Genomic DNA, 66,941 nt, shown 5'->3' with positions numbered 1-66,941 from the left:
ATTGGGATATCTAGCTAAACAAATAAAAATTAAATTAAATTTCAGTTATTTTTTATATTTAAAAAAGGAGAAGCCAGGGATGAAATTAATTAGAACCCATGATACATTATATATAATATATATATAAAAGAAGAAAATAAGAGGCTTGAAATTGGCCAACAAAAGAAGAAGAGAAATTAGAAAAACAAATAATTTATTTCAATCGAGCTGGGTCCGACTCCTCCTCCTTCCTCGTAGCACCAGAAGAAACAGAGACGTGTGTATTTTAAAGAATGAACATTGTCAGGTCAGGTCAGACCAGGCTGTATGTAAAAATAAACCACCTTCTTTTCAAAATAAAAATAAAAATATATATACATATATATACGATTTTGTTTTTCAATTTTATAGTTGATTTGCGATGATATTTGTGTTTCATTTTCAAACTCTAATAAAATCAAATAAATATATATATTTATTTATCATTTATATTTTATTAGAATTATTATAATATTATGATTTTTAAATATATTATATAAATTAATTTTATCATAAACTATTTTTAGAATATAAGTATAAACGTTGCCAACAGTTATTTCCAAAAAATAATTCAAAGTAAAACCAGAAATTCTCATCTGTCCGCCACCCCTATATATTTTTTTCAATTCATAGTGAAATCACCCATTAAAAAATCAACAAAATTTCAATTGGACAACTTTTCATCCGTGATGCATAATGCATACGACAAAACACATGTTTTGCTCATAGTCTAAATATCGCTACACCTTTTCACCATCAAATTATTGTCAAATCATAATGCTTAATGAGGATTGTGTTTCGAGTGTATTCGATAAACACTTTGAACATGGCCGCTTTGCCCCGATAGAAAAAAAATGTCGATATTTTTGTTGCCTTAGGTCTAGTGTTAAAAGTTAATAAAAGAATGATTTTTTTTTTTTTAGATTTGAATCCATAACCAAATAAAAGCTCTAAGTTGTTATCTTAAATCACTACATTAAAATATTTTATGTTTAAAAATATAATAGATTTGCCTAAAAATCTCACTATTCAAAATAAATGGACTGTCTTAAGGAGTGGGTTGACGAGGCTTGCCGGACTTACTCCCAAGCCGGCCCTAACTTTGAACACTAATATTTTATTATAATTTTATCGTTATACTTAAACGATTTTTATTTATATTCTATTATATTGTTTAACACCCTAATACGGTCTAGATTGATAGTCACATTCTCAACTATACAATAAGTTTATGATAATATGTATTTAGAGGCAGATAATTAATATGATAGCAGAACCTAGCTAGTAATTATATGACTTGTAATAATACAAATTTATTATTTAAAATTAAATATAATGTTATATACAAATTCCCCTTTTATTTATCTCTAAAATTGACTTTTGAATATCCATGATGCGGCCATACGAGTAGAAAATAGTGCCCAATTTTCGGGACTTTACACCTAACAATTGACTTATTAAATACACTATATTACCTTACTTTATTATTATAATATGTTACAAGCATATTAATATTAAATTTTGCAATTTATTATTTTGTGTGAGATTGATTGTAATTTGTATGTCATGGAATCTGCTAACACGCATTTAATATATCCACTTAAAGAATCATTACCGCCTAATTAGTTGTCCCTAATATTCTTGTCTCCTAGAACACTATAATTATGCTTTATTTAATAAGGCCTTGAACTTGTAAAATGATTCCAAATAGTTATTATAAGTAATTATTTTATTTTTATCTTAAACAAAATTCATACTTTTTTTTATTAATAAAAAATTTGCCTCACAATGATTTAATAAAAAAAATTGATTTCCTAACTCTTTTAAATTTTGTTGGATAATTTTGATAAAACAGAATTTGAGAACAATTATCAACAAACTAGACCAGTTATTTAATCATTAATTCAATAATTATTATATTGACGCAAATCATATAGAATAAATCATTTTTTCATTGCAATAGATATATAAATAATCTTTCAAAACTTATCTGGGTTTTGTTTTTAATATTCTATTTAAATTCTGATTTATAATAACAAACAAAAAAAATACTATGGTATTCATAAGTTTTTAATACTTTTTATATAACTTCATAGCTTATAATTTTATCTATCAGAGATACTCTTATACTCCAAGTAATTCCTTAATAATAAAAAAAATACTTTCCAAAAAAAAAACAGAATAATTTTTTGATAAAATATACTCTTTACTATTTGAAGTACCTCCATCTATAAAACAATGTTTTGAATCTTCCATTTAGGCTCACTTTTAGTAAATGCTTTTATACTTTAGAAGATTAGCTGAATCTGAAATACGAAATTTAATAAAGGCGCTTAAACATAATAAGCAATTTATTTATAAAAAAAATATGAATATTAAAATAATTAAATGTCAATTACCTAGCTAAAGAATAGGGGGCATAGGCTTTTTCTATTTGGAGAGAAGAAAGGTGTGGGTGGTTGAGTTCTTTGACAAAGTGCCTCCTCTTTATATCTTTATTATTATTTTTAAAAATACTTTAAAAACCCATAAAAAAAATATTATACATATCTATAAAAAAAATCTATGATATAATTTATTATTTATTCAAAATAATACATAGACAAGAACATAACCATTACATTCAAAGACGAAAAAAATGTGTCAATTTCAATAATTTTATATTTTATATCAAACATATCCTCTTACTATATTTATTCATATCAATATATATGATATAAATTTCATTTTGTTCGGATTAGAATTATTGTAGAATAAATCATACAATATGAGTTTTTGTTTTTTTTTTCTTTAATTTGATCATCTAATGTCTCGACTCTTGATTAGTTTCATTTTCATTCATATTTGTTTATTTCTTCAAAGTAGTATATGTCAAAAATATTTTACCATTAAAAAATATGTTTTAACCTGTTTATAAATAAAGCCTGAGGAAATTGGGCAAATTCTAGACACATTATTTATTTGGGAATGAAGAATTATGTCTATCATTGCTAAAATGTTTTACTGTCATAATTTGAATTTGAATGAATAAATAAATCATATCTATTCGTCAACAAACATCTTTATAGTAATAAAAGATTGCAATGTATATAAAAATGTTACTAGAAATGAAACAATTAAGATAATAATTTTTATAATAATATAACATACTAGGTTCCAATATAAAATATAATATATGGTATAAGTGCATATTTAATTAAGTAGAGCCATGTATGAGATGAAATAGAAGGGAAGGTTCATCAAAGGGATTCACCACCCTTGAAAATGTGGAAATGTATGAATTCAACAGAAATTGTCGATTCAATGTATGTATATAGGTTGACATATATAATTTATTAGTATCAACTTCCGGACGGATAGATTCTGTCACAAAGATAAATGAAATCTAGAGCTTTTTTTAATGATAGAATACAAATTATTGCATTTTACAATCTTATTATTATTTTATTTGAATTCTTTGAGCAATATTATTAATCTATATAATGATGTTTAATTTTTAAAATATCCGGATTGCTGGTTCGAGAGTTGTGCTTAATTTGGATATATATGTGAGAGTAAATGGATATTTGGGGTCGGATCGTGGGTTGAACCGCCCATAAACTTAAAATGGTTAAAAATAAAATTAAAAATGTTATAGGTATGGTTCAAACTTTCAACTTAACAAAACAAGTACAACTCTTTAACTAACTAGGCTAATAATACTTTATATTTTAAATTCAACACCATATTTGATGAACGCAGAATATTTTAACAATATAAGTTCAACTTTTTAACTAACTAATATATATATATATATAATGATGTTTAATTTTTAAAGTTCTGGATTGTCGGGTTTAGAGCTGTGGTTAATTTGGATATATATGTGAGAGTAAATGGATACTTGAGTCGGATTGTGTGTTGACCGACCATAAACTTAAAACGGTTAAAAATAAAATTAAAAATGTTATAAGTATGATTTAAATTTGCAACATAACAAAACAAGTACAACCATTTAACCAATTAGGCTAATAACACTTTATATTTTAAATTCAACACCAAATTTGATAACGCGAGACATTTTAACAATATAAGTTCAACTTTTTAACTAATTAATATATATATATATATATATAATTATATAATAATGCTTAATTTTTAAAGTATCCGGATTGTTGGGTCGAGAGCTGATGTTAATTTGGATATATATGTGAGAGTAAATGGATACTTGGGTCGGATTGTGGGTTGATCCCCCCATAAACTTAAAACGGTTAAAATTAAAATTAAAAATACTATAGGTATGGTTCGAACTTATAATCTAACAAAACAAATACAATCATTTAACCAACTAGACTAATAACATTTTATTTTTTTAATTCCAAACCAAATTTAATAAATTCGGGATATTTTAACAATATAAGTTCAACTTTTTAACTAACTTTTTAAAGTGTTCGGATTGTCGGGTCGAGTATTTTAGTTAATTTAGATATATATGTGAGAGTAAATGAATACTTGGATCGGATTGTGGGTTGACCCTCCCATAAACTTAAAACGGTTAAAAATAAAATTGAAAATGTTATAGGTGTGGTTCAAACTTGCAACCTAATAAAATAAATACAACCTTTTAACCAACTAGACTAATAACATTTTATATTTTAAATTGAACACCAAATTTGATTAACGCGGTGGTTCATCAATAGTTTTTAATCGATCATAATTCTCTTTTGACTCTGCACTATAGATTTCACTATTATTAGTGAGTAATGATGGAAGAATTCCGTCATATTTATAGAGATATGGGAAATAATTCATATGGATATAGTAAGTCTCGCATGAGTTACTTTAATGATAGTTTTTACATTTTTTCTTTCACTCGTAGTATAGGGAAGAAGTGGACTCTAGAGGACAAACTAATTGAGTTGAGGAATCAAACCGTATCAGTTGTTTTAGAGATCGTTCTGTAATGTGAGAGTAAATAGATACTTAAATCGGATTGTGGTTGACCCATCCATAAATTTAAAACGGTCAAAAATAAAATTAAAAATGCTATTACATTTTTACCGTAATATTTTTTTACGATTTTTTATATTATTACTCGTGCAAAATGCACGAAATACATGATAATTATACTAAAATATAATATTCACAATACCATGAAATAAGATCAAAGGGCAACAATATTATACACAAATACCTTCTTTCTTTTTTTTTCTTTTTTTTTATGAGTTGAATGAGTCCGAGAAAGTCATGAGCAGGGTTCAACCCACACCACCACACAGGAAAAAAAAAAAGGATTATTACAAAATTGTGATAATCCCTTCATATTTAAAAAAAAAATCAATATAATTGTTTGTTTATCTAATAATGGTAAAATTTATAACTATTCATTCGTTTTATCTAAAAAAAAATAGTTATTTTTTTAAATCTATTTTTTTTTTCAAGGTCACCCAACCTCTGAATCATGTATCCAAACCTGTATAATAAAAATGTTTAAAAATAAGACTCTCATATCTATTGTTTTTTTTCATATGAATTGAAAATTGTATGGTTTTTCTTTTTGGGTTTTATTTTCATTGTAAATAATTTTGATATTTTGAATTAAATGAAAATTTTATTATGTAAATATATTAACATTAATAATTAATATATATATATATATTAAAAAAAATTAATTTATATTAAAAATGAAAATAATCGTTTAAACACAACGACAAAGTTTGACATAAAAAAAAATAAGAAGAAAAAACGGTACCTAATAAATTACCGAGCTTATAAATCTTCGAAAAGAACGATTAACTCCACGACAGACTTTACTGTCTTTCCTGAATTAATCCCAGAAAACGTCATAATAATAGTATTACGAATTATACGCATCGAACGACTATAATCCCTAAAAGTTTGACGATTTCTCTCCAACTAGATAATCCAACAAAAAATAATTGGGATGATAACCAAAATATGTAGGTTTGTCATATCAGTCGCATCAATCCAAATTTTACAGCAATTACCCAAAGACTTATACTCACCCAATGAATCCTAGTAATACTTCACAAAAAACTCCAAATACTAGTCACCCTTCGACAATGTAAAAGTAAGTGAGTTGTCGATTCAACTTATTTGTGACACATACGACTAGCCATAATACAACTTGTTTTCATGCACATATCATTCATTAAAATTCCACCATGAATAACGCTCCAACCAAAAAATGAGATCTTATATGGAATATTTAACTCTCAAAGTTTTTCCCAACAAAAATTATTTGAAATCATCTTAACGAACAACTTGTAACAATGCCCACATGGAAACTATTAATATATTGACAACGCATGACGTTTTATTCAGACGGTGACACTTGTTTGCTTTTACCAAAAATAAAACTTTATTAATAATTAAGATATTCACATTTATTTTTAAGAAACTATAGTTAAGAGGATTGATCCTGAGGTTTGAGATGCCCTAAATAAAAATAATAACATTTTTTTCACTAAGTATATTGTTATCTTGAATAAATATAATAACTGTGTAATATTATTAATAAAAATAATATAGTTTAGTTTCTTAAATGAATGTTATCTTAATACATACGATGTTAATGAAAAGTAAAAAAATAAAAAATAGGGTCCAATTAAGAATGATTTTCATATTAGATTTAAATGGGTGAGTAAAAAGGTTATTATATCATGTCGACCGAATAAAGATTAAATTAATGTAGACCCAAGGAGTACATCTTGCATTAACACGTTTTAATTTTGTTTAGTAAATAAGGGCAAAATTTTCATTAATTGCATTCCGGCAACAATATTATTATTTTATTTTTCTTCCTTGCATTGGATGCTCCTTTTTTCCGAAATTGGAAATATATATATATATATATATATATATATATATATTGAATTTGCATTGGCCGCCGATGATGACGACAGTGCGGTTGTCAGGTGACCGGCAGGGGATCAAGTTGGTCATGTTCAAAAGAAAAAAGGGGGAACATGTACTTACCATATCTAATGTGAATTTCCTATTTAATTAAAATTTGGACCTATAATTAAACTCCTTATAATAAAGAAAGATATATCAAGATGACAGTATTAGAAATTAATTATAGAGGCTATAAAGCATCCATTCGTACTCTCAATTATATGGGAATCTAGCCTTCAAAGGGATGAGGAGATGTTAGACTTTTGAGATAATATATTAATTAATAGGACTTGTTTGATCTTAGGGTTATTTTGAAATAAGCTCCCGATGGAGACAATTTAATTACAGACATTGTATTGTTTGATCTAGCTAGAATTCTTGTGATTTTGTTTGCATCTAATTAGCTTTGGTTTCATATCCTCTTTAGACCGTATAAATGATGCAATAAAATCATACTAAACATGGAATTATTGAAAAAGTACGGAAGAAACATACCAATGAAATTCAGGTTTGTTCGGATTGAGATTTTTGAAAAAACCTAAAAATGAAAAAAAGTAATGATCGGCGATGATTTTGAGGAAATGATGATTATTTTTGATAAAAAGACTTCAAAAGGTATTGATATATATGAATAAAATAAAATATAATAATTTAAAATAGAGAGTATTTTAGTATTTTGGTTAATGAAATGAGTGATATGATTGTTAAAAATTGATTAATTGAAAAATTGATTTTGGACGAATTTTTAAAAAATTCAAAGAGAACAAGGCCTTGCGTCAACTTACTTAATTCATTGTTTCTTGTCGGGAAAATGGGGACTTTTTTTGGGTTCAATTTTATGGGAATGAGTCTTTAAAATGAAGAATGAAAGTCAGATGGTTGTCACTCGTTAATTTTGAGATGATTGAGAGCTCCAAAACCCACACAATTGAGATATGAATCGAGATCAAATATGGGGCATGAAAGTAGGGTTAGTAGGATTTTACTTGTCAAGCACTCCCGGCCTGAATCCACTCAGTCAGTGCCATTTCTTATACAAAGGGATCGACGTCCCTCACTTACTACTTCATTGTTTCACTTGTTTGAGGAAATTCGGGCAGTGTCTGTACACGTAAGATCGAACGAACCGGAGAGGAAAGATAGTTAGGGGCCTATGAAAGTTTTATTTTTGTTAAGATATAATATTTGTTTTATTATTAATTTATTTTCTAATTGTACCGGTGTAAAATTTGAATATATAAGTTTGAACACATGAGTTTATGATTTATCATTGAGTGTATGTTGAGTTTTCACATATATAATATTTTAATATTACAAGAAAAATTAGCCTAATCAGTCAAGTCTCATGAATCATGATGAATGGTTTTAAAAAAAGTTTTTATACAATTTTACTATTTAACTTAGTACCAATTTTAACATTATTTGTCATCAATTATTTAAATAAACAAATTTTAAGATAATAAAAGAATCGTTACACAACCAAAAAGACTCAAAGATAAAAACAAAATATTACTTACAAACGGAGATTAGTTAGGAGATTTTGTGTATCTTCTTTGTAAAATTGTTTCCATAATTTTTTTTTGGAACTTAGTTAACTATAAGTATATTCGCTAATTATATGATGAGTATATATATATATATATATATATATATATATATATATATATATATATATATATATATATATATATATATATATATATATATATATATATATATATATATATATATATATATATATATATATATATAAGAACAATATTGGAAATTCAAAAAATCTCTTCGAAAAATATAATAATGTAAACTATAGCAAATTAACATTTAATTATATTTTAAAAAATAACTAAAATGATAGTTCTTCTTAATAATAATAATAAAATTAACTAAGAATTGGTGGCATGCTAAAGTGATAACGTGCCTATATTAGTATTTTTCCAACAATGGAAGTCAGTGGGCCGTTACTCTAAGAAATTGACCTCCACTGCCAATATTGGACTAAGTGAACAGCCCGAGTCCAGATAGAGGCCCAATATGGTAAGAAAATATTAGTTCAAATGTTCAATTTATGGTTTATATAACCATTCAAATATTATTTCATCAATAAAAGGACCATCTAATTCATGTTTGTTTGATTTTTGTAATAAAATTGTTACAAATAAACTTATAATCAAACATGTTTAACGATTTTTATTTATTTATTTCTACAACAATACATAACGATTAAATGCTATTAAATGTACTCTATAAATGATCTAATAACATGAATCAAACTAAACCTAAATATGTTATGGTTGGAATATGTAGAAATTTGTGATGGTGATGGTTGTGGGAATTTATTCCATGCCATTATTATAGAGTATGAAACATACATATTATTCTCATTCCTACAATAATGCTGGGTCCTTTTTTATTGTAAGAATACAATTCTATGGTACTGTTTTTTTTTTAATTAATTATATTCTATATTAAATAAGACCCAATATCATATCATTTTAATTCAACTTTTACTATTAGGATAACTAAAATGAAGTTATAATTTTATTAGATTTTAATAACACATTAGGATAAACTAAAATGAATCAAATTATACTATTCCCACCAAAGAACGTTTTATGAGAAAAGTTGACTCTTTTTTTCTTTTCTTTTTTTTTTTAAAGGAGAATGAAAGGTTATTCAATAAAGAGAATACAAATGATCATATATATTGGGAGTTATCAATTTCCCTTTATATATATATATATTGCACATCAACTGAGTTCTAATATATAATCTCAAGTACCAAGTATTTGTGTGTAGAGAGAATAGAAAAAAAAAATGTCTTTCCACAAAACAATATTGTTGGTTCTTCTAATGTTTTCTTTGGTGGCCGGCTCTGTTCTTGCTCAGTCACCCTCAGCCTCCCCAACTAAACCTCCAGTTGCCTCGCCGGCGTCGCCGCCTCTAGAGGCCGCGGTGCCCGCCCCGGTTCCATCTTCCACAGCTCCTACTGGCTCCGCCTTTCCGCCGTCGTTATCCGAGGCCCCAGCCGAAATTCCTTCGGCAAATGTTGCAGCCCTAAACAGAGTGATGTCTGTTGGATTCATGATCATGCTCTCAGCCGCAACTAATTTGATGTTGTAGATCGGATCAGAAACAATAAAGAGATTTATGCTACGTAACGTTACCTTCTGATTTATGCTTGTTTTTTTATCGTATCATATTTAACTTTGATGATACAGTCTTTTTATCTTCTTCAATCGGTTATATAGATAATGATTTAATAATAACCAAACATAACATGTACACTTAATTACACTTGACTAATGTAGTCATGTGTATTTAGGATGAGTTATTTTTATTAATTATTTTATGCTTCTTCATGTGTTCTATAAGTTTCTATTTGTGGGTTTTATGCCACTCGTTTTATTCTTATCAAAAGAAATGATCTATTCTCAATTGGGTTAGTATCATATTATTTTTTGAACAAAGGAGTTTAGGAACCCATTGACCCCAAGTGAGAATACAATACCCATTGCCCCGATATCTTAGGAGCCACTATTGTCGCGTGAGCTACCTTAGTGTGTTGCCACTATTATCGCGTGAGTTACCTTAGTGTGTGTTGGGTTAACTATTATCGCGTGAGTTACCTTAGTGTGTGTTGGGTTATTATCGTATTATAATCTTATCAAGTTTATGCACAAAACGATGAAAACTACCTGCACAAGATTATTGTCTTGCAAATGATGTAAATACATTATTTGAATTTCTCATCAAAATTTGTATAGTAACACAAAGAGAGACAACCCTTTATAAGGGAAGAATCGGATTAGGGTTGCGGTTGGATCTTGTCAAGATCATCCTGCCACTGCAAGAGAACGATCTCTTCATGCAAACTGAAGCAGAAGAAGAAGCCCTCTTTGGCATTATCCCCTGAATTCCAGAACTAGCACCTTCTTCATTTTCATTAATGTTCTCCAATGATTTGGGAACAGAGGAATGTCCAAAATCCATTGAAACAGACCTTCTAATGAAACTCCAATCTCTAAGCTCATCATCATCATCAACAACATCATTAATTTCTACTCTTCCCCCCCTGTTCTCACCCGAATTCCCCATCTGGGTTAGGGTTAATCCTTCGTCTTGACCCAAATCAGGAGAGTCTTGATCGATAGACGCACCCAAATTCGGTCCTCCATTCGAATTCGACACAATTCTAGCTCTACAAAGAGGGCAATTGGTGTGAGATCTCAACCAAGTATCAATACAATGAATATGAAAAGCATGGCTGCATTTCGGAAGCAATCTCAGCGTCTCATCTTCTTGAAACTCGCTCAAACAAACAGAACAATCATTACCCTCAATCATGTTTCCCCCTTTCTTATACCGAAACACCGATATAGAGTTAATAATCGAAGGCTGCAATCCGACAGTGTTTATGTACCAGATGTGATGATCGATCGCCGTCGCCGGGCCATGATTCTCATCCAAAAAGTTTTCATCTTGGTCCGCCACTTGATTTTCCGACACCTGCCTCCGAGAGCAGCATCTTTTGATGATGATATAGGATACAACCAGGAGGATGAAGCTAGCGATGGAAGTGGATATGACAACGATGTATGGTGAAAGTGGGTGACTTCCTCTAGCGATTTGCGGCGGCGGCGGCGGTGGCGGTGGGATGATGTATGGATCATAACAACCATAAGGACAAGTAATTGGGTCTGTTTCGTTTAATCCGACATATGTTTCAGAGAGATTTCTTGGCTTCATGGTTGGTTGATCTTATGTTTTGAATATCAGAAAATTTGGAGAGAAGGAAAAGATTGTTGTTTTTTTCAATCTTGTTTGGTGGAAATGTAGACTTTTGATGAGGTTTTTCCTTTTCAGGCATTCCAATTCCCACCGACTATTACAATCTTTAAATATATATTATTATTGTTTATGAGAGGAAAAGGAAGACGTGTTAATGATGGGATAAGTTCTAATTAAATGAATGAGTTATTAATTAAGTGCATAAATACTTTAAAAGTAGTTGGGTTGATCATTGTCTAAGACTTGTTTTTGATATAGGATTTCTTTTGAATGAAAATTATGATTTTCTAAATTAATAATTATAATTATTAGGACTAATAAAACAAGGGTTTTAATGTTAGATTAAACAGTAATTAATTAAGAGTAGTTGAAGAAGTTATCTTAGACGGAAGGGAAAAAGGATGGTTTGATTATGTGTCATATTCATGTAAAATGACTTCTTATCTTCCTTCCACATTAAGGGCTAGTTTGATCTTGACTTAGGGTTTTTGTGGGTTTTTCTTTTTAGAAAATTTGTAGTATAAAAAAATGGTTATTTGAGTTTGTTTAAGTTAAATTATTAAAATGTTATTTTGATATTTTAATTAATATATTAAATGATTTTATGATTAATACGATAATAGTGTAATATATATATATACAGTGGCGGACCTACAAGGGGGGCCTTGGGGGGCCCGGGCCTCCCCCAACCAGGGTAAAACTTTTAAGATATTTTATACATATATTTACCAAATAGGGCATTGTCTTGTTGGTTTTGGAGCTGAAATCTATATTAGAGGTCATGTGATCAAATCCCCTCACTCTCACATTTTTTTATAATAACCTCACACTTCTTTTTATAAAATTTTTATTTTATACCAACACTATTTTCTAATATTTATAATAAACTAACACTTTCTTTTATAAAAAAAAACTAATTCATAATTATATTATTCTAATTTCAAATATAATTTTATTAAAGTAATTATTATTAATATTTTATTTTATACAAAAAAAATATATATATTTTTTAAGATACTATATTTATAATAATACATAAATTTTAGTTAATATATAAATAATTTTTAAGATACTATATTTATAATAATAAATAAATTTTAGTTAATATATAAATAAAATTTATTTATATAAGTTAAAATATAAAGAATTATATATAAAATAATGAAAATCATATAATATTATTATTTATTTTAAAACTAGATTTATATTATAGTTTATTTATATATATATATATATATATATATATATATATATATATATATATATATATTTTATTAATTTTAATAAAATTAATAATACAAATTATTTATAAATATAAGGGTAAAATATTAATTTATATTTCTTAATTTTAAAATAGTTTTAAATTATTTCAACAAATAAATGTATTTGTTAGATTTTATTTAGGGGTCTAGGTTGACACATATTTATTTTTAATTATTTATTTTATGTAGGATATAGAATAATGGAAATGTTCTATAAACGAATTTGTACTTCTACATCACATGACCAACATGAGTCTTCTCAATCAATTAATAAGCCTACTAATGAGTCTAATGTTACTGATCAAATATATATACATGGTTAGAATATAACATATCAAAAGATGCATCATTTTGTTTTGGTGTTATCTTTTCAAGCTTTTAAATAGAGACAACGTAGATGATACATTTATAAGAGATGGGTACAAAAATTGGAAAAGGGCATTAGAAAGATTCAATCATCATATGAGAACTTCAAATAGTTGTCATAATGAAACTAGAGTTCAATTTGAATCATTTTAAGATCAAAGACATAACGTGAGAAACGTTTTACGTACACATGATCGTGATATAGAAATAAATTATCGCACAAATTTAACGACAATGTTTGATGTAACACGCTTTTTATTGAGGCAAGGATTACCTTTTCGAGAACATATGAGTCAAATAGTTCATCAAATAATGTTAATTTTCTTGAATTGATTGATTGGTATAATCAACGTAATGAAGATATTTTGTCTTCTTTTGTACCAACTCATGGACAAAAATAATTTAGTAATTGTGCTTGTTAGTATTTTTATATAATTATCGAGTAAAAATTTAATTAAAAAATGCATTTATTTGATAGCAAAAAAAATGCTACGTTACTATGTATTTGGCCCCCCCGAGAAAATATTTCTGGGTCCGCCACTATATATATATATATATATATATATATATATATATATATATATATATATATATATATATATATATATATATATATATATATATATATATATATATATATATATATATATATATGTTTTACAAAAACATCCATTCATTTCCATCTGCTTTGTCGTATTAGTATGACGTTTGTAGGTGAATTTTGTTATTATATGTAGTTTTATGACTTGGTATGTCTTTCTTAATCATAATTATTAGGATGAGTTCAAGATGATTTTGATTGATTTAATAACATTTTACTGCATGACAAAGTTGAATATTTGATCATAATAGTTGAATTTAAGAATAAAAGTTAACCAGCAATTTTGTAACTTTTTAATTTAAAAAGTTATCACCAATTCATACTCATTAGTCAAGTTCTTAGTTTAACTTAAAATAGTTTTCATTAAGAATGATCTTTTAATTAATATGTTTTCACTTAATTTATCTTTGTGCCTTAATAATATTTTTCTTTTTATTTATCTTTTTAACTACTTGAATATTAAGTTGAAATAATGAGACAATTTATATATATATATATATATATATATATATATATATATATATAATAACATAGGTAAATCAGTTTTCTAAGGGAATTATCAAATATTGCATAAGAGGGATTCCTTGAGCAACAATAAATAAGAGTCATTTTATGTTGATATTAGTAGTTAGTCTTATAAACCATCAATCAATATATAATTTCAATTAGTGAGTACATATCCATAAAATATAATTATAAGTTTAAACATAATATGAGACTTTTTTTTGAGTGGCTTGAACTTAATTAATATAAGAAAAAGAAATTCAATTGAAGAGAATCAAACCAATGACATGATATTAATATATACTGCATCTTAAAACCATTTAGAATGTTTGAACTTAGTGCACAATATATTTTAAAATAATTGAAATTACTATTTTATTATTAATTATAAAAGAAATTAGATACATAAAAATTTAATAAATAATTAATTTAATTGTTTTAAAATGGGCTTAAACCTCAATACACATACAAACTCTCCCGATACCAATAGACATCCATAACCCCTTAACAAAGTCACAACTCTTTATGATGAGAATAAGTATCTATATACTCATACATGTTGGTACCTGTTACGACCATAACTAGTTGGCCTCGGTTTTGGCATGATTGTGGATTGTCAAGACCGAGAATTGTCTAAAAATAGTCGCGGGTGTGCGACTGGGCACCGAAGATGAGAAGGGCTAAGTAACTAAAGCTTATGTTCTGGCACAAGTGTGAAGTGCCAGGACCGAGAAGAAATGTGCCGAATGAGGAGTCGTGTGCGTGCGACTTAAACACAAGTTCTTAGCCAAACTGTCTTGGCATGATTGTCGAATACCAGGACCGAGAAGGTGTTTGAGAAGTGTCGCGGGTGGGCGACATGGGCACCAGAGATGCGAAGTGCTAAAGCAACCGAGCTTCTATCGTGGCATGAGTGTGGAGTGCCAGGACCGAGAGAAGTGTGTTGAAGAGGAGTCATGTGCGGGCGACTAAGACACAAGGTGCTAGCAAAGCGTTTGTCATGGCTTGATTGCGGAAAGCCAGAACCGAGGAAATTCCTAGGAGGAGTCGTGTGTGTGCGACGTGGGCATAAGAGTGACAACGTCTAGCGCATTGGGAAAATGGTGCATGGAGTGCGGAAAAGACGGAGCCGACTAGTGGCGGTTAGAGGAGGACCGGAGGCGACCAGATTGGGGTCCCGGAAATGTCGGCACGATGGGTCGATGACCCGAAAATATTGGCTTGATGGGCAAAGTGATGGAAAAAGTCAGCGGTAGTTGGGCTCGGTGGAGAACTTGGGCGTAAGGATGACAATTTGAAACCGCCCCGCGAAAACCGAACTGAATTGCCCTGTTTGGGACGTTTTTTCCCCGAAATCGAACGAGAATGGGGCGGGGATGGTATTTGTGTCCCCCGCCCCAACCCGCCCCAATTTCACCCCGTTTTTACCCCGATTCTGCCCCGAATACCATAAACATAATTAAATATATTAAATCACCAATATATTTATTTACTTACTATATTTTATAAGAGTATTAAAATTATTTCTTTATAATAATATAAAATTTTAATATATTATAATATATATTATATTAAAAAAATCGTTTATATAATTTTATTATATAATTTTTATTTATTTTTTTAAAATAAAAATTATTAACGGTGCCCCGCGGGATTCCCTGAAACCGAAAAAAACCGAACGGGGCGGATATTCTTTAGTGCTATAAATATCTCTTAAGCTGCACAAGACAAATTGTTGGATTTCGGATAGAAAAATATCCTCCACAAGTGAGAGTCATTTTGTGTGCAGCCTTGAGAGTTTATAGCCTCTTTGTAATCGTTATTTGTGAGTGGATATAATTATAAAGTTAGGCGTGGCCCGTAATCGGTGTGTGTTTCTCTTTGCTGTATATTTTATTGATTATTGTGGTGATCGGTTGTTTGTTGAGTTTTGTTGATTGTTTTGATGCGCGAAACAAGTCGCACAAAGGAAAAAAAATTAAGCAAAAATCTGTGCTATTCTCTCTTGTGACATTACCTATGATCGGGTTAAGGGATTTAAAAGTAATTGAAAATCTAAAAATTGTTTTTCTTTTATATTTTTAATCCACTCAATAAATGACACTTTATTTATTTATTATTTTTGTTAATAATTTTTTTTTCTCTATCCTTTCTTTTCATTTATTGAAAAAAAAACATTTCTCTCTCCTTATTATTAATCTTCATTTTTATTCCTTCATTTTTTTTACATTTAATATTTTAACTTTTCTTAACACTAATAACAACAAAAGTTATATTTACAAGATAAGTATGTTAAAGTAAAAAAATATTTTTATTTATGTTTTTAAAATTTTGATATTATTAGTTTTAAAATTATTTATTTTTAATAAAGTTTTATGTTTCACCATAATCGGATAACGGGCTAGGGATCGGGTATTCATTGATGATGGAAATAAGGGGGACATACTGGATGTAACCACTCCAAATCCAAAGGTTGGGGCTGTGCCTCCTAAATGCTTTTGGGGTGTGGGTCGGCTAGAGGAAGAACATTATGTCAGATCCGAATAAGGATAGAAGGCAAATTGAAAATCTACCATAACTGGAGGAGAGATTCATTCAATCGAGACAACTGACGAAGCGAACTTCCACCGAGATTTATTTCATTTATCCCACGACTATACAGACTATACCTACCAGACTGACTGGAATGACAAAACTTATCAAGTTACGAACCCGCAAGACATAAAGACGTCGACTTCACAAAGCTTGAAAGATCGAGAGCGGGAATAATTATAAAAATGAAGACATCCGTCGGGTCAGATAGTAAAATAAAAATCGGTTTTAGGGATTAATACATCACTGCCCGACGAATAAAATAGGTACCCGATGTTGATCTTTGGTAAGAAACCCTTGAACCGAAGGACATCTCAGATGGTACACCTTCAAAACCACCCTTATCCTTAAAAAAAACTTTGGTCACTCCTTATTTAGGACTACATAAAATTCTACAAATTGTTCTACCAACAAATTGGCTCCCCCTCTATTAAAAGTGTTGAAATAATCCACCATAAATATCCAATTGTGTTAGTATTATTTTATTTTGCCACAATTACTAATTTGACTTATTTTGGCTAAGAGTATTAATTTAATTTAATGTATCATCTTAGAAAAAATAATATTGTTCACTAAAATAAAATAAAATATCTGAATTCTCCTTATCCATAGCAATTTATCCACAGTAGAGAGAAACAGAGTTCGTCTTCTCGGGAGGTCGAATTTTGAAGTTCGCAGGTATTTCTGCTACAAACTAAATTCCATTCAATGGCATTACTTCGTCTTCTCTGTTTTCCTTCAGCAGCGTCTAATCTCCCTACCCAGCATCACCATCCATCACTATTCTTCCCTGCTACCGCGCCATTTTCGTCTCTTCCAAAACCTCACCACTTACTTTCTTCCTTCTCTCCTCTCTCTCACCCACTTCAAATTACCACTCGAAAACCCACACTTTTCATCATCAAGGTCTCCTCTTCAACTCAAACAGAAGAATCTACAGTTGAATCCCCAGAACTCGCCAATTCAGGGGAAGTAAAAGAAGATGAATCTTCTAAAACCAGAATACTTGCCCAGAATGTTCCTTGGTCGAGCACAGCCGACGACCTTCGCCCTCTGTTCGAAAAATACGGGACCGTCGTTGATATTGAGGTTTAATTCATTGTTTTCTCTCCTTTTTTTAAGAAATCTTTCTTGGATGTTGTGACTGATTAGGGTTTTGTTTGTTTGTGCTGTTTGAAAGCTTTCAATGCATAGCAAGACTAGAAATAGAGGACTAGCTTTTATTACCATGGGTTCTCATGAGGAAGCTCGGACAGCATTGGAAAGTCTAGAAAATAATGTAAGCTTATATTGAAAATTATGCATACCATGTGTTCGACATTATGCTTCTTTGAAGTTGATTACCAATTTCCATCCTTAATTGTTGTCAACAGGAATATGAGGGCAGGACGTTAAGGCTGAATTGGGCTCTTCCAAAGAAGATTAGACCTCCACCAACTCCACCAAAGGAGAAGCCTGTTAATAACTTGTTCGTCGCGAATTTGCCTTTTCAAGCCAGGGCGAAAGACCTTAAGGAGTTCTTCAATTCAGAGGAGAACACCAATGTTGTTACTGCTGAGATTATATTTCTTGACAATCCCAGGAGGTCTGCAGGATATGGGTTTGTTTCTTTTAATTCAAAGGCCGAGTCTGAAATTGCTCTCAAATCTTTTCAAGGAAAGGTGATAATATATCTGTTTTCTCCCATTGAATAATCTAGCTAGCTTTTGGCTGTGTGTTATCCAACATGAAAAACTATAACTTTGGTCTTGAATGATTCAGATATTTATGGAAAGACCAATTCGATTAGCTCGTACTAGAACTCGTCTGGTTAAAGACAACAGCTCTGTTAATGGAAATTCGAGCAAGATCGAAGAGAAAGTGGAAGAGGAAGTGGTAAAAGAAGAGGAAAAGGAGGTAGCTGATAATGCTTGATGGTAAGGCACTTTTTTATCAAACCAAACCATAAACTGACATACAAAATTAACTAATTTTTTGAACATTCTGCAGGACTAGAATTGAATAGAAGCTAGCGATGATGGTTGGACTCGAGTTGAAGTAAGTTATACACCATTTGGCTAGTTTAAACTTTAAATGTCGTTTATTCGCCAATTTGCTGGCTAATTGATTCTTAGAGGAAGGATCGTATTAAAACATTATGTTTTACTGGTAAAATGCAATTGGAGTAACATTTTTCAGCATCTAAATTTCATTATTTCTTCTTTTATTATCTTGATTTCTCTGTGATGTTTGAAAATTTCAAATTAACCTTTCCCTTTCAGTTTCTACATTATCTGTTCTTAAACTTGCCTGAAATAATGTATGAAATAGAATTGAAGTGAGATCCGAATTATTTTGTTTATTATCTTGATTTCGAAATTTGAAGGATATCAGAATGCAGTGTTTCATCAAAATAAGCAATATATTTAAAACTTATGAATTTGCCACCCTTTATTATTGCATTGTCTTTTGGATTCTTCATATAGATGAAAATGTCAATCCTCTCTATTGACAACTGAGACAAAAATGGAGATTTTCTCTATTTGATAGGAGGTTGACTAAAATTGGACAACAATTATATTTAAATTTGACGAGTCGAATTATTAAATTGGAACTCCTTATTAGGGGTTAATTGATATTTCTAACCTTTTATTTAAACCACAATTTTGGGATCCTTACTGATAAAATTATACAACAACAAGTATTATTTTAACTATTTATAACGTTAACCTATTATTTACCTGACATAATAACAGATATATATGATTTGTCACTGCCATTCTTATCTCAAAAGTTGTCGAAGAACTTCACTCGCGCGAGAGTGAGAAAAACGTCTACGTGAGAATCGAATAAATTATCAAATTTTATACGTTTGGCAAGATTTTGGCTTCCTGTGAAGTTCTTAGAGTATATATGAACTAGTTAAAATAAAAAGTAACATTATCATTAAATTAGTTATATGAATATTTTTTATAAATTTTATTTACATAATTAGTTAATGGTATTTCAAACTGTTAAAATAAAACATCGTCGTGTATAACTTTGACAATAAAACTCAAATTGTGAGGTTTAAAAAAAATGTCTAAAATCTCAATTTGCCCTAATTAGAGTACCAATTTAACAATTCAACTAAATAAACTAATTGTGTTTTAAATAATATTTATTACATTTATATTATTTTTTAAAACTCATATAAATTTATTAAAAAATATGGGTACATGTTTCTCTTAATTCATCGGAAAATATTTTTTTGATGGTTTATTTGAATTGAGGAAATCAAATGATGTTTAACAACAAGGTAAAGATAACTAGATTTATTAAGAACTATTTTAACTACTTTATAAATTACAGTGTTAATGAAATAATGTCACATTTTATTTTATAACAAAATTATTGCAAAAATATAGTAACGCATTAATTTAATGATGAAACATAGCAGCTGAAAATATAATGACTGGTTTTATTTTGAAATAACTATAAAACTATTTTTTTTTTGAGATAATGTATATCATTAACAAAACAATTATATTGTCATTAACAAAATTAATGGTTAATTCAACCTTTGGTTAAGGTGATCATTGCAATGTTAATCTATGAAATGAAATATTATTATTCATTGGACTGTTTGAATTATATATATTTTTTTTTCTTCTTGTAATTATTATTATTATTATTATTTTCTGGTTGCTACTTCATCATTTTTAAGTAGAAATAAGTTCTTTGATTGTTAAATTGAGATTGAAGAAACTCCATAAAGGACACAGACAGTTCTTGCATAATATTAACTTGAAATGCATACTTCAACGCGTTTATGATTAATGGATTAGACTTAAACAATTGTTTACATCATAAACACTCAATTATTTACCTAATTTCTTAAGCAAGTTTTTTTCTTTCTTTCTTGATAAACAATAATATTTCATTTCATAGATTAACATTGCAATGATCATCTTAACCAAAGGTTGAATTAACTAGTCTTGCATAATTTAAGATGGCACTTGAAATCGAAGCTCCAAACAAAAACTAGGTTACAATTATAAGATGAAACTTTAGATGGAAACTGTTTGAGGAAAAACTCTTTTTAACCACCACATTCATGTTCCTTGAATATCTCAACTACTTCTTAGATTCTTAGAAGAGAAGGAACCAAATAATATTTTAATATATTTTAAAATAATTAAGAGAAAAAAAACATCAAATCTTAAAATCTTAATGGGAGCAGATAGAAAATAGGTGTAGAGTGCAACTCAAGATTTCTCCTCCACTAAACCATATATAGAGTTGTGTTTGATAATTTCATTGGCTTTTTTGAAAATAAATTATTTTGATTAAAAAGTAGATTATTTGAGTTTTTTTATTTTAATTTAAATTTTATAAAAATAAAAATATTTTAGATTTTTTTTGTTGATGAATTGAATGAACTAATAATAAATTGAAGAAAGATATGAAATTTTGATTAAAAAAAATCAAACAAGATCTTGTTGTCATTAATTTTCTTATAGTCAACATGCAATTCCATTTCTAAGGAAAAGATGCCTTTAAAAATAAAGATACATTAACCTAGATTACTTACTCCATTATTTATTTCACCACTATATATAATAGCTTATACATATTCCATTTCATTTCATCTCATCTATATGATTACTTGATATAATTCAAGTACTAGGTAAGGATAAATACAATCATGAATTGTAGGAGTAAAATATTAGTGTGCTTGTCTCTAGCAGTGGTGTTCATGAGCTTGCACACCAGCATGGCGACCGTCTATATGGTCGGGGACTCGAACGGATGGTCACTTGGTGTCGATTATGCAACTTGGACTAGTGACAAGACCTTCATTGTCGGCGACACCCTCGGTAAACATCACTTACTCATTCAATTTTTTTTTCTTTTCTTAAATGTTCTGGTGCGAAAACTCGAACTCATGACCTAACATATTTCCGACACAAATTTGACTTGATTTCAGTATTCTCATACGGAAGTAGCCATACAATAGACGAAGTGAGCGAGAGCGATTACAGCAGCTGCTCGATAGGAAACGTGTTAGCGAGCGACAATAGTGGCGCAAGCAACGTACCCCTTAACAAGGCTGGTAAGCGTTACTTCGTCTGTGGCGTGATCGGTCACTGCAGCGGAGGCATGAAGATCATCGTGGATGTCAAAGACTCTTCTTCCTCCAACAATTCTCCGACCACCACCACCACAACGACTAAGCCCATTTCTTTCTCCTCGTCCGTCAGGGCAACCAACACTTGGATCACGGCTCTGCTTTTGCTAATTGGATTGGTCAAGATTGTCAATGTCTAATATTGCTCTTTTAGATCATTAATGGAAACAATAGAGCCAATTGCAGATTGGATGTTTACAATTTTCTAAGTAATATAAATTACATCATATTATGTGAGTTATATTTTACATGGTCGGTAACAAACATATTATGTTAGGTTTAATAGTTCTAAATATTCAATTCTATATATCTTATCATTTATATTTCACATATTTATAAACTAATTTTAAAATAATTTAAAAAACAAAATCAATTACTAAAACACTAACATATTTAAGCAAATGTATAAAAAAAATTCAAAGTTGTAAATCTCTTACCAAAAAAATGTATATCATATATAACTTAAATTAATATATTTTGAATTTAGTGGAATATATATATATATATATATATATATATATATATATATATTTAATAAAATGGTTTTTATTTTTATGTTTGAATTTAGTGGTAAAATGATACACTTCAAGATGGTTTGAGTAGTCACCCAAAACAATATATATATTAAGTTACTAGCACCCATGAGAAAGCTTCTTTCATGTCATATATTAAATGATAGAGTGATACATTTTTTTATTTAAAAAAATGATTGTTTAATTAAACATATTTGAATTAAATAATATACTCTTACTTTTTTTTTTTAAATATATATAGAAGAAAATATTTGAATTAAATAATATATAATCAAAATGATTGTTTGATTAAAAATATTTGAATTAAATAATATATTCTTACTTTTTTAAATATATATAGTTCGTTTCATGATAAGGAAAAAGGACATATGAAATTCAAAAATCGATAATAAAACATTTAATGTAATATTTTTATCAAACGATGCCTAAATGTATGGGCCGAACAATTATGAACGGAGGCCTTATTTGTAATTTAATAATTGAACAAGTTTTGAGAGTTGAACCAAGATAGCCTTTGGGCCTGGTTAGGTGATTATTTAAATAATCCAACCAAATCCAATATCATTTTTTTATATATTTCATTCATCACGTTACTAAACTAAACTACTATTTATTTTTTTTTAAAAAGTTTAATTTTATCATTATATATTAATTTTGTCTTTTTATAAAAAAATTAAAAAAAATCAATATCTTCTCAAAATTACCACAAATTTTTTTTTTTTTAAAATCACTAATGATATTTGTATAACCTAAATTCGAAAAATCATTTTTATTTACGGTTTTAACAAAGAACTCTATTTCAAAAAAAAAAAAAAAAAATCTTAATTTTTAATAAAAAAAATATAAAAATTTAACTGTGGCACATATTGAGGCGCAGTTTTAGGCACATCTGATTCTTCCCAATATTTGTAAACTGTAATTCCTTTTTTAGTTTTGACTCCTTGAAAAATGATGTATTAATATTATTATTACTTGGTAAAATAAATAACTATTTTAATATATATTTATTCATTTGTTAAGGGAGGTTTCCGAGGAGTGTGTTAAATCCCATCACAGAGCAGACTAGTGTCATATAAAAAGCAATCCTCAAAACTTGAAAGTGCTTTTTAATCACATTGGATCATTTCCTTTCCTTGTAATCCCAAAATTATTATTTTAATAACCAACTTACTTATAAAAAAAATTATGAGTGATAACAATTACAACTGTAGATAATGATGCAAATAAATTTTAGTTCATGATTATATCAGAACAATTAGTAAATAAACATAACCCAATTTTATAAATTATATGGAAATTTTGAAATTGGCAGTGACTTTATTTTCCTGTCAGGGTTTACTTTTTACTTTTCACCCTCTCGTCTATTCTGGTTTGTCTTTCTATTTAAATAATTATTGAAGAATCTCCCCTTCCTCTATTTTTTTTTAATTAAAATGGTACATTTATTATAAGTAACAAATTTATTAAATTATATTTGTTTCTCAAATTCAAATCGTCTAATAGATCATATGTACTAAATAATGTGAAACATTTTTTTTAATGAAGTGAAAATTTACAATGATAAAAATTCAATATGTGCACTCACACAAAGGGTTAAAATCGTAATTTATTTATATGTTTTTAATCATAAATGAGGGCACTAGCTGAATTTGGTAAGAGGACTCTGATTGTCAAAAGACAACCTTATTAATGTAAGATAACTTGAATAACTTGAGCAAAATGGTCTATTGAAAAAGTGTTTTTTTCTTGAGTATTAAGCATTTGATATAATTTTTATTCTTCTGAGATTTTACCACAATGACTTGCATTTTATTCATTTCAATTATAGTCATTTAATTTTTGTGTTTACTATATGATTATTATTACTATAAAAAAATTGTAAATGTGGTTATTAATAATGCCAAATTTAACACCTTTTTAAAGTGCAGCCTTAATGTTGGCAGCCAAGATTGACTTGTTAAGACATTTTGTTGGCTTCTATCTTTTTACTTTTTTTTAATAATTTTAAAAAATAAATTAATTAACTTATCACATTATTTATTTATTTATTTATTTATTTATTTATATATATATATATATATATATATATATATATTTTGCAGTTGAGATAGAAAAATCAAGTGTAATTAATATGGGTTAATGAGAGATATAAAAAATGCAAATAATTTTTTTTTTTTAATTTATAAAATTAGCACGATTTTTTATTCACTAGTAAAAAATGAATTGTAAGGAGAAAAAAATTCCCGGAGAAAGACAAAATACATTCGGTGATAATGTTCACCGAAAGCGATAAATACTCTCGCAGCATCTCGGTGATACAAATGTTGGTGAAAGGAAAAAATGTATTCTCATTTTGTAATAGATCATGTCATATTTTGTCTCTTAAACTATATATTTTTGATAAATAATTATTATATATATATATATATATATTTGGCTTAAGTCAACAACAAAAAAAACTATGAGACCTTATATACTCACTAAATTAATTAAGAACATTATAAATCTGAGTTAAATTGGTCATAATGGAATGCATATTGTAAGGCGGTCTAAGGTGGAGGGATTTCACTTGTCAATGTTAAATCATTTACAATAGATTATATTTATTTTTATTCAAGGAATCTAGTATTTAGAGGTGAACTTATTCTATATAAAAAAGTTTTCATTAGTAGTCTAAATTCATTGGGTAGATGATTTACGTTTAGATTTTGGGACGACATTTTGTGTAGTGTCAAAATTATAGCTACGACGTATCATGAACTTCTTTCCATTGTTATATCTAGAAATTGCACAATTAAAGATATGTTTGATCCTCGCTCTAATGATTTCGTTAACCGAATTAGATATAGAAGTAGATTAAACATTATAAAGACTTCATCTTATAATAAAATTTATTTTTAGTAGTACGCAAACAAGTGTCACCGTCTGAACAAAACATTATGCGTTGACAAGATATGAATAGTATCCACGTGGGCAATATTACTACAAGTTATTTGCTAAGACAATTTCATATAATTTTTGTTGGAAAAATTTTTGGGTGTCAAAGATTTCATCTAAAATCTCGTTTTTTGGATGAAGCGTTATTTATGATGAAATTTTAACAGATGACATGTGCATGAAAATATGTTGTATTATGGTTAGTCGTTGTCGTATGTGTCAAAAAAAGGTTGAATCGGGAACTCACTTACTTTTGTATTGTCGAAAAATGATTAACATTTGGAGTTTTTTTATGAAGTATTACTAAAATTCATTGGGTGATGCCCGAGTCTTTAGGTAATTACTGGGAAGTTTGATTTGATGTGAATGATATGGAAGACCTACCTAGGTTATCATCTCAATTATTTTTTGGTGCATTATCTAATTGGATAGAAATCATCGAACTTTTAATAATCGTAATTGTCAGATTTGTATCATTAATAATACTATTATTATGATGTTTCCGAGATTCGTTCAAAAAAAATTAGTATAATCTATCGGAGAATTAATCGTTTTTCTTGAGTATTTATGAGTTCAATAACTTATTAATTACTTTTTTTTCATATTTTATTTTTTAAGGACATTATAAACCTGAGTTAAATTGTTCATAATGGAATGCATATTGTAGGGATGTCCTAGGGGGATAATGTTAAATCATTTAGAATAGATTATATTTATTAATTTAAATACAATTTTATGTTTACATAACATATAAATTAAATAAAAAATAATAAGGATAATTTTATTTTTCAAATTGTGTCTGTCCTGCATATTATATGCATGGTACATATAATCCTAGCTAGAGCGGGGACAAAAACGTCATTTTAGTTGGGGAAATTCCAGAATTAAAGTATTTGAGATGTGTTAATATATAAATTCATAAAACTTACAATTGGAATGTCAAGCTAACTTTCTATTGATCAAGTACGTACTGTTTCGATCTCTTGTTGGGATATGTATGGCAAAAGTAAAATGTGAGAGAGACATTTTTGGTTTGGTTTGCTTTGAGTGAAGATTTTTTGAACTCTCTTCTTCTTCTTCTTATCTTCATCATGATTCATGAATCATCATCATCATCATATACCCACCTTACCTTATCATCAACTTCAGAGAAGAAATGGCTGAGGGAAGCCCAAAACTCATCCTCTTAGTATTTGTGGGGCTTCCCCTTTTATCCACATAATCATTTCAAACCTTATATTCTATTCTTTTATCCATTTAATTTATTTCTCCTTTTTCATGTTTTAAAATAAACCCATCTTTTTATCTTTTCAAAAAATACTAACTTTTTATAACAAGTCACACCCATTTGTTTACAATTATCAAATTACCACCCTATGTATTTTAATTATATATATATATATATATGTTTCCTGAGAAGAGCCAAAGCAAACCCATAAAGGGAAAACGGTGATGTCGTCCTCAAAAAGCGATGCAGGAAGGTTTATACTCTTGGAATTAGTTGGAACCTTGACAACATGTTGCATAGACATGCAATTAACCCTATAAGGGCCCGTTTGGTTGCTCAAGTAGGAACCAATAATTAATTAATTAATTACCAAATTACCGTATGACGAGAATGACGAGAATAAACCTAAGACTTCTCAAGGAGGTTGATGATATCCACATCTTTTTCTCGCTAGGCTAAAAGTAGAGATTAAAATATGGCCACAAGAGTTTAAACACATATACCGCAAACACACTTAACTATTTAAATCAGACGCAGAGCATGTGACAGACTCGAATCTAAGATCTCACAAGGAGATTGTGGATATCTACCTCTTGTTGGGGGTAGACTAGAAGAGGTGAATAAAAAATGTGCCAAGTTGCAAACTCATGGAGGTAGTATGTTACAAAATACAATATTACATGTTTTTGGAATGCGCCTAGTTCTTGTTTTGGTACAATAACAATACTCAATCTTTAAAATGTCCTAAAGAGCAAGATGATAATAGATGATTATGCCTATGGCTATTGATATCTAGACTGGTTTGCTTTTAGGTGCCCACATTGGCTTGCCTAGGTCAACTGTCTAAATGATTTTTGTGTTTTGTTCTTGCATTATGATGATCATATCTAAATACAAAATGGGAAATAAAGGAAAATGATGATGAGCATTCTTTGTATGAAAGGAACCAGTCTTTGAATCATTTGGATTAAGAAAATTGGTCATATTTGTAATATATGTACGACAACTCTTGCACATGTAATACAAGAGAGAGATTGTCATGTAGTAACGAAAGCATATGAGCTTTCTTTTCAACCACTCTTTGTCATGTGGTAGGCCAGACCACCCCAAAACCAAACCCTAACTCAAGAGAGAGAGAGACTCTGTGTCTGTCTGTTGGACCATATACCTAGCAATAACGTACATCAATTATATATGTTTTTTATTGGAAAAAAATTCCTTATGCCTCTAGAAATCTTCCTATTATTTCATATTCCATTATCTCTTTACCAAAACAAACAAATCAAACAGACCCAAAAACAATGTCATTTTTTTAAAAATTCAATCTATAATTTTTTTTTTAATTAAAAACAAATTGGATCAATTCATCCTCATGCATACCATAAAATAAATTAAAAATTATTTTAACCCAAAGGTTTTACTTTTACCCAAAGCCTAAAACTTTTACATTCTACTACAATTAATAATTAATTTACTTCCAAATAGAGAGAAAACAAAACACATCAAGGCAGAGTAATTTTATTATAAGTTAAAAAAAAAAAAAAATTGGAAGGAGGGTAAGTTAAAGTTTTAACTCAAAGATTGATTGCAGTTTCTTCTTCAATTCTTGCTAGCAAGTTGTTCATGGCATCTGCAATTTCATCCACTGTTGTCAACTGACATCCTTCTTCAAGCTGCATGCATTATATATAATTAATTAATATATGTTGATCCTAATTATATAATAATTTATTTAAAAAAAGAAAAAGATAGAGATAGAGATATAGAGAGAGAGAGGAACCTTGACAGAGAGAGAGTAAAGAGCCGTTTGGTCAACAGTTGTGACGTTTAGATGAAGAACAGTTAGCCTGAGACACTGAAGCCCTGCCACCATCTTCACCAGCTGCCTTGGCCGCCGGTTTGACAATACCTTAATGTTTGCATGGCTCTCCGCCATGCTTACCTCTATCTCCCCCATGGCCGCCGCCGCCGGAACTTGTCTCTCCGTCGTCGCCATCGTGTCTAAGCTCGCCGGAGAACTGCTACTCACTTGCGCCGAACGCGTCGAGTACTGAGGAAAGGTAAAGAAGTCGGAAAAGATAGGAGATGAACCGGCGCCGGTTCCGGCGCCGATATGGGTCTGAGATTGAGGCGGCGGTGGTGGGGGCGACACACTCTTTTGGGCTTCTAATGTTTGAAGCAATTGTTCAAGTTCCTTCACATAGTTAATTGCGCCTCCAATAATTGAAGCTTGGTCACCCTTTAGAACATAATAAATTATTATCAGAAAAATTCTCTTTTTATGAGATGATGTGACATACAATTAATAAAGATTTCCCCTTTGTGTAATGGGTTGTTGAATTTCATTTATTGATCTAAAAATTTCTCAATAAACTTGAAAAATATACACATGCAAAACAGAGAAAAGATAGATAGGGAGAAAGACGAACCCTCTGAACATAAGAAGCCGGCATAAGAGTTCGAATCACAGCGAGGTATTCATTCATCTGTTTCCGGCGGTTGCGCTCCACCGCAATGTGAGTCATCCTCTGGTTCTCCAGCTCTTCCTTATTCTTACAGCTCTTAGTTCGTCTCCTCTTACGCCTACCAGCTGGAGTCACCGGAGTAGATCTTAAAGTAGACATTTCGTCGAACAGGTGGTGTGCATCACTTTTACAGATCTCCGGCGATAGAGAATTTGGAACCCAGAATTCAATTGAAGAATTATTCCAGTTCCCATTCTCATTCCCATTCCCATTGTTCGCAACATGAGAACCCAGCTCGCTATCAATGGATTCAATTAGAGGTTTATTCTCTAATTCATCTTGAAATCCAAGTTCATCGAACCCCCAGCCGCCTGCTCCTCCGACGAGAGTGAAAAACTCCTTGTTACAGCCATATGCAAATTGATCTTGTGGGAAGACCGCCGTATCTAATGCCATTGATTTCACTCACTTACTTTCAGACATGCAAATATAGACCCACCTTCTTCTTTAGGAGAGAGAAGATGGCGGAGATGATGATGAAGATGAAGAAAGATGAGAGATTGAAATATAGCTAGCAATCGGCCAAGACGAAAGCATAACAAAGAAGACCTTTACAGAAGATTAACCTTTTTGATAATCTCTATTTCTCTTTCTCTCTCTCTCCATGTAAAAAGGATATGAAGCTTTTTGAGTTTTGACTCTGGTCCAATTCGATTCTATCGAAGTTTTTTACTCATATGAATCTCCATTTTAATTTTCCAAACGAAACCTTATGTACATTATTATTCCATTTTTTTTATTATATATATTTTGTTTGTCATTCAATTTTAATATAAAATTCAAAAACAATTTCATTCACTCCAACCAAGAAAATATATTTAATTATATATATATATTTGTATGATATTCTTTGGAAAATAGAGATTAGTGAAATTATTTTATTATTTCCTTTAAAGATGAATTGTTAGAAAAAATAGCAATATGTCCTTTAAAAAGTAAAAAATAATTTGTTAGTCAAAAATGTCTAAATATGATGTTAGCCAATTAATATTTTCGAAATGAAGAATCTGGTCAAATCAAATGAGACAAGGGATAACATAATATTTTTTGAAAGGAAAAGTCTTAAACTGCTTATTTCATTATGACAATAATAATGAAGTATGAATCTTTGATACTTTACTCTTCTTTCAAAGATGATCGACCTAACCCACTTTAACTTTTTAACAAAATCTAATAATAATAATAAAACCATGTCATACAGATATTTGGAACTTATTTTTATGATCGCAATCATTGTCGTTTATAATAGTGGGAATTTTTGTTCCTTCATTTATTTGATTTGATTTCAATTATATACATTATTCCATTTTTTTTCCAACTTGACATTGTTTTTATAAAAATTGAACATTAATCTTATAAATATATATTATTGGTATTAAATATATATTATTTAACTTTATTATTTATATATGGATTTACTTGCATATTAAATTCATTTTCATTTTATAAACCTAGAGCTTGTTTGATGTATGTGTTTTAGGATTTTATTGGGACTCACAATAATGTCCCCACCTCATTTAATTCATTATTTTCTAATCGTTTGGAAAGGTAGAATGGTTAATTGTGATCGGCTGAGTTTACGAATTCGATAACATATTTAGTAATTTTATTATTATTTTATTATTTTTATTCTGATGAATTTTATATTTATATTTTATTTTCTCATATCATATTTTATTTTTAAAATGGCTCATGTGTATTAAAAATATAAAAAAACGTTTAAATACAATTGAAAAAAATTAAATGCATGAAAAATAAAATCAGTATATTATCAAGTTCATGTGTCCTTGAAACTTGAAACTCCTCGACTGATTTTACATATTTTTCATAACGTTAGAAAACGTTAGAAAAATAGTATTATGAATTATACGATTTAAATGATTACGATCATTGAAAATTCTAATGCTAGTATATGTTTAAACGAATTTATCATTTTTAAAATAATAACCTAATAAAATAATAAATTAGTATAAGTATCAATTAATAACTTAAATGCATTTTGAATAATTAAAAAATAAAAACATGAAAATTGAAGCCAGCGGTTCTTCCTCCATCTGTTTGTGGAACTGGTCTCCTAATAATGTATTTTAACTCTGCCAACAGATGGGGACTAAACATTGTGACCTTCTTTGACAATCTAAGGCCTTATATATATTTTTTTAAAATAAAAATTCAAATATAATTAAAACATTATTTCATTCATATTCACACTGGATATCAGTTTCAAACTAATTAAGCATACATATATTGGGCTAATATTCTCATCAAAAATAATATTATTAGTCATTGTAAATAAATAGTTACTATATATTATTAGTATGAGAGTGGTAATTATAGGACGGACTGATTATTTTAGTCATTGTTGGGTGAGAGAAGATGAGTAATAATAATAATATTATTATTCTTACACAAAGCAATGCAATTCAATTTATATAATAATAATAATAAAATATAAAATTATGAAGAGAGTAGTAGATTAGGGGGTCCAAGTCCAAAGCTGGCTGGCACAGAAGAAGAGAGAGGGAGAGATGATGCCTAAAAGCTGTTAGCAGAAAGAAGAGAAAAAGGGTCAGAGATTCTATTGTGATCTGGGATAAATAAATATTTAAATAAATTAATTAAATAATTAAATAATTAAATAACAAAACAACAACACATGCATAGAGAAAGAAAAGAAAGAGAGAATGCATTTGTGTAGCAGGGTACACATTTGTTCAGGCAGGGGAATCCATGTGACTGACTACACACAAAAAAGAAAGAGAAAAAGGGTATTTCTGTAAATTCATTCATTTCATTTCCCAATACTTTCTTCTCTTGTCCTCTTTCCTCCCTTCTCATCATTTTTTTATATACTTTACTCTATTTCCATTACACAATTTATATACCTCTTTTGCAATATCCTTAATTGCCCTCTTCAGTCCTCAATCAGATGATAATATTCCATATAGCTAGGTTACTTGGGGAGACCATTTATCTTTAATTATTGCCCTCTATGATTAGAAATCTTCATTCATTTCAATATTCCAATTAGTATTCATCTAGATATATGATGATTCTCCACATTTCTTTTAATTGCAACATGTTAGTGAGTTCAAGAGCTCTAACCCACTTAGATTTGTTCAAATGATAATAGATCTAAGACCAAAGTAATTAGTTTTGGAGTAATAACATATGTTGGATCCATATCTTTGAATGTACTAACTTAATACAAATAAATAAAATAAAATAATTATATATATATATGATAAATTGATAGGCATGTATTAAATTAAATTGACAAATTATTATTTTCAGTCAATGTTTGATCTATTTATGTTACAATTTATTTAAATTTCAACTTATATCTTAAATGTGTCAATTGCACATTCAAACAAAGGAGGTGTGCACGTTTTCTTTTGAGATGATGTATGTTTTTAGATTGTGCCTTCTAAAATATTTTATTCTCCATAGTCTTTCACAAGGACATCTTGACGACGACAACTTCTCTCGGTGAAAATGGTGATTCTAACTTTCGTAATCTCCATATCATAATTTATATTATGATTTATGAATTAAATTTCTAAAATCAAACTTTGTTGTTTTTTAATTAATAGAATAAAACACAGAATCTCATGTCCTTGAGATTATTAAAATGAAAAAAATATTTATGTATATTGTGTTTAGGGTGAAATTAACTATAAAATGAATTATTGGAAAATTCCTCTATTGATTATTCATCATCAAAGTCTTAAACAGATAAATAAAATGTCAATGTCTTTATAGTTTATAAGTTTATTTAATTTCTAGATAAAATTAATAATATATAATAATTTGAATATATATAAAGTTTTTTCTTTTTTTCTTTCAAGAAACAAAATATATACACAAATCAAGTAATTTGAAAGAATATATATATAAAATTATGTATATACACACTCTTATCAATAAGACATTCTCTTTCCTTACGTTGTTTCATCTTCCAATGGAATATTACTTGTACCCATGAACAATAAACACATTAAACTAATTAATTAAATTAATCTTAACGTAGGCATTTTACTCGGCGAATCATTCTGTCCATGCTAATTGTGATTAAATTAAGAATTAGGGCTTAAATTAATGGGGAGAATCCAAAACCCTCCACCTGGCATCCTTTGAATGTAATCAAAATAGGATTATTTGTACTTGAAGGGATATGCAACTTGATCACTTTTTAAAAACAAAAACAAAAATATTGGCTCATTATTTCTTGATTGATGATTTTTTAATACACTAAGCCTTTTGGAAGCTTCTTCATTGAATAATCCCTGGGAAATATTGGTTCCTCTATAATATTTATTTTTAATAATATAATCACTTTTCTTTTTTGGCTCTATATATGTTTACACGGTTTTTCGAAATCTCGACAGATTCTTCATTGTGCAACTTTGTAATATAAAAGATGTAAATATAATAAAAACAAACAAGAAAACCTGGTGCCTATCCGTGGTTTTGAATAATAAATTGTTTTTCATATTATTGCATTTTCGTCATTGATATCAAAATAATTCATTTTTTTGGCCCAAGGAAGAAAACCAATTATTTCTTAATTGATGTCAAACTTTGGAAAAAAAGATGACAAGTATGAAAGCATACGGTAATTAAAAACCCTAGTTAAGTGTTAAGTCAACAAGTCTAAACCTAAGGAGATTATTATACTTCATATATATCCCTTTCTCTAGCTAGAGTTATAATTAATTTTTAACCCTCAAATTAAAGACTCACATGCCACCTTTCATTATATATAAGAAATCTTAATGAATTTCAATAATTCAATCAACTTGACCCTGGACGGTAGCTCAGATATATAAGTGATTTACTATAGATCTCAGATTAATTATAATTTAAGGAACCCATTAAATGGGATGTCATGACTATTGGTTATGTGTTAACCTACATGATGGATAATTCTTTTTGTGTCAAATAATCATTAAAATCCAATAATACAAATTCATGAAAGACTTACAATTTCAAGGGGATGATCTCCTATACAATAAGATAATTCATGATTAATTAAAGGTTGGTGATAAAAGAGAGACATGTTTTGGCTTGATCCATGTTTAAGAACAAGTCAAGCATTCACGAGCCAATATTAATTAGATAACGTCAACAAAATTAGACACAAAAATATGTATAATTTTTTATTCAATCATACATAATTATCTTATATACCAAATAATTCGAATAATCAATCAAAATTCATTTTTATTTTAGAAACTATTATATAAACCTAGGGTTGAACAAAAAAAAGAATTTGAATTTATTTAATACATTATTTTTTTTTAAATTAATTGAGATGAAATAATTTTATGAAATAAACCTTACCAACTATTTACATCCAATTCTACTCACCTTCTTGGTGTTTTTAAACAATCTCAAACTTTTATACTAAATATTTAACTTTTCAACAACTTTTATTAAGTTAATCAAAATCTACTTAAAATAACTTATTATTTGAAAATTTATAAAATTGAAAAAAATAACTAATTAAAAATATACATAAATCATACTATTGATTGGTCACTTAATAGGATTTAGTTTCATAATTATGACATTAAATCACTGTATATAAACAAATTTAAAATTTTAAAAATCGTTTAAATAAAACTATAAGACAAAAATAAAAATCATAAAAATAAAAATAAGAAAAAAATAAAAAATAAATTACCCAAAAGATTACCGAAGTCGTAGATCCGCAAGATTAACGAATAACTTCGTCGACTTTCCAAAACTAATATTTGAAAAGGTTATAATAATAATATTATGAATAATACACGATAATTAAGATTTTTTAAGTAGATAGTTCAACAACAAAATAATTGAAATAATAACACAAATACGTATATGAACTATGTACGTGGTCACTTCAATCCAAATTTTAATAAGTAACTAAAACTCGACATTGCCTAGTAAATTATATCATCCAATTGAAATAAATTATTTATAGCAATATTATTAAAATAACTAAGAACCCTACTTGTGGAAACACTAAAACATAACTTTAGTGATGTCTAATCTAGGTTTAATTATTTTTTTATGTCCGTCTCTCTCTCATCCGATCTAGGTGGAACCTAAGAATGTCTTTGTTAACTCCATATCATCATATAAGAAAATTCCAAAAACGGCTTACAATTTTTTAAAGATTTTTATTACACAATTAATTATACAACCCTTGTCCCCCACCCTTATTATCATGTGTTAAGAGCGCAAAGCGCGGGTTGGCACCGGGAATGCTAATCTGCACATTCCAGATTCTTTTGGGTGCGTGGGTTAGCACAAGGCAACGTGTATGGATGGATATATTGAGTTTATATTATTGGTTGTTCTATCATAGATCTACTAATTTATTGATTTATTATTATCAAATAAATTCATTCATTGACTATTGTTGATCAGATTAATTTGTACCTTATTCCCATTAGATAGTTTTATAATATTATTTAATTATCAAGAGAATATATTATATATTATAATATGTTTGTATGGAAAGTAAGAACATTTTAAAATTATATATCTATTAGGGCTTGTTTGATAGGGGTATGGGTTATTTAAATAATTTGGAGAGAGAAAAAATGATGATTGATGATAATTTTGTATATGTATTGGTATTTTTTATTTTTAAAAAATGACTTAAAAAGTATTAATATATATAAATAAAATAAAAAATAATAATTTTAAATAGAAATTATTTTTGATTAATTAATTGATTGATTTGATAAATGAGAAATTTGAAATGTGAAATAATGTTTAATTTTTTTTATGTTATTTAAATAATTCAAAATCTAACCGGTCCTAAATGTCACTATTTCAATTATCTTAAATTTAATTATTTTTGAATTTATTTTAAAGAAGTTTTTTCAATATAATATAATTAATAATTGTTAAACATTAGACAAAAACAATAGAAACAAAAAAAGAAGACATTACCATTTGGGATCAACAATGACAACATAAGAAAAAAAATGTTCTCCAACGAATAAGTATAATAATAAATTTAATGTCAACGAGTTTGAAATTTTTTAAAAAGATCAATGAGTTCACCGACTGTTTCCACCAATTTTGTTAAAAAAAAATCCTTATATCGTCATAATAATAGTGTCGTAAAGTAAATGCATTAGTCGACCGCGATCATTGAAATACCTACGGTTACTCCAAATTGCAGCGAATGAGGTACCATCTCTACCTTTTCGCAACCCACTTTGCATCGATTATTCTATTTTTTAAACCTTTTTTTATCAATTATTTCTAATTTATTAGTCTCGGGTTTTAATCACATTGCTAAATAGAAAATGCTATTATGTTTATAGAGATGAATGGAAAGAAATAGAGATAGAAGACAAAGAAACAAAATAGATGAATGCAATTTGATAATATTTTAACAAGTTAAACTTAAAAGTGTATAAAAAATAATAATTAATAAACAAAAATGTAAGGTAGGTATAAACAAACAACATAGAGATTAGAGAGAGCTAATGTAGGGATGATAAAATAATAAATATGGTATATAGACATAAATAGAGAAATTCTATGATGGGCAGTAATTACCTAATTAATGTAACATAACATTTAGTGGTTTGTTTGTTACTTCAATTTATATGGGACAATGTACGTGGCCAATTTTAGAATTTTAAATGGGTCCCCATTTGAAAGCAATTTATCAATAACGTGTACGTACTATTAATGTTTTATGTCTCTATTTGCCTAGCTATATAGGGTCCATTTCCATTCTTCACCAACAACTAACCTATAATATATATTATTATTATTATTTTAATTAATAAGATAGGAAAATCTTTATTAATAAAAATGGAACTTGATACCTTTTATTTGATGTATTTTTACATAGAGAAAGAATGCATAGAAGTGATATTAATTAATTGCAGGACCTTATGTTTAAGATACGGGCCGGGCTGAATGAAGGATTGTTTTTTCGTCGGGTTCGAAAAGGGTTGACGGAGATGTCAAGAAGTGGGCCCCTTTTACGGCCCATAATGAGCATTTGTATCTCCGCCTCCAAAACCGCCTGAAAACCTGTGGGACTTAACACTGCTCTACTCTGCCATTTCACCAATAAATTAACTAATATATATTCCCTTCCATCTTATTTACCTATATTCAAATTTTTATTACCCAAAATAATTACAGTTAAATGTAAAATGATATATAAAAGAAAAGTCGTTGAAGCAATAACATTACCAAATTTGAAACAAATATAAAAAAAAGCAAAACATAAAATAGTTCATTAATGATAAAAGAAGAACAAATTTTAACAACTACAATTTTTTGGATCAATGAGTCCCCAGTACCTCAACTGGTTTTATAAACGAATTGGTCGATAACGGTCACTGAACATTCTACGGTTTCTTTCAAGCAAAATGGTCCACCAGAAGATAAGCGGGATAAGGGTCCAACAACTGAGACGAACTCACCGTCTCTATCCACACATCCCAACAACTAACGATGGATTACGACATAACCCACTTAGTACTAGTCATAGTCATGTTAATTAATAAGTTTTAAATCGCAGTCACTCTATCACCCTTCCAAATATATAATTTGAAATAAACAAATACAAGATTACAAAATTGATTTTTTTATTTAGCGGAGAATGTGTTTAGAAATTTAATTTATTTTATTAGTGTGGGCTGGATATTAAAAAAGGAAAAATAATTTATAGTTTTTTAAAATGGGCCAATATGTAGACTTAATTATATAAATATAAAATATTAGTACAATTGGATAGCTCCATTTGGAGTCTTCTTTTCATAAGGCCTCAGTTGATGAATAAGTTTAACAACTGAGCCCATTACGAAATAAGATAATTGGGTTTAGGTTCAACTATTAAGTAACACGTTAACAAAAAAAAACTCACATTAATTATATATTTTAAATATTAATTTAGACTTTGTTCGGATTGGGGTTTTGAAAAAATTTAGAGAGGGAAGAAAATAATGATCGGTGAGTGATGATTATTTTTAATAAAAAGACATAAAGAAGATTGATATATATAAAAAATAAAAAAAATAATAATTTAAAATATAAAATATTTTAGTATATTGGTTAATGAAATGAGTGATGTGATTGTTGAGAAGTGATTGATTGGAAAATTAATTTTGGATAAATTTTTTTAAAAACTCAAAAAACATGCCTTAATATAAAAACATTTTATATAAAAAGAGATATTTTAGAATTTTTTTAATAAAATAAAAAAAAATTAAACTTTTCCCTACCTGTTAGAGCACAAAATTTATAAAATTTACGTTTTGAAAATTAATCCAATTTTTTTGAAGCAAATAATGTGTGTTTATTTTATTTTTATTTTTATCATTTACGTCTCAAACTTTGAATGGTGTAATATGAGTTCAAACTATCTTAATTTTAATTAGTTAAGATTTTTTTAGTAACGAATAAATGGATGTATACTTGCTCTAACATAATAGTTTTACTTTCTTAATTATTTATTACATTAATATAAATAAAAAATAATAATTTTTTTTCTTTCCATTTTTTAGTTTATTTTCATACATTACACATTTATTAAGTCACTCAAACTGAATAAATTATTTGAAAAATAAATATAAAATTTATCTCTATTCAAAATTTTTGTAGTCATCCAAACCAACTTGAACAAATAAGAAAGTGTAAATTTCAAAAATAATACAAAAACAATACTCAATTTTAGAAAATAGGTTCAGAACGTCTCTAAAAATCATTTAATTTAAAAACGTAACAAATTAATTAAAAAAATTAAAATGATACGTTAAAATAAGATAATAAGTTTTGTCCATTTTGAACCATTTCAAATGACTGAAATTTTTATAATTTGAACCAATTATAAAAACGACCCAAATTCTAGAAAAAAATAAAATAAATAAATAAAATAAATTGAGCCTTCTAAAATTATGAGTTCTAAGTCTTTACCACCCTATTAATTACATAATATTGAAAGAATTGGAAACTACATTTCTTTATTATTTCTAATTCAAGTTTAAAAATAGGATTTTTGTAATAAACTTTAATTGCTGGTGAGCTGTTTGATTACTTGTTAGATTTGTAATCTTGCTAAAGTTTATGGTAGAAATAAGTATGTTATTTTCTAAGAGGTGTGACTTGTGAGGAGGGAAATTGAGAACAGAAGTAAGGCCAGATTCTTATGTGTTCTATCATTTGGGTAGGTGATAAATAAAATAAAAATGCCATTTTTTAGAAATAAAATAAAAAACATATAATTTTTAAAAACTGTTTTCTCTCTATCATGCACATAGCCATGTTTTGGACAAAAAAATCTCCCGAATATAATATTTTTTTGATTTTTTTTTTCTTCTTCTCTTATTCCAGCACATGACAATGTTCTAAACAAAAAATTTCTAAACATTGTCATTTTTTCGAAATTAATTTTTTTTTCTCCTGCACATGTGGCATGTCATGTCGGATTTGTGGTCTTACTTTCGTTATAACTCCGTTACTCAAATTATTTAATTTTCTCTAGTTAAAAATATCTCTATTACATAAAATTTATTGAAGTAATTAGCTGCAATACATAAAACATTAGTTTAAGTAATTTCTTAATCTTTAGAAGTTTATAATTATAAAACAACCACCATATATATATATATATATTTAAAATTGATGGTTGATAAGTTTGTAATTAATGGTCAATGTTTCTAAAATATTACCATACCATATTTGTTGCAACTTCTTACGCGTCTTTTTCATAGTCTTCTTTATATCCTCTAAATCGCATCATGATTTACTCATTTAAAAATGATATTTTCAATAAATTTGTAATGTCAATCTTTCTAAATTATTAAGAGTAATTTAATTTTTGAAATCTGAAGAAATATACAATAGTAAGTAAAAATGATTTTTATCAATAGTCAATAATTAATTAAAAATAATTGAATAGTTGATTTCCACATATTTTAACAGTAAATTGACTAAGATTAGGGAATAATCTTAACTTCTATACCAAATATAATTTGATTTGATAAATTTCAATTAAATAACAAATCATATACTATTCCTTATTTAAATATTAATTATAAATAGAAATATTAGATGTTTTTCTAAAGGTTCACATTAGCCAGAACAGAATAATTCCCCTGATGAAGATGACCGAAGAATTACACGTCTTCTTGTTTTCATTGCTGCTGTTTTCATGTTCATTCGCACAGGAAGATCTACCGCATGAAGACGACGACAATGTCAACAATGTCTCTTACATCATTCTCAGTCCTTTGTTGGCTCTATTCGTCATGGGATTCATTGGAATACTCTTCTTAATGGGTTGTATCTTTATAACCTTGAAGGAGTTACTCCGTCGCCAGATCACCACAGCTATGCAGGATCAATCCGACAACAGGGCTTCATGTGTTTCTACGTGCGGAATTAATGGTGTCGAAATCGAGGGTTTTCCTATGTTTCTTTACTCGGATGTGAAGGGAATACAGACAGGGGATGATGATCTGTTAACAATGGAATGTAACATATGTTTGAATGAGTTTGAAGACGATGAGATGCTTCGTCTACTTCCGATTTGCGGTCATATGTTTCATCCAGATTGTATCAACACTTGGTTGGCGTCCCATGTTACCTGCCCGGTCTGTCGAGACATTCTCGTGGTTCCATGTCCTGGTCAAGACACAAACACCGCCCCTGTTACTGTTTTAATTCAATCTGGCCATGACCCTGTTCCTGTTAGTGAACCATGTTCTGATATTTCAGGTCAGACCTAGGAATTAAATTGGTTCGGCTATGAGAATTTTGATGTCTAAGTGAGAAAAATAATTTTTATTTTTATTTTTTTTAGTTGAGTAGTTATATTTGATGTCTTATTAGTTAAATATAATATGTTTTTATTAATTAAAACTATTTTTTTTAGCTTAGTTGGTTAAATCTTATGTTAATGTATATAGTGTCCCCGAGATTAAATTTTTTTTTTCGAATTAAAGTGACACCTTACAACCATGGTTCCCGCTTAAACTTAAAGCGTTTTTAGATGGAATTAAACTCGTGATCTTTTTATCTCTTAAAACGACTTTTATCATTGGGCTATTGTGGAGTCCTAAGGAGATCAAACTTTGTTAAGACTTTTATTGTGTACTTATTTGATTTTGGGTGCCCGTCCGCGGCCTAACTTGTCTTACAGGCTGACCCTGAATTCGGGGTCATACAAATCTGAATAGTTTAAGAGATATTATGCATAAGTCTTGACAAAAAAGATATACATATAATGATTATAGAAAAAAAAAATTTAGGTTTCTGATTCTTCGTCATCCGGCCTTGGAGTTGGACCGGAACTTGACCAATTCTGAATATGCATAATAGCTTTGTCTGCCTGCATTTAAAAGTTAAAACCCACATTCAATATAACATGTATGATTGTAATAAATTGGGTTAGGACCTGTCAGATTAATCGAACCTCTTTGTCCCAATTGGAGAGTGCAGTTATGATAATCAGTACGACGGTTTGTATGAAAGTTCCCCCGAATATCATCCCGCCCCAGATAGCCTGCGACCGATACGAATTCGTAAATGATAAAATTTGTTTAAACACAACTTATAATACGTTCTTACAAAAAAAAAAAAAAAAAAAAAAAAAAAAAAAAAAAAAAAAAAAAAAAAAAAAAAAACTCTTAATTCCATAATCTTTATATATATTACCTCAACACCCAAGTTAAAGACAAACCCAAGAATAAGCCCAATAGGAAGCCCAATAATATAGTAGGTAGCCAAGTTTACGTAAGCCACTTTTCCTTGCCAGCCAGACCCAACCGCGATACCTATATATTATTCACCTTGGTCTAAAATTAAAATATATGACAATTAGTGTTTGAATTAATTAAGAATATGAAAATTTACCCGATAAAACTGGTTGGATACTGTTGAGAAGAATGGTCACTCCTAAGAGGACTGCGAGTTTGTTGGCCGCGCTAATGACATCTGAACTCGACGTGAAAATATAGACGAGAGGGTCGTAGAAGACGAGGATGAGCACACAAATAATTATTCCAAGAATTGTCGATTGTATCACAGCGTTTATTGCTGCAAATCTAGCTGCTTTCCCATTGCCTGCTCCTAACTCGTTTGCTACTCGAACCCTTCAAGTTTTTCAAATTAAAACTACACATGAAAACCCATAAAAAAAACATTCCCACATGTTTTGTTGTACTAAGTTATACAACTTAAAAATACAACTTAAAAAGTTAAGTAACATTTATGATAAAAAAAAATTTACGTGACCGAATAAATATAACATTTTTATTATTATCTTACCATTTGATATTCTAATGAGATCATTTAATTGGTAGCTAAACTATCACCATCAGTATTAATATTACCAAACAGTCTCAACAATCAATTCATCTTATAGCTCATAAGAGGTCTATTAAAAAAATCATTATTACATAGTACATCATCATCATTAATTGATTAAAATATCTAAATAGCAAAATTATACAAAAATTCCAAACAATATTTTTTTATCAAATAAATTTATTTTTAAAAAACAAATCCTAAAAGCTATGAGTTATCAAAAGTTAATTTGATTCTTTATTCTATTCTTAACTTAGATATATTTAATAATATTTAACATGTTTATGAATTATTTGTTAATGACTTTAATATCACTAACAAAAAAAAATAATATAAAAAGAGAAATTTTGTTGATGAGACGATTTGATTTAATTTATTGACTTAATTATGATAGTTAATTCTCAATTGTAACTTATTCTAAAAAATAATAAAATAATTATATTATAATTCAAACACAAAATTGAAAAACATAAATAATTTATATTAATTTTATACTTGAAATAAAATAATAATAACTTATAGAATTTATATTATCCTCCTAAGACACAAAATGTATAAATTATATATTAAAAAAGGAATTTATCATTTTTTAGCCATTACATACATGTACTATTTCCCAAAATACCAGGTAACACAATTAATCATACCTAATTACCTTCTACTCTATTCTTATCTTTAAAGAGAGATCAAAATAAAAATAAAAATAATTTTACTTAGCTCTAGTCTAAATCTCTTTGCCACTAAATTATCTATGTGTTTAACAAAACAAAATATGATCAAATTCCTAGATTAACATACAAATTTAGTATTATATTAACAAATTAATTAGAATTTAGATAAATAAAAATAATATTAAATAAATAAATAGTAAATTACCCGGTTGCTGCAAAGAAAGCCAACGGAATCATCATTTCCCATCCACTTATAGACGTGCTGCAAACAGTAATAATAAATTAAAGGTCAATTTATTATCTTATTAACTTAATCAAACCCACTAGCCACAACTTAAGGATCCATCTTCCTGTTTTTTATTTATTAAAAATTAACATGTTTTTATTATATAAATTTGGTATGTTTTGAGAATAATAAAAATATCCAAATAAAACTGGACGTGAGGGTTAATGATATTTATTAATTAATTATTATTACCAGACAGAAAGTGCATCAACTTCAATTGTAGAATTCTTTAGTTTTCCTGTCATCACCAATAATATCCTATAATACCAATTCTCCAAACTGCAAAATACAATTACAATTGATTTTAATTAATTAATTAATATAGAATACTATACCAAAACAAATTATAATTTACCAGAGCATTACGCCGGAGGCAACAGAGAGCTTGAAAAATTCCCAGAGGCCAGAAAACGCTTGAATTGAGAAACCTGTCCAAGTCTCGCCACAAACACCGGACAAGGTATAACCGAACATACCGGCAAAAGTGAGCCACCACGACAAATTCAAGGCAAGGGCCGCCCCAACAATGCCGAGATCAAGAGGGTAAATGAACAACCAACTAAAGAAAATATGAAGAATGAAAACGATTGAAGAATTCCAAGCCAGCACCGCGGTATGCAGCTGACTCTGGAGGAAACGCTGGACAGGAAAAACAAACGCGAAGCTGAAATGCAGAGGGATTAACCACAGAGCAATCGAACCGGATAACTCAGCCACGTCGTCGGGCTCGCCTAGAAGTTTTAGAATCGGCGTGGCGTAAATGTAGAGTGGAAGTAGAAGAAAACAACATGAGAAAAGAACAATCCATGATCTTTGAAGATACACTCCTAACATGTTGTATTTCTTTCCCCCATAAGCTTGCCCACAAAGTGTCTCAAGTGCACTTGCCATTCCCAACTATATTTAAAAGTAGTTAGTTATCAATTAGTTCCAATTAATGAATGGATATTGAAGAGTGAATTTATAATGGAATTGTAATTTGTACCAATAGACCGAAATTGAATCCGATGAAGACATTGTTAGCGATTGCAAATGAGGCGAGTTCGAGGTCTCCGATGTGACCGACAAATGATTGGGTAACAATGTTCATTGAATAGGTAGCAATCCTGCTGAAAATGGATGGACCAACTATATGCCACAACAATTTGGTCTCGATCCATACCCTGTTCTTCAGCTTCAACCGTTCGCCGGAGTGATTATCATCGCCGCCGCCGCCGCCGTCCGGTTGAATAAGAACCTCTCCCAGATCCATCGATGATATCAGAGTGTTCTGAATCTGTTATACTACTTTATACTACAAATAGAGAAAGTTATACTTTATTACATCACATATACTATATATCTCTTTAAAACGTATATGCATTAATTTATTTCATATTTTTTTTAAAACAATTCAAAATCAATGAAGCTCTATATAGAATATTCATAAAATATATTTCTTCTTAAAAAATAACATTACAGTAATCTATTTATTAATTATAAAGAAGAAATTAAATATTTTATGATTCAGCTAAATTTCAAAACTAGTTTGACTAGAATAAGTGTAATTAGTAAGTTAATAAATATTAAGATTATTTTTTTTCAATTTAATTTTTATTAACAATTACTATTAAGAGATGAGTACTACACATATATTAAATATTTAATTCAATTTAAAATATTTTCTTTATATATAAAATTTAAGATGATTATGTCAATTTTTTAAAATTACTGTCATTTCTTTATATGTTAATAAAAATGTATGATTCAATTTCTTTATATGTCATTTGTTTTAAATAAATAATAATTCATTTGTAATTAATAAATAAATTATTATATATATATATATATAATAGTTATTAATATCGTATAAAATATTATATATTTGTATATACCGATTGAGACGGTGAGAGATTCATTAATCTTCTTAAAAACTTTTACTTGTTAAAGTTTTTGTATACTTTTCTGATGGGTGAATAGTTTTATTTTCAATTTTCTTTAATGTTTTTATTTATTAAGCTTTATTGACTTTTTTTAAAACACTGGCCAATTAACGTTGGTTGGTTGAGGTGTTTGGTACAGCTTCAAGATCTCTCTCATTCATTCATTTAGCCGTAATTTAATATATCATATTTAAAATAATATATTTATATAAAAAAGTGATTTAATTTATTGATTAAAATGTTATTATTTTGTTATATGGGTATATTAAATAATAATCATAATTAATTATTTTAAAAATAAGAATATATATCTTTTTTATTATTATTTATAAAATATATATGATCTCTGCAACCAGAGGGAAGATATTTAATATAATATTCAGTCTTCTCATCTCATGATCAAGGTCCAATCTAATAAATTTCATCCACGTCTCTTATCATGTCTTATACGATGATGGACATTTTACCGTCACCAAACTCTCCAACAAATTATACTAGTAGCAGTAGGTATTGATTGAGTCTTTGAACTTTATGCGTTATGTTTTTGTTATTTTCTTAAGCTACTATTCTTTCAAGATTTGATTTTTTTAGCTGTTTTTTTATTCATGGTTTATATACTCGTGTTGGTTGTTGCACCAAATAATTTTAAATATTTGTCTTTATTTGAATTAGAAAAAAATGTATTAAATGTTATATAGAATTATATAAATTATATCGAATATATATATAATTATATTAAATTTATAAAAAAAACTAATATGATAATATCAGAGTGATATTACAAAGTTGAAGATGAGATTTTAAAAACATCCTTTTCTTTTTTTTGCTTAAAAAAATTCAAAAATATTAAAGTAAAGGCTGCTAAATTTAATTGTTGAGGGTTTGACTGGTAGTTCCAATGCTACTACTGTGGTCCATCTATTTAATTATAATTACATTGACTTAAATATTATTAAAGTTCCTACTGCACGCAAAATAAGGTTAGCTTAAATTAATGAAGAAAAAATTATATTAATTAGAATTATTTATTGAGAATTTGATTATATTTATTTATTTATATTCAATTATAAATATGTACCGATCATAACCTGAAGATATAGTTAGGATGTTTTACAATCAACCTATGACTTGGAATGTGAAATTTTAATAAATAAAATAACATTCACTTTGATCATTCTCAAATAAATTAAATATATATGATAATATGTGCCAAGTTGTTAATCACCCGTTATTAATTAAATTAACACAACCTGTCATTCCAAGCTTATCTTCTAATTTATTAACCTCGTGAAGATAAGTTTCGGGGGAAAAAACTTCATAGAAACTTACAAGACTAATAAACAATATTAGTTAGAGCCAAAATAACTTTTCTTTGTTTTTGTTTTTTTATTCTTTTGAACAATAATAAGAGACCAAGTTTCAAATATCTTTAATAAGAATCAAATTAATGTGGGACATTATTGATATGAATATTACAAATACTTTATAGTACAAAATGGAAAGTTAAAAAATGTTTAACTATATTTATTTGGGTAATAATTAGGGGAGACAATTTAGTTCAGGTTAACGGGTTGAGCGATACTAACCTGAATCTGAATTGTTTAGTAATTCGGGTCAAAATTTTTAACTTGAACCTAAACTGTTTATTTTAATTGACCTGAACCCGATCTGATTGACAAAATCCGATTAACACGATGTAATAATCTCTATTTTAAATTAATTGACATAAAAAAGAAAATGAAGCTAAATCATAAATTCGCTAAATAGAAAATGACAAATGCAAAATTTTACAAAAGAAGATTATAAACGAGCTGACGAGTCTACTTTTGGTCATTTAAAATCGACTTGATTTTAACATTTTATTAATCAGGTTAAAAATGTTGATTTGATTTCGACCCGAACCCAAAATATATGACTCTAACATGATTTTTTGCGATCGGTTTGAATGTGTTAGAAATTGTGGGCATGTATAATGATCCTCTAGTTGGAAATTAAACAACAATCATGTTTAAGACCCTTCCTGATATTGAGGACAAGAAAAGAATCTTAGAATTTTGAACTCTCTAATTTAATTACCCAACATTTAAGCTTCCTAACTGTCTATATGCATGCCTTGTGGTTTTCCTAAAACAATGTTAATGAAATAAAATACAAATTGACTAAATTGCCAAAATAATATCTTTCCTTGTTGAGCATCTTAGTCTTCTTGAAAGTTAGTCAATTCATTTCCCACCATATGTTATCAAAAACATCTTCCATTAATCCTTTCGGACCACTATACTTATCCATCAAATCCATTAGTTTCATAATTGTTTTAGCAAAGAATTGAGTTGAATCCTTAAATTAGACTATTAGGTAGGACTATTTTCACTTAAGAGTTCAAATATTTTATTGTAAACTTAGGTATAAACACTTATCAAACCATATTATATAAACTTGATAAAAGATCACAACATAAGCAAATTAATGATAAACCGTTAATTTAACTAATGTTAGCAAATACAACATTTATTAGTAAGGCCGAACATTTATACTTTCCATGAGTTAGAATCTCATTTTTATAATTGCAAACCATACTAGGATGAAGAAAATTTCAAGTTGTTATTATTGGTTAGACTTAGACGACTTTGAGAACTAATAAAAATATTAATCTAAATAATGAATATTTCATGACATTTTCAAAACATGTTAAACTCATAATTATTAATTTAGATTTTTCATAGTTTTACACCTCCGTTTAATATCTCCTCTTAAAAGTAGGCTTCCAAAAGCAATTTTCCTTACATTCTAAACACAACATCCTATAATTAGTTGTCACGCCAAAGATAATTTAAAATCTGAAAGTAGTAATGTGACCACACATAACTATTTTCAAGGTATTTATAAAGTGACCATTTATATATTAGAAATAACTATAATGAAAACCACAGTTCGAGGAAAGGGGCATAAGGTGTCTAATGAGTTAGGGTTTTTTATGAAAATAATTTACGAAGCAAGAAAAAAACCATAAATTATATATATATTAAACAGAAAAGATATTAAATAGAAGATGACATTATGATCAAAATGGATTGACAACTAACATTAACTGCCCCTACAAGTTACTTAATGTTAAAAAAAATATTAAGTTAGCTAAAAGCTTAGGGAAATAGCAACATATGTATTCAAACTCCTTGATATATGCTTATATACTTTGATTTTGCACATGCATTAGTGGATTTTATTCATATAACTATTTGTATTGTAATTTAGTTTTGCCTTTGGCCAGCCACTATAAATAGGTCACCCCATGTTTCCAATTCCTCCACACTCTAATTCTTTTAGTATCCTATCTTTTATCATCTCATTACTCAAAAAGAAAATGTCTCTCTTAAGGAAGAATGTACTTCTCTCTTACCCTTACACTTCGCCTCCTCCTCCTCCTTCAAGTTCATGCGATGAACCTCCACCGCCACCACCACCAGTGTCAACAGCATCACCGCCACCTCCACCACCACCGATTGGGTGTGGGATCGTATATCCTCCACCCCCACCTCCACCAAGCAAACCTCTAGTCGTGCCATCACCTCCGCCACCACCACCAACATACGATCCTCCATCTCCTATAGAACCAAAAACTCCACCAACACCGAGTACTCCCAAATCTCCCACAGAACCTAAAACTCCACCGCCTCCAACCGGACCACCACCTCATCATGACACGCCAATATTCCCACCAACATGGCCGCCTCCGAACCCTACACCTATTGCTCCCCTCCCACCAGTTCAACCACCGAGCTTTTCTCCATTGAGTCCTATCTCCTTTGCACCATCACCAATACATAATCCACACACCACAGGAGGTGGCCACCACACATTAATCATCGCGGTTTGCGTATCTCTTGGCGGGCTTTTCCTTTTGGCACTCCTCGCAGCCTGCCTTTGCTGCTTGGCCAAGAAAAAGAAGAAGCTCGTATTGGTGCCGGTGGTTGTGCCACCTCCTTGTGAAGAAGAGTGCGAAACCCCACCACCGCCACCGCCACCACCATCATATGTAAATGAGACATATGCTTCGCCACAAGGAGAGATTTATGAGGCTGGCAGTGAAGGAGGAGGTTCAGCTCCTTATGCTCCTGGATATCAGCGAAATTGAACGAAGGAATTAATAAGCAGAAGAAGTTGAAGATGCATGCGTATTCTCTTTCTCCTGTGCCATGTGTGATTCTTTATTTGCCCTCATGTGTTAAAAATAAAGGGTAATTAGTTGTTGTCATAATATTCTTTATTGTACATATGTATCGTGTATCCTTGTAAAAGTTGAATAAAAGTAAAAACTACCGTGGAATAATATATTTGATTTTCTTCTTCCAGCATAGTAAACAAGAGTGTGACAATATTGAAAATAGTATAAATATGTGAAAAGAAAATACAAGTCATAATTTGAAGACCCTTCCAAGAACTTTAAAAATTCCCGCTGGGGTTACGCCTTGCTATATATGGCACCCAAAGCCCTATTCACGCTTCATGAACATGGAATCGCTGACGACGCGGAGTAGTAACAAAGACGAGTGACAATGCTATTATTGCCATGTATATAACGAGAACTACCTTGAAAAAGAGTTATCTTTATGTTCTAGAAAGAATTCCGGAAATGGACTTAAATTATGCACAATATGTTTTTTTAGTAATGACAAGAAAGCTTAGTGACGATGTGGAACAAAAGTGCTGATCCCATATACGTAAATTAACAATAGAAAGTTCTATATAAGATTGTTGAGAAAAGTAAAATATTTTTGACCGAATGAGAAGCTAACAAAATTCATAGTGGTGTGAATTATGATATGAAGAAGGGTATCAAACCAAATGATCTAGATGCAGGGTATCATGGTTTGCGTTAATTTTTATGTTATTTTTCAAAAGATATGATTACATACTCTGTCATAATTTATATGGATAGTTTAAAATATGAAATTGATAAAAAAAAATCCATCAAAATAACAAACAAAAATGCTACCCTAAATCATAACAAGATACCTTTTCCGTTTTTGTAAAATTATTATTAATATTTGAAACAAAAATTTATAGCACTTTCAATTGAAGTCTTAGTCGTGTATTATATTAGTTTTACATAATAAAAAAAATGTTCAAAATTAAAATCCAAATAAAAAAGTTGACAGAAAAGTCGCTAAAACAAATATTTATATTAATTATAAACTAATTTCGTTATAAATTAAAAATAAATAAAATACTTTCACTGACGCTTAGTTGTTTTTACCAAAGTTATAATATGCGTCTATAAGTAGTTTTGCCGACCAGGCTTATTGCGACGTTATATCTGTGCTGATAAACAACCTTATCGACGCTATATTTGAGTGTCGGCAATATTGTAGTTACAGTGCTTTATCGACTTCTCTTACATAGCAGCCCATGTATCCGAAGGTCCTTTTGGATCATTTTCTATCAAACTCTCACTTAAAAAAGGTTTATTTTTCTATCATTTTTCCCAAAAGGGAAATGTATTGTTATGTAGCTCATGTAATGGTTAATTTGGACAATAAAGTTTGAAAGCAAAGAAAAAAATAAGTTTCTTAAACTATATTTGCTTAAATTAAGATGAAAAAATTGAGAAAAAAACAAAAAAATATAGTTAGATATTCATAGTTTCGACGGGACGATTGGAAAGTCGAACAATATCGATTTTGATTCGAATCACGGGTTGTGAATCATCGCGGCATTCTCTACAATTCGACAAGTCTAGATCTTTGTTTGGACATCTCTCATATATATAATTATTTGAATATTCCAGTTCGGTGAGATTTATTCTTGTCTTATTCTGTCCTCCACTATTAACGGTGAAAACTTTGTATTAGTTAACATTTATGGTGTTAGAGAAAAGATTTTGATGTAACTAGTAATGTGTTTTTAAGAGACTTACATGTTCTAGTGTTTTTATTTATTTTATATTTATTAGATTTTTTACGCTAAAATTGATGTATCCCTGCGTGCTTGATTTATTGTTGTTATTTGGTTTGATTTTGTTGATTATCTCATTGTGGCATACAAAGAGATAAAAAAAATTATTCCGCAATTGTTATGAGGTGATTTTTTTTTCCAAAAATGGTATCAGAGATTTTGGTTGGACTGATCAAATTTCTTGTGTGCCAAATAAATGAACAAAATGCGATCATGATGATTAAGCTAACCTCAATGACTTTTTTGGTGTGGAAACGCAAAATGCTAGATTTTAGAGATTTGTTTAGGCCTGTACAAGGCATGACAAAGCAAGACATGAGGAAATATGAATATTGGAAAATTTTGAATTGGAAAGTAGTTGTTACGATCAAGTATTGGGTTAACCAAAATATTTTCCACCACATTGCAGAAGAGAACGACGCACAAACTCTTTGAAAAAAGTTTGATCAGTTGATGTTTGCATGAGAAGGGTTTTTCTAGGAACAAGGCGATGATAATTCAACGACTCGTGAATTTGAAGTACAAGACAAAGCACACTATCAAGTTCATTGACTTATTAAATAAAATTACATCAAGATAAAGATGTCTCTCAATGATGAGCAATATGCTCTACTACTTTTCAGCTCGTTGTCGAATAGTTGGAAGATTTCATTGAGCAATTCAGTAATAGATGATGTTATAACAATAGACATGGTTAAAGATAGTATTTTCAACGAAAATGTAAGAAGAAGATAGAAATGTGAACTAGCTTCAAAAGCTATATTAGATGAAAATTCAGAGTCGCGTGGGATTAAGAATAGTTATCCACACGGAAGAAAGGAAAACAATGATTCGAACAAAAAAAAGATTGAAGTCTCTCGTGGTGGTCTTAAGTGCTATCATTGTAACAAGTGAGACACATGAATAAAGAATGTCGAATATAGAAACGAGAACAAAATAATGGGTAGAAAGGTGAAAAAAACCAATATGGTTGTAGAGTTAAACGACACGTACAATCGTGTGCGAGGATAGTTACAATAATCTCATAAGTCAAGATAGTGAGTGATTGATTCCGGTGTTTTTGTATTCATGCTACCAAATATAATTTAAAAGATTTAGACTGACATTACAAATCGTAGTTAAAATCTGAAAGTAGTAATGTGACCATAAATAACTATTTTAAGGTATTTATAAAATGGTCAATTATATATTACAAAAAAAACTATAATGAAAAACCATAGTATGAGGAAAGGGGCATCAGGTGTCAATGAGTTGAGGGTTTTTATTAAAAATAAATTAATAACCAAGAAAAAAACATAAATTATATATATAGTAAACAAAAATGATATTTAAATAGAAGAAGACATTATGATAAAAAAATGGATTGACAACTAACATTAACTGCCCCTACAAGTTACGTATTGCACAAGTAGTTTGCAAATTAATGTCAAAATTAAGTTGGTTAAAAGCTTAGGGAAATAGCAACATATGCATTCAAACCCCTTGATATATGCTTATATACTTTGATTTTGCACATGCATTAGTGGGTTTTATTCCTATAATTATTTGGATTGTAAACGAGTCTTGCATTTGGCCAGCCACTATAAATAGGTCACCTCATGTTTCCATTTCTTCCACACTAAATCATTTTGTATCCTATCTTTCATCATCTCATTACTCAAAAAAGAAAATGTCACTACTAAGGAAGAATGTACTTCTCTCTTACCTTTACACTTCACCTCCTCCTCCTCCAAGTTCATGCGATGAACCTCCACCGCCACCACCACCGGTTGGGTGTGGGATTGTATATCCACCGCCCCCACCTCCACCAAATCAACCTCTAGTCGTGCCATCCCCGCCGCAACCACAAACATATGTGCCAACTCTTCCATCCCCTACAGAGCCAAAAACTCCACCAACATCAAGTACTCCCCAATCTCCCACAGATCCGAAAACTCCACCGCCTCATCATGACACACCAATATTCCCACCAACATGGCCACCTTCGAACTCAGGGGCGGAGCCAGGATGAAAAATTACCCGGGGCTGACTCCAACTTGCATCTCAGATTTAACTTTCTATGTTCCGCTTTTTTTCAATAAAATTTCCACGATTATTAGAAGATAGAAACTCGGCATGCTCTCTCAATGCACACGCTTGCAAAGTGAGTCACCGAGTGCTTTCAATAGTGGTTGTAAGCCGTAATCTGTTATTTTGTTTTTCATTTGAAAACTGTGCATTTAGTATTTTGTCAATATGACAAGGATATTGATTAGATTATCAAGATATTCCACTGCCCTATTATGTCCTATTATGTGGTGAAATATTATATCCTATATGCATAACAAAAGAGCATCTATCCTCATCATTAACTCGTTTTCAATATTTGAATCCATCTATTGTAAATGTAGGTTTTAAGGTTGCTTATGTTAAAACAAGAAACATGGGAAACAAAAAGCAGCATCTTTCAAAGGAGAGTATTCTAACCAAGTAAATTTTTTAAATCAATGACTTTGGAACCGTCGATTTTGATTTCCAAATTTGGTCGGCGGGTACTCATCCGTAATAGGTTGATATGACCCTATCTTGATATAAGCTCGTCTAATTTCATCCCTTTGATTAAAAGAATATTTCCATATCGGAATACGTAATGTTGGATCAATTTTAATAGAATTTACATCAGCATCAATTCTAGGAGATTTGTTAAGTTCTTGAGTAGGGATATCAAATTCTTTATTTTAACTTGTTTATTAACATTAATTTATATTTTCTTATAAATTTTTGAAATAGTTTAAAATTAAGAAATATAAAACACTATTATTATTATTTTAATTTTTATATTTTACCCTTATAAATAACTAGCATGAATCCCGTGCATTTGCACGGATGAAAATATATATAAAATATTATTTATTTATAAATATTTTAGATAAATTAAGTTTTATTTTAAACTTAATATTAACTTATATTATATCCCTTCGGCACTCACTTAACCGCTCAATTGACCCTCATCTTGTGACTCATATTTTTTTATATGCAATTTTTATCCCTTCGGCAAATCACTCATCAATCTTAGTCGACCTTAATTATGACTCACACTTTTCATATGACTCCATCTCTCGACAAACCACTCACCAATCTTATTCAACCTTTTTTTATTTCCACTTTAACAAATCAACAACCAATCCCCCAATTGATCACAGACTTCTTATCCAACATCAAACCAACCACTATCCAACATTCATCTCGTGACCTCACACTTTCAAATACTCGTCAAACCAACCATTAATTTCAACCTCACACTCGACAAACCACCCATCACCCGACCTTTATCTTGTGACCTCACACTTTCAAATGCTCGTCAAACTCAACCAATAACCCTCCAATTGACCATCATTTTGTGACTCACACTTTTTCATATGCCTCTATACCTCAATAAACCACTCACCAATCTTAGTCAGCCTCTCTTTTACTCTCACTTCAACAATTCAACAACCAAATCCTCAAATTGATCACAAACTCTTATCCAACGTCAAACCAACCAACCATTAACCACCATCCGACATTCATCTCGTGACCTCACACTTTCAAATGCTCGTCAAACCAACCACTAATTCTGACGTCACACTCGACAAACCACCCATCACCCGACCTCCATCTCGTGACCTCACAATTTCAAATGCTCGTCATACCAACCATTAATTCAAACCTCACACTCGACAAACTACCCACCACCCGTCCTCCATCTCGTGACCTCAAACTATCAAATGTTCATCAAACCAACCACTAATTCCGACGTCACACTCGACAAAGCACCCACTACCCGACCTTCATCTCGTGACCTCACAATTTCAAATGCTCGTCATACCAACCACCTAACCTCCATCTCGTGAACTCAGACATTTAAATGCTCGTCAAATCAACCACTAATTCCAACATCACACTTTCAGATGCCTATGATTTGTTTAAAATTTTGCATGTATTGGGATTCGAACCCTGGTCTTCCGCATGAAATGTGTACACTTAAACCGCTAGACCACTTATGATTGTTGAAATAATTTTATTATTTTGTGTATGCATATATATTTTATATTTAATATTTATTATCAATTAGTTAATTTTTATATTAACATAAAAATTATTTATACTCATAAAAAAATATTATATATATATATATATATATATAATGAGTGAAAAAATGTATGATAAAAGATAAAATGTATTTATATAAAATTAATGATTAAAACTAATATATATATATATATATATATATATATATATATATATATATATATATATATATATATATATATATATATATAAGGTAACCAATAAATATAAAATTATGAATGTAGGTGCATTTATAAAAATTAAAAAAAAATGTTTATATTTATATATAAATAAAATAAATATAAAAATTATGAAGTTAGATTCATTTATAACCAATTTTTTTTTTTTTGTTTATATCTTGAATTAATAATAATATAAATAATGTTTTTGATAATATATGATAATGAAATGTATATTATATATAATATATATAATAATGGAAAAAACAAAATTTAATTAAGAAATAAAAAAGAGGAGAGAGGAGAGAAAAAATATTTGATGATATGAATTATATATGGATTAAGGTGGTGCTTGTTGACTTTAAACATTATTATATATATAGATTGTTATTATTAAATATAAAAATAAATATGTTATGTAATATCATATATTTTAATATAACATTATTGATAAAAAAAATATTTTATATTATTAGTCTAAAAAAAATATAAATATTTATATGGTAAAAGACAGTAAAAAATACATAATAACTAAATTAAGGGAGAGAAATATATATATATATATATATATATATATATTAAAAAGAAACTTTTATATATATATATATATATATATATATATATATATATATATATATATATATATATATATATATATATATATATATTAGGAAAGAGAAAATAATTAAGATAAATAATTATTAGGAAAGAGAAATTATGAAATAAAGAGAAGGAGAGAGGAGAGAGGAGAGAGGAGAGAGGAGAGAGGAGAGAGGAGAGAGGAGAGAGGAGAGAGGAGAGAGGAGAGAGCAAATATTTGATGATATGAATTATATATTAATAACGTAGATTAATGGTGTGCATGTTGATTTAAATATTATTATATATATATATATTTTGTAATTATTAAATATAAAAATAAATATGTTATGTAATATTATATATTTTAATATAAAATTATTGATAAAAAATATTTTATATTATTAATGCAAAAAAATATAAATATTTATATGGTAAGAAAAGTAAAAAATACTTAATAATTAAATTAAGGGAGAGAAATATATATATTAGGAAAGAAATTTATATATATATATAATTATTTGGAGAGAGAAAATAATTAAGATAAATAATTATTAGGAAAGAGAAATTACCTTATTTTATTTCTTAATGATTGTGGAGAGAGCGTGTGATACACCTCCAACATTTTAAATTAAGCGTTATTAGATATATACATAGATTTGTATTATTAATTATATTGAAATAAATAAAAAATAATGTATAATTATTATATAAATATAATTTTAAAATAAAATATGTTAAAGGTGAGGCCAGGGTTTGATCACCTGACCTCGTATTCACATTTTAATAACTTAATCACCTGACATGTTTTCTTTTAGGATTTTAATTTAGGTGGAGCTGGAGCCCACCCTAGCCCATGGGTGGCTCCGTCCCTGTTCGAACCCTACACCTATTGCTCCCCTCCCACCGTTTCAACCACCGAGCTTTTCTCCATTGAGTCCTATCTCCTCCGCACCATCACCATTACATGATCCACACACCATAGGAGGTGGCCACCACACATTAATCATTGCGGTTTGTGTATCTCTTGGAGGGCTTTTGTTTTTGGCACTCCTCGCCGCCTGCCTTTGCTGCTTGGCCAAGAGAAAGAAGAAGCTAGTATTGGTGCCTGTGGTTGTGCCACCTCTTTGTGAGGAAGAATGTGAAACACCGCCACCACCATCATATGTAAATGAGACATATGCTTCGCCACAGGGAGATATTTATGAGGCTGGCGTTGAAGGAGGAGGTTCAGCTCCTTATGCTCCCGGATATCAGCGAAATTGAAAGAAGGAATTAATAAGTAGAAGAAGTTGAAGATGCATACGTATTTTCTTTCTCTGTGCCATGTGTGCTATGTGTGAATCTTTATTTACCTCATGTGTTAAAAATATAGGGTAAGTTGTCATAATATTCTTTAATTGTACGTATGTATATTGTGTATCCGTGTAAAAGTGGAATAAAAGTTAAAATTATTGTGGAATAATATATTTGATTTTATTATTCAGTTTTCTTAAAAATCTGAATTTCATAACAAATATAATAAACACATGTGTCATAATTTCTTTTTTAATTAAAAGAGAACTAGCATCACACCACACCGCATGTATATCCACTTAAATTCGAAACGTTTTCAGATGGAATTGATCCTGTGATATTTTGGTCTCTTAAGCCGACTCTTAACACTAAGCTACCTTGATGAGGGAAAATGTGGTCACAATGAGCTTACACACATAACCCACAAACATACTTAACTATTTAACCGGTGCAGAACTTGTCGTCTAACGGGTTCGAACCCAAGACCTCTCAAGGAGGCTGAGAATATCTCCTTTTATTGTCGCTAGGTTAGAAGAGTGATTAATAGTAATGAATATCAACGTCGGCGTTTGGAGGACGCCGACGTTGATAACGATAACCCAATGTCGGTTTCCTCCTAACGCGGATGTTGATAATTGTTGCTCTCGGGTTTTTTATGATTTTCTTATTAACGTCGACGACATTCTCCAACTAACATATCCTATGTTAAAAGAACCTAGCTTCCGATCCTCAATGACCGATTATATAAAGGTTGGTAGCTGGGGCCGTCTCTTTAACTCTGCACCCACTCCTATTAATTTCAAATAAGTTGTAGAATTATTCTAACAATATTATATTTTTGGTAATTCGGCTTAATGATATTTAGTATAAGTTGGTTGTGGAAGTGTCAAGAATAGATTATAGGTTTAGATCGAGTTATTGAACTTAGGTATTGATTTAAAAAAAATATGAAAAAAAGTGTAGTCTATATAAAATAGAATTAGTTGAATAAGAATGAAGCATATATTAGCACTTGATAGCAACTATATATATACTTCTTATTTGAATCAATGACCTTTGTGTAGCTTGTAGGTATTATTATTTCAATTATAATCAATTCTCCCATTCAATAATATGATTTTGTACTAGTAAGATATGATCTAATTATTAAGTTTCATCCTTGGCACCCCAATAGTTTCTTCTCATTTATTTAAAAAAATATATTATATGTGTATGTTTCCATGCTGTTATTCTTTTGTACCCTAATGTGATAATAAAAAAAATAATGATTTATTTTAAGTTTAATTATTATATATTTCAATACAAATTATTAATGAGATGAAATTGTCTAAAGATATGTCTTCATTTCTTACATTGAATTATGTCGAAATATTAATATAAGTAAGAAAATAATCGACAAAAAAAAAAGCATCGCTAGTGTTGTATTTACCATCGTTAAATGTAAAAAATCGATTGGTTGGTCTCATCTCTAGTTGTCGCTCAAAACTTCCAACGCTGGATAAACATTTATTAAATTTGTTTTTCCTTGGGTCAATAGCCTAATCTGTTTGGTAGTAGCCTAATCTGTTTGTAGGTTGGTAATCTAATATGGAATGGTTTGAACATAATTAATTTGAATAGCTATGATTAAAAATATTTTAATTAGTTTGGTAGGCTAGTCTTGTTTGTGTTTTTCTTTCCTTTATTGAGTATATGAATATGATGTATGGATGTGTTATTATTAAACACAGGTTCTAATTTTGAAGGCACTCTCCCTCGAGGTTAAGTCTATTATTAAGGTCTAAACGCCTAGACACAAAAGAGGATCGGAGTGATGAATCGAAGATTCAGTTCGAGGATTCAGAACAAGTTGAAGAATAAAGATCCCATAGGGGATAAAATAGATTGCCAACCAACATAACATGTCCTACAATGTTAAAAAAAGGTTTTGAAAGGAACTTGTCCCTACAATATTGTTATGCACAAGGGATTTACAAATTGAAATATATTATTAAATTGGTTACAAGTTTAGGGGAATACTAACATGCATTTAATATAACTCTTCTAACATAATTTTGATTATAAGTCTTGCATTTGCCCACTATAAATAGCTTACCCCATGTTTCCAACTCTTCCACACTCTACTTCAATATTAGATCTTTTAATACACTATTTTTTTCAATCTAAGGAGAAGAAAAAATGTCTTTCCTAAGGAAAAATGTACTTCTAGCTTACCCTAATTACACTCGGACGCCTCCTCCAAGTTCATGCGATGAACCACCACCGCCGCCTCCACCACCAGTAGTTGGGTGTGAAATTGTATATCTCCCGCCCCTGCCTCCACCAAACCAACCTCTAGTTGGTCCATCACCACCACCACCAACATATGTGACAACTCCGGCTGGACCACCACCCATTTGGCCACCTCCATACCCTACACCTATTGCTTCCCTCCCATTGGTTCAACCACCGAGTTTTTCTCCATCGAGTCCCATCTCTTTCGAACCACCACCAACACATGATCGACACAATATAGGTGGCGGTCACCACACATCAATCATCGCGGCGTGCATATCTATTGGAGGACTTTTATTATTGGCGCTCCTCACCGCCTGCGTTTGCTTCTTGGTCAAGAAGATGAAGAAGTCGGTACTATTGGTGCCAGTATTGGTGCGGGTGGTTGTGTCACCACCGCCTTTTGAGGCTTTCGGTGAAGAAGGAGATTTGGCTCCTTATGAACAAAGGAAATAAACAGTTGAAGTTATTTATCCTAATGTGTTAAAAATTACAGGGGAAGTTATATGTATCTTTTAATGTAAGTCAAACAAACATTAAAAGATAATTATAGAAACAAAAATATCTCTTAATATAGGTAAAAAAAAATAATATAAAAATATAACTATATAACATACAGTATTAAGATAATTATAAACATTAATACAAGATTTATAATGTTTACTATATCCAGTTTCAAACATACAGTATTAAGATATTTTAACCTTTTACATATAAGACAACAACTCATAATTAAACATTAGACACAATTCATAAAGAAACAAAATATTGCCAACATATTGTCTTAGTTGTCTTACCAAAACTATATTTTTGGTGAAGATTGTGTACCAAACTAATCTTATAGTTTATTTTTGTGTTAGAATATATTTTGTACCATTACATTACTATAATTGTAATCACTTCCAATTCACATTTCTTAATCAGTTGATTGTGTAAAAGTTGAATAAAAAGTCAATCATGAAAAGACTATTGTGGATGAATAATATATTTGTTGTTAATATTCTTCTTATATTTTTCATTTACTTACCAAAAACATTTTATTGTCATGTTTTTTTTTATCCGGTTTCTACATTGTTTTTGTGGTGTTGTTTTTCACTTTTTCTTGTCTTTTTTTTCTCTTTCTTTTTTTCAATTCTATTGTTTTTTATAATGACTTTCTTTGAATAAAATGAAATTCCTTAAAAAATAAAGTATAATAATGATAAAAAAAATCTATACAAAATAGTTAACTACTCTTTAATTTATATTCTTTTGTTACATCTTCATGAATCTATCAAACTTTTCTCACATTCTAATTTTGTTTAGTTATCTTTTTTTGAAAATTATTCACAAAATATAAAAACGGGAATCGTTTAATCATAAAGAAACAAAACATGACATAAAAAATAAAAAATTAAAAGATAACAAGATAAAAAAAGAGATTAGACAGAATCACAACAAAAATTAACGTGCACGAAGGTCTTCAAAAATGGAGATAAGCTAATTCCAAACTGACTCCACGGACTTTTCAGAATGAATTTCAGATAATGTCATAATATTGTCGTTATTAAAAATATAATAGCAATAGTAACCCAACGATTTAAACCCGTTATATCTGTTACATCGATTCAGACTTCCCAATAATACCGAGAAACTTATGCATCACCCACTGAATTCTAGTCATTCTCCAAAGAAGTCTCCAAATACTCGTATCCCCACGATAATGTAGAAGAAGGTGAGACTTTGATTCAACCTCCATAAGGCACATCTAACAACGACTAATCATAATACAACATTTTTCATACATATGTCGTCCGTAAAAAATTCACCATTATTCCACCCTAGCAAAAAAAAGATTTTAGAAGGAATCTTGGATTCCCATAACTTCTCAAAAAAGTAATGGTACAAAGACAACTAAGCATACAAGTTATAACAATGCCCACCTGAAAATAATTAATGTCTTGTCACCGCATATATAATATCAGGTATGGTCGGTTTAACCTCGATCATTACGCCCCACCATGATCAAAACTCTTGTATGAGAAGAGTTTTTAATGTTGTTTAACCTCCTAATTCTATATTTAATGCGACTAACAAAAACGCCAGTATAATTATCAAATGTATCCTTAATTAACTAATCAATTTTCTTTTAGTTATCTACAAATCAATTATTGAAATCAAATAAAAAGAGTATTATTTAAGAGGTGAAAATTATTTGTTTTGATTTTCACAAAGTTTCAGTTCAATAAGGTGATACTAAACTTTGATTTAAAAAATGTATTGTTTAGTTTTTTCACTTTATTTTAATAACTTTTAAATGAATCATGATTTTACTTTGTTTCTTTTAATATAGAAAAATATCATGATCCAAGTCATGGACTCAATTTCAATTTAAAATATTTTTAAGTACAAAATTAAACTCTTGACATTTAACTAATTTTTATTACTTGCACACTAAAAAATTTGTGATGTATTATATAGAGTATTTCCCAGTTGATTTAAGATCTAAAATAAATCTATTTCTTATGGCCCATTGGGCTTATGCTTTTGATAGCAATAAGGACTTTGAATTAATTGGGTTAGAAACCACCTGTCCTTTATTTTATTTTTTTATGGAGTAATAACGTCGTTAACAATTATTATTATTATTATTATTATTATTTTTATTATTATTATTATTATTTGTTTTGTGAGTAAAATCAATACCTACATTAAAAAAAATTAACCTAAAAGATAAAAGTCTAGAAAATTATAATATTTTCCAATTATCATTTATGATATATATTTTAAATGATTAGACTTAAATTTAAAAGAAGTTGATGTATCAATTTCAAATCTCACTACAAAAATGTTTTAACTAAAGTGAGATTATATCTTACTATAGTTAAGACTGATATTGAATATTAAATTTATAATAGTTGTATGGTAATTAATTTAATAAAAAAGAGACACCTTGCTTTTTAATTATTATTTAACGTCACTAATTTTAGTTTTTTTTATAAGTTGATTTATAGTTATAAGATACAAATAAATATATATATATATAGAAATATATATATATATATATACAAAAAAAAAAATATATATATATATATATAGAGAAATATATATATATATACTTATGTTGGAAAAATAATGATAGTAAATAATTTTGAAAAAATAAAAATAAAATTAGACCAATTATTAATGTAATTAATTATATAAATTTATCAAATATATAAGTCACATCAGTCAGAAAAGACATGCTTCATCAAATAAAGATGAGATCACAAAAATAAATATTTTAATATTTGAGACCGTAGTATTGATATTTTGATTTAGAGTAAAATATTTAGAGATATTTGTAAAAAGTTCGTAATTAAATTTTTATAAATGTTATTAAATTTATTAATATTTATATATAATTTTAATTATTTTTAAATATATATTTGATCTAAATCCAGATCTATTCCAAACTTGTTCAAAAACAATAAAATTTGCAATGATATATAGATCATTGATACCATTAAATATAATAAAAGAAGAAAACCCATAAACTTACAGCTTGAATTTTTCTATTAATTTTATTTTTTAGCAGTTTTGATCAGTTCAAAGAGGAATAATATAAAATGTAAAAATTATCTCCAAACACTACACTTTCAAGTTCTTATATTGTAGTCAATCGAGGAAACCCTCTATAATTCTAAGAGTGGAGATTTATATATGAAATTGGGATAATTAAAGATGAGTACTCTAATATCATATAACTTGTTATTTAAATATTTTAATTTTATTATTATTTAAAATTATATAATTTTTTCCATTTCAAAATGACTTCTTAACCAACACAATCAATTATGTTCAATGTTTTTGATTAATAGTCAAATATTTTGACTTGTCTCAAATTTCGATTAATACATGAGTGAGACTTAAAGAGTGATCAAATTTTCCATCTCCATCTTTACTTTTTGTTTTTCAGTGCAATTAATAATTTTTGAAAAGTAGATGAGGAAAGAGAAAAAAAAAAAAAGAAGTGAAGATATATAGATAAGGTTGGAGATAGACTGGAAGACTAATTAAGCGGTAGGTAAAGTAAGGTTGGAAAATTTTAAATTATAAACTTTCATTTTTCATATAATTCGATCCAAATAAACCTGACAAATCAATTATATATAGTCATGTGATTCATATCTCGTTTTTATAAGACTTTTTAAATAAATCGAAATTTTAATTTGAACTATCTTATTAGTAAGGATAAGGTTATTTATGAGTTAACTATATATATATATATATGGGCTGGAAAATGGGAGCGAGGGCCCCTCCCCCACCTATAGGTCGTCTACTCTAGGATTTCTTAAATTGTTATTGTAATTTTTTTTTTTTTTTGAAAAAAGTCAAATTTTTTGTTTTTATATATGAAGTTAGTCAGACTTTCATTTCTATTTTAAAACTTATTAGTTAGAATCAAATATGATATTTATGTTTTCTTAGATAACATCTCTTGATATTTGAATTAATACATAGTATATTATAAAAATCATTGTAGTTCAACAAACTATTCTTATTATAAAAAGGAAATAAATGAAAATGTAAATAGAAAGCTATAAATAGAAAGCTATAAAATCATAATTTAAAACTGTAATGTGAACATCATTAAAAATAATCCTTAAAGTCTTATAATCCGTATTTGGATTTAATGATAGTATAACATGCCGTAGGCAACAGTAACTAAAGCTTAAGCTTACTATTGATAAGTATATTGCACTTGAAAATGTTGAAATTTTTAATGGTTATAGTCAAAAGAGTGAAATATAATTTACTATTACATATATACACTTGCTATAAAAGTGGCTAAATGAGAGGCAGATAGATGCATATATTTGAATTTATGCCATGTCAAATACAAGTGCCCAAAATGAAGAATCAGTGAAAATACTATTCTTGGATAATTAAAGATCTAGGAATCTCAACCTTCACTTGTTCATATACAAAATTTAAATAATTAATTTACTTTATAATATTGGTGCCAAGAGTTCTTGCATATGAGACTCAAGATTGAGAATATGGATGACAATGAGTGCTCGTATACTTGATACTTTTATATATTTGATGGTTGAATTTGGGTATTTTAAATCGGATTCGGGAATAGGAGTGAAAATGATTACCCGATCGAGGTCGGAGATGGAGAGTATACAAAACCCAAACCCGATACCTAAAATATTAATATTAATATATATATATTAATATATTAATATATTAATATATATATATATTAATATATTAATATATTAATATATATATATATATATTAAAGATTAAAATGAATTTTAAAATTTCACATCATTACAAATATATATAAATAAATATATATATATATATATATATATTTTTTTTTGATGCTTAATTTTTAAAGTGTCTGGATTGTCGGGTCAAGAATTATGTTTAATTTGGATATATATGTGATAATAAATTGATATTTGGGTCAGATTGTGGGTTGACCCACCCATAAACTTAAAACGGTTAAAAATAAAATTAAAAATGATATATGTATAGTTCGAATTTGCAACATAACAAAACAAGTACAACCATTTAACCAACTAGACTAATAACACTTTATATTTTAAATTCAACACCAAATTTGATAAACGCGGTAGTTGATCAATAGTTTTTAAACGGCCATAATTCTATTTTGAATCTACGCTATAGATTTCACTATTATTAGTGAACAATAATGAAATAATTTCGTCATATTTATATAGATAGGAGACATAATTCATATGAATATAGTAAGTCTCATCAGGGCTACTCTAATGGTAGTCTTACATTTTCCTTTCACTCGTAATATGGGAAAGAAGTGGACTCTAGAGGTGAAACTAAATGAGTTGAGGATTCAAACTGTATCAATTGTTTTAGAGATCGTTTTGCAATGTGAGAGTAAATGGATACTTGAGTCGGATTGTGGGTTGACCCGCCCTTAAACTTAAAATGGTTAAAAATAAAAATGCTGTCACATTTTTACCATAATATTTTTTCACGGTTTTTTTATATTATTACTCGTGCAAATACACGAAATAATTGTTAGTTTACATTAAATATATTATTTAGATTACTTATATCCAGACTCCACTCCAACATCATTATAATTTATTTTTCCCATAATTCTTAATCTTCACTTTTTTATAAAAAAATGAAAAATGTTTTCTCACTTTAAAATTTTTGTTTTCAATTTCAACAATTTTTTAACTTTCTACTTCTCTCTAATCTCGGTTAACTTTTTCTACTTTATCTCTCATTTTTAGTGAACTTCAATAAGTAATAACAATAAAATTGTTATATTTTCAACATTTATGCAATGCAAAATTAAGTAATATTTCATTTTTGTTTTTTAATATTTAATATATTTAAAAAAATAAAATTTTATATTTTAATCGGGTAATGGGTACCCGACGAATCGGGGATGAAATACAAATAGAGATACTCATCGGATTCGGAGTCGAGTATTAGTATGAAATTCAGGTTCGAGGATGGGTACTTCTACCCGACAAGTAGGGGTACTCGTTGCCAACCCTAATTAGAATATCTAGATCCACAACTAAAATTATTTACATTACAGTAACCAATCTTAAATTCACTTAGGGTGTGTTTGATGAGGGGGAATTGGAATTGGAATTGGCATTGGAATTCTAATTCTAATTCCATGAGAATTAACATTGAATTACAATTCAATTTCTATGTTTGAAAAAATGATAGAATTTGTAATTCAATTTCTATGTTTGGAAAAATGATAGAATTGTAATTCACTTCCAATTCCTATGTTTGGAAAAATGATAGAATTGTAATTCAATTCTAATTCCAATGTTTGTAAAATAAAATATCGGTTCAAAATGTTAACTTTTAAAATATGTTTTCACGTTTTGGCACGTTTAATACGTTTTTGATATTTTTTCACATTTTCACACGTTTTTCACGTTTTTCACACGTTTTAACACCTTTTTCACATTTTCAC

The 66,941-nt window shown here is 28.7% G+C and overlaps 8 protein-coding genes across 8 annotated transcripts; 5 read left to right on the top strand and 3 right to left on the bottom strand.

The window, feature by feature from the left end:
• Positions 1–10,661: 10,661 nt before the first annotated feature.
• LOC124910345 (RING-H2 finger protein ATL54-like) lies at positions 10,662–11,786 on the bottom strand. Its single transcript, XM_047450980.1, has one exon. It carries the CDS (start codon positions 11,656–11,658, stop codon positions 10,699–10,701), a length of 960 nt encoding a protein of 319 aa, XP_047306936.1. The 5' UTR covers positions 11,659–11,786; the 3' UTR covers positions 10,662–10,698.
• A 5,849-nt stretch (positions 11,787–17,635) lies between these two features.
• On the top strand, positions 17,636–19,202 carry LOC124945343 (28 kDa ribonucleoprotein, chloroplastic). Its single transcript, XM_047485762.1, has 5 exons — positions 17,636–18,114; positions 18,206–18,304; positions 18,399–18,686; positions 18,787–18,941; positions 19,015–19,202. Exons 1-4 carry the CDS (start codon positions 17,734–17,736, stop codon positions 18,937–18,939), a joined length of 921 nt encoding a protein of 306 aa, XP_047341718.1. The 5' UTR covers positions 17,636–17,733; the 3' UTR covers positions 18,940–18,941; positions 19,015–19,202.
• Positions 19,203–21,669: 2,467 nt separating this feature from the next.
• Positions 21,670–22,314, top strand: LOC124910034 (blue copper protein). Its single transcript, XM_047450658.1, has 2 exons — positions 21,670–21,863; positions 21,974–22,314. Exons 1-2 carry the CDS (start codon positions 21,692–21,694, stop codon positions 22,312–22,314), a joined length of 513 nt encoding a protein of 170 aa, XP_047306614.1. The 5' UTR covers positions 21,670–21,691.
• Positions 22,315–28,374: 6,060 nt separating this feature from the next.
• LOC124910787 (transcription factor bHLH94) lies at positions 28,375–30,060 on the bottom strand. The gene is made up of 3 exons (XM_047451465.1): positions 29,302–30,060; positions 28,653–29,111; positions 28,375–28,545 (listed from the first exon to the last, which is right to left on the bottom strand). The coding sequence occupies exons 1-3, from the start codon at positions 29,791–29,793 to the stop codon at positions 28,447–28,449; spliced, it is 1,050 nt and encodes a 349-aa protein (XP_047307421.1). The 5' UTR covers positions 29,794–30,060; the 3' UTR covers positions 28,375–28,446.
• Positions 30,061–40,697: 10,637 nt separating this feature from the next.
• LOC124910032 (RING-H2 finger protein ATL32-like) lies at positions 40,698–41,150 on the top strand. Its single transcript, XM_047450657.1, has one exon. The coding sequence runs from the start codon at positions 40,698–40,700 to the stop codon at positions 41,148–41,150; it is 453 nt and encodes a 150-aa protein (XP_047306613.1).
• Positions 41,151–41,573: 423 nt separating this feature from the next.
• LOC124946026 (protein DETOXIFICATION 27-like) lies at positions 41,574–44,971 on the bottom strand. The gene is made up of 8 exons (XM_047486576.1): positions 44,672–44,971; positions 44,042–44,583; positions 43,879–43,965; positions 43,606–43,662; positions 42,277–42,515; positions 42,079–42,197; positions 41,837–41,926; positions 41,574–41,752 (listed from the first exon to the last, which is right to left on the bottom strand). Exons 1-8 carry the CDS (start codon positions 44,936–44,938, stop codon positions 41,669–41,671), a joined length of 1,485 nt encoding a protein of 494 aa, XP_047342532.1. The 5' UTR covers positions 44,939–44,971; the 3' UTR covers positions 41,574–41,668.
• Positions 44,972–48,969: 3,998 nt separating this feature from the next.
• On the top strand, positions 48,970–49,740 carry LOC124910031 (leucine-rich repeat extensin-like protein 3). The gene has a single exon (XM_047450656.1). It carries the CDS (start codon positions 48,970–48,972, stop codon positions 49,738–49,740), a length of 771 nt encoding a protein of 256 aa, XP_047306612.1.
• A 10,141-nt stretch (positions 49,741–59,881) lies between these two features.
• On the top strand, positions 59,882–60,433 carry LOC124910030 (protein TRACHEARY ELEMENT DIFFERENTIATION-RELATED 7A-like). Its single transcript, XM_047450655.1, has one exon. It carries the CDS (start codon positions 59,882–59,884, stop codon positions 60,431–60,433), a length of 552 nt encoding a protein of 183 aa, XP_047306611.1.
• Positions 60,434–66,941: the final 6,508 nt, after the last annotated feature.

Source organism: Impatiens glandulifera, chromosome 7 (assembly GCF_907164915.1).
Source record: "Impatiens glandulifera chromosome 7, dImpGla2.1, whole genome shotgun sequence".
In the NCBI taxonomy this organism is placed as follows: domain Eukaryota; kingdom Viridiplantae; phylum Streptophyta; class Magnoliopsida; order Ericales; family Balsaminaceae; genus Impatiens; species Impatiens glandulifera.
This window is presented reverse-complemented; position numbering and strand designations above follow the sequence as displayed.

Coding starts and splice junctions, on each gene's coding strand:
- LOC124910345 (XM_047450980.1), bottom strand. CDS start 11,658: ATGAAGCCAAGAAATCTCTCTGAAACATATGTCGGATTAAACGAAACA.
- LOC124910787 (XM_047451465.1), bottom strand. CDS start 29,793: ATGGCATTAGATACGGCGGTCTTCCCACAAGATCAATTTGCATATGGC. Junction 29,112..29,301: donor CGGCTTCTTATGTTCAGAGG/GTTCGTCTTTCT, acceptor TATGTTCTAAAG/GGTGACCAAGCTTCAATTAT. Junction 28,546..28,652: donor TTTACTCTCTCTCTGTCAAG/GTTCCTCTCTCT, acceptor TAATGCATGCAG/CTTGAAGAAGGATGTCAGTT.
- LOC124910031 (XM_047450656.1), top strand. CDS start 48,970: ATGTCTCTCTTAAGGAAGAATGTACTTCTCTCTTACCCTTACACTTCG.
- LOC124910030 (XM_047450655.1), top strand. CDS start 59,882: ATGTCTTTCCTAAGGAAAAATGTACTTCTAGCTTACCCTAATTACACT.
- LOC124946026 (XM_047486576.1), bottom strand. CDS start 44,938: ATGGATCTGGGAGAGGTTCTTATTCAACCGGACGGCGGCGGCGGCGGC. Junction 43,663..43,878: donor GTTGATGCACTTTCTGTCTG/GTAATAATAATT, acceptor TACTGTTTGCAG/CACGTCTATAAGTGGATGGG. Junction 42,198..42,276: donor TATCCAACCAGTTTTATCGG/GTAAATTTTCAT, acceptor AATAATATATAG/GTATCGCGGTTGGGTCTGGC.
- LOC124945343 (XM_047485762.1), top strand. CDS start 17,734: ATGGCATTACTTCGTCTTCTCTGTTTTCCTTCAGCAGCGTCTAATCTC. Junction 18,305..18,398: donor TGGAAAGTCTAGAAAATAAT/GTAAGCTTATAT, acceptor TGTTGTCAACAG/GAATATGAGGGCAGGACGTT. Junction 18,687..18,786: donor TCAAATCTTTTCAAGGAAAG/GTGATAATATAT, acceptor TGAATGATTCAG/ATATTTATGGAAAGACCAAT.
- LOC124910034 (XM_047450658.1), top strand. CDS start 21,692: ATGAATTGTAGGAGTAAAATATTAGTGTGCTTGTCTCTAGCAGTGGTG. Junction 21,864..21,973: donor CATTGTCGGCGACACCCTCG/GTAAACATCACT, acceptor ACTTGATTTCAG/TATTCTCATACGGAAGTAGC.
- LOC124910032 (XM_047450657.1), top strand. CDS start 40,698: ATGGGTTGTATCTTTATAACCTTGAAGGAGTTACTCCGTCGCCAGATC.